At 39.0% G+C, this 72,089-nt stretch overlaps 1 protein-coding gene across 1 annotated transcript; it reads right to left on the bottom strand.

Annotated features, from left to right (window-relative positions):
- Window positions 1–35,702: 35,702 nt before the first annotated feature.
- Window positions 35,703–67,962, bottom strand: Zbtb10 (zinc finger and BTB domain containing 10). Its single transcript, XM_020176088.2, has 6 exons — window positions 66,957–67,962; window positions 55,978–56,869; window positions 42,434–42,532; window positions 39,193–39,369; window positions 38,836–39,008; window positions 35,703–38,581 (listed from the first exon to the last, which is right to left on the bottom strand). Exons 1-6 carry the CDS (start codon window positions 67,935–67,937, stop codon window positions 38,276–38,278), a joined length of 2,628 nt encoding a protein of 875 aa, XP_020031677.1. The 5' UTR covers window positions 67,938–67,962; the 3' UTR covers window positions 35,703–38,275.
- Window positions 67,963–72,089: the final 4,127 nt, after the last annotated feature.

Here is a 72,089-nt window from a genome sequence, read left to right as displayed (position 1 = left end):
GAGAGAGAAATATTTGCAAATCTTATCTAATTAAGGTCTTGTATTCAGAATATATAAAGAACACTTTTTTTTGTTTTGTTTTTGAGACAAAGTCTCCATATGTAATCCAGGCTGGCCTTGAACTCATGATCCTCTTGCCTCAGCCTCCTGTGTGCCAGGCCAGAATTATAAGAAACTCTTGCAATAGAAAAGCCTCCAGTTTAAAAATGGGCAAAAACTTGAAAAAGAATTTGGGCAGAAAAGATCTATAAGTGGGCAATAAACACATGAAAAGATGTTTAGCATTACTGGTCACCAGGGAATATAAATGACACCACAACGAGTACTGCTACACCCGCAGTGAGACAGCTTGAATCAAAAGAGCCAATGACAGCACTGCAAGGGTGTGGAGAGATTACAGCTCTCACACTGCTCTTGTTGCAACCACTTTGGAAAACAGCCTGGAAATGGCTTAAGAAGCTAAAACATAAGTTTGCCATACAATTCAAGATGTATCTTTCCTTCCTTCCTTCCTTCCTTTTTCCTTTTTTTTAATAGTACTGAGATTTGAATTCAGGGCCTCATGCTTGCTAGGCAGGCACTCTACCACTCGAGTCACTCCACCAGCCCTATAATTCACAATTTCATTCTTAAACATGCAATATACTCAAAAGAAACAAAAATGGATGTCCAGGCAAAGGCGTATATGTGAGTGCTTGCAGTAGGATTATTCACAATAGCCAAAAAATGGAAACAACCCATGAATTGAGCACTGAAAAGCCGACGTGGCTTATCTGTAGGGAATACCATTTGGCAGCAAAAAGGAATTAAAGACTGATACAAGCTGCTGAACAGATGAACCTCAAAAACATTATGCTTAGTAAACAGAAGCTAGACAGACACACGGACAAATATGGTATGAGTCTACTTAAGTAATTTTTGCAAAAATGGTAACTCTATAAAGACAGAGAAAAGACTACTGGTTGCCTGGGGTCGGAGGTGGGAGTAGCTAGAGAGAGAAATAGGAATAAGATTTTTTTTTTTTTTGAGGGTAAACACTCTAAACTTGGACTTGGGCGATGGTAGCAAAACCCTATAAATTCACTCACAATCGTTTAGTTGCACCCATGGAATTTCATGGTGTGTAAATTACCCCTCAGTGAGACTGTTTTAAAGGGGCATTTTCGGTACAAAACAGTTTGGGACACTTTGGATGTCCCACCTCTTTGAGAATCACAACATACATTAACATAGGAAAGATCAAGCAACTCTATAGTAAAAAAATAAATAAACCCTACTTAATTTTTAATTCAGCATAACTCAAATTTATGTGAGCACAGGAATTTTTTAAATTATACGAATTAAACTCCTTCAAAATGAGCGTTAGAGCAATATAATCAGGAAATTGCTACTCACACCCTTCCCTTCTCCAAGCCGCTAGTTCCACACACACTTGACTAAGCCCCAAGAGGTTTTTTTAAAACAAAAATAAACGCAGTTCATCCAATTAGTGAGCCCGTACAACCAACAAGCTAGAGAGGCCTCCCCACCCACATTGTGTGTCCTGGATTCCTGCCGGGGTGTCAGCTGAGAGCTGACATTAGACAGAATTGTCACAGGCGTTGAATACAATTAATTACATAATTTGGAGTTGTTTGAGGTTAATTCCACTAAAATATATTATGAAATTAAGGTATTAAGAAGGATTACTATCAAAAGAAGAATAAACGTGAATCAAGCACTTGACTACCTATGAGTCATGTCCAAAGCACTCGGCTCATATTTGAATCACATATAACAGTTGAATGAGAACACATATTCACTCAGTTAATCATAGTCATTAGTTACATAATTGATGGGGACCTTATGTTACAGAATCCTGATCTTGGGAACCATCATAATCTGTAATCCCAGCTACTCAGGAGGTGGAGGCAGGAGGATAGAAAGTTTGAGGCCTGTCTGGGCTACATAGCAAGTTCAAGGCCAGCCTGGATAACTTAGCTAGACGCTGTCTCAAAATAAAATTTAAAAAGTGCCAGGGCTCAAAAATAGAGTGATTGCCTAGCATATATAAGACGTGAGGTTCAATCCCCAGTAAAAACAGGGAAGGAGGGAGGAAAAAAGGGGGGGGGGGGCTGAGTAGGGAGGGAGGAGGAAAGAAGAAGAAAAGAAAAAAGAAAGAAAGAAAAAGATGTGAAAGAGCTGCACACGGTGGCAAGATTAGAGGTGGAGGTAGATCTGCAGTTTGAGGACAGCCTGGGATTATAGTAAAACCAGGTCTAAAAAAGAAAGGAAAGGAAGAGTCTGAAAAATCCCAATGTGTTTCTGTTCTGTTTGAGGGTGGGGTGATTGGGCAGCAGGGTGTTTTTTTCTTTTTCACAGTACTGGGGTTTGAACTCAGGACCTCACATTTGCTAGGCAGGTGCTCTACTACTTGAGCCATTCTACCAGTTCTTTTTTGTGATGGGTTTTTTCAAGATAGAGTCACTCAAACTATTTGTCCAGGCTGACTTCAAACCTTGACCCTCCTGATCTCTGCCTCTTGAGTAGCCAGGATTACAGACGTGAGCCACCAGCTTTGCACTTCCTGATGTGCCTTTGTTATTTTCTAAATAAAAAGGTAAACCATTATTTCTCCCTATTTATATCCAAAATGTCTTCATTTACTTCCAGATTGTGTGAAGAGTTGAGGGTTGGAAAGTTTGATGGAAATTCAGGTAATCTTTGCGGCAAAATAGGAAAGGAGTAAATTTATTTGTGAGGGGGCTTTGTCCACTGATAGACATCACCTCTGTGTGCCCCTTCTACTCGACAAAAGGAAGTCCCTTGTCAAGACTTTCTCCATATTTATGTGTCACTTAATTTTGGCTTATGGCTCAAAATGACCTTGATTCTGTCCTGCATTTGAGCACTGTTTAAGCTCCAAAGGATTCAAGCATTGCTACAGTTGCTTAAATCTTTTATATTACAATAATACATGGAGCAAAAAGAGAAAAGAAAAATAATCATCCTTTTTTCTACTGCTCTAATGAGGTCTTTGTTAGCATTTTAATACGTCTCCTTCCTTTTTCTAATGACTCAAAAATCTCCCCTGAACCTAAACTTTCTTCATAATCATATTTTATAAGCTAGGCACAATATAATATGCTTGATAAGCTTTTAATTTTTTCAGTTTTGAACTTATAAATAATACTGTGACAAACATCTGTCTGCACATACTTATATTCCTTATCAATATTTTGGACTTAATAATTATTTGTAATTACAGCTCCCCCTGCTCCTGCTTCTAGATCCAAGCAATAGGACAGGCAAGATCTTGATATGCATTTATTCCAGCATCATGCAGAGATTATTCTGCTGTCTGAGAGCTAGTAGAAATGCTAGCATCTGTTCAGTTTGATGTCTAAAGGCATAGTCCTGTTAGCCTAAATCAAAGACCTCTGTGGACTTGATAGACATTTTCAAAGTCAAAACTAGGTAGTTTGGCACTGAGCATGGTAGTGTTACATGCCTGTAATCCCAGCACTGAGAAGGTTGAGGCAGGAGGCTCACAACTTCCAGGCCAGCATGGGTTACATGGCAAGGCCCTGTCTCAAAAAGAAAAAGTTTGGGGCTGGTGGAGTGGTTCAAGTGGTAGAGCACCTGCCTAGCAAGCACGAGGCCCTGAATTGAAACCCTAGTCCTACCGAAAAAAAAAAAAAAAAAAAAAAGAAAAAGTTTGATTTAAATGGGAATAAAGGGAAAATTAGAATATTAGAATCTAATGGCCTTTTGTTCTTCCTAAAACATAGTTTACATATTATCTTCATGAAAGAAGCAAGGCAGTGCTCTCTAAGGTTAGATGCTGCAAGTGTTTTCGCAGATGGAGGTTGCTGATAAGCCTCGAGCTGGTTTCTTCAGTCCCATTCTTTGCTTCTTCCCAAATAATGTATTTCATTGTTAATATGAAAGTGTACTGTTGTGTTGCAAAAGCACTTGGCAGTTCATAGATAAAGAAAGGGAAAAAGTATGCAAATCTTTGCCAACCTTCAAGTGCCTTAAGGTTAATTTAACTGTCACAAGAAATTTCCCAGGAAAGAAAGCAGCCGGACTCCGTGGACCAGCCAATTCACTCATCCACACTGTCAGCGTGCATTTCAACCCTGTGTAACTTTTTCATCACTGTGTGATTTACTGTGTCAAGAGCACTGATGGAGAAACCACACTCTGTTAACACTGGTCCTTCAGTAACTCTGAGCAAGTCTTAAAGTCATCCTGCAACAGGTAGTGGGTCCTTCATCACGAATTCACACATCACCAGCATTAGATATGTGATTCTTAACACCTCAGTATTAGAAGAGTTTGTCACAATCATTTTGTAATTGCTTAAAAGATTTATTTTCTGCCTCCTCATGCATGTACATAATTCCATTGCAGATTCGTTTCTGGTGTTTCTGATTGAAATTTCATGGGTTCTGGTTGATTTTTCTGACCTATTTGTCCAGACTGGGGGTCATCCTCCTGGTTCTAACCCTGCATCCATTTGGCTATGTTGCTTCTCACTGCACCAGAATTAAGGAACAGAAAGGAGAAAGGAGGGCTCTGGGCCCCCAACCCTTCCCTCCACTTGGATTGGCATGTGAATTCATGGCAGCCTGTTCTGATTATTTATTGCTGCATAAGAAGCACCCTAAGCTACCTCAACTTAAGTAGCTTAAAACAGCAACCATAGCTGGGTGTCTGTGACTCACACCTGTAGCCCTAGCTACTTGGGAGGCTGAGATCGAGAGGCTTGAAGTTCGAGGCCAGCCTGGGCTAATAGTTTATGAGACCCTATCTCCAAAATAACTAGAGCAAAATGGACTGAAGGTATGGCTCAAGCAGTAGAGTGTCTGCTTGAGCAGAAAACAAAAAAGGCATCATTTATTTTGCTCATGAATGTATAATGTGGGCAGGGTTCAACTGGGATGCCCACACCCTATAGGCATCATCTGGTGGGTCAACAGCCAGGGCTGCAACCATTTGAAGACTCACCCCTGTATCTAAGAGTTGATGCTGACTGACAGCTGGACCCCAGCCGGGGCTGTTGCTGGCACATCCCCATGTGGCTGCTTGGCTTCCTTATGTACTGGCTGTGTTCCAAGAGGATAGGCAGAGTCCCCAGCATTTGTATGGTTGACCTCTGGAGTCCTATAGTATACTTCCAGTGGTTGAGAGAGTCACAGAGGGTTGTCTAGGTTCAAGGGGAGAGGGCACAGGCCACACTACTGGCTGTCGTCTTCTTGTACACACAGCCTGTAGAATGGGATATATTGTAGTGGCCATCTTTGGAAAATCGTCTTCTTGAAGTAAATCAAGCTCAAAAAGTCAAAAGTCGCATGTTTTCCATCTTATGTGAAAGCTAAACCTGTAAGTTAAATGTATATATAGAAACATATGGTCATATATATATATATATATGTACATAGTGACAGAAACATATATATATATGTACATAGTGACAGAAACATATATATATATGTACATAGTGACAGAAACAAAATTGTGTTAGTGAGTCTGTCTGAGGGGGCTATGGGAGGTGGGAGAGAGAAAGGAAATGTTAGAGAATGAAAAGTATTGTAACAACCCATCTGTATGTGAATATAATCCAATGCACTGTACAACGAGCTGTTGACTATGACGGGAGCATGGTGACAGAGAAAGAGTGAGTAACTGACAGGAGGGCAATTTGAGAAGAGAACGATATATACAGGCCTGAAGTACTAAGATGAAATCTCCTTGGACTATCAATGTACACTTAATTTTAAAAATGAAGGGCAAGAGGGAAAAATAAATCTTCTCCAGAGGTGGGTAACCCCTTCTAGGGGTGAGAGTAGGGTGGGCACAAGGAAAGGGGGAATGAGGGTGAATATGGTGGATGTGTTTTGTATCCATATATGAAAATAGAAGAATGAAACTTTTTGAAGTTGTTCAAAGAGGGGAAGGGGAAGAGAGAGAATGGATAAATCCAACTAAGATATATATATATATATATATATATATATTTTAAACACATATGTAAATGTTACAGTGTATCCCACTGTACAGCTATTATATGCTAATAAAATCATAAATAAAAAAGGAATAAATTCAATAGCACCCAATTGAAAGAAAAGGAAAGAAAGTCTTCCACAATCACTAATAAATCTATTTAACAAGTAGATGAAACTATTCATTTAAAAAAAGATCTGCTTTTGAAAATATTTAACTTCACCTGAATAGTGAGATACTATTTACCATCATGTAAACTCTGGCAGTATCTCAGGGATACTTCTGGTGTGTTGAGTGCCAAGCCAGGGGCTAGGCTCCAAAGGCCATATAATATCCTTTCCTTTAACATGTGTATAATCAGTCAGGCATGGTGGTACACGCATGTAATCCCGGCACTCAGGAGTCTGAGTTCAATGATTATGAGTTCAAGGCTATGAGTCCTGGGCTACATAGTAAGATCCTGTCTCAAAAAAACAAAACAAAACAACCAATTAACCAGTGTATGCACTGGTTCTAAATAATTAGAACTATTGGTAATAAAGGCAGTAAATGTGTGTATATGTGTGTGTGTGTGAGTATATGCATATATCCAATATATAATGTCAGTTCTTACAGAAAAAGGAAAACTGCATCTCATTGTTTTGAGTGTAACAAATGCCTTCACAGAGGAGGCGCCCTTTATACTAGCTCTTAGACGCTAGCAAAAAGGGGAGTCATTTATAGTATTAGGAACAAGGTACTTCCATAGCTATATTTCTTTTCTTCCTTATTTATTTATTTATTGGCAGTTCTAGAGTCTGAATTCAGAGCCTTGTTCTACCTCTTGAGCCACCTCCCCAGCCTTTTTTGCTTTTGTTTGTATTTCAGATAGGGTCTCTCACTTTAGCCTGGTTTGGCTTCATACCACAATGCTCCTACCTACACCTTCCAAGTGGCTGAGATTACAGGCATGTACCACGATACCTGGCCTTCACCACCATTCCTGGCCTTCTATTTCGAATATACATACCAATTTCAGGGAAATGGGAAATAAATAGTCTTTAACTTGGAATAGTCTGGCTGTATCTTGAGTCCAACTCATATACCTCAATAAGTTGTACTTGGCTTAGTGATTCTAAGAGAATGACTTGCTAAAAATGATAAATTAATACATAAGAAGACATGATAAAAAATGTGGTAACTCTAACTACATGACAGATTTCCAGGAGACACTTGTGTATTAGCTTCCAAACCATAATTTACCAATAAATGTGTTGAACAAATGAAACAATAGCCATTTGCCTTTGTTCTCAAATACAATGTTCCTAAGTTACTCCTAAAAATCTCATCCAGTCTATGTGAGATCAAAAGGAGGTGCTGATGGACACAAAATAAACATCAAATCCTTTTTCATAAAGTCATGAGATATATGTATATCTTGTTATATATATATAGTTCTGAGTCATTTAAATTTACATATCAACGATAGATGTCTACCTGTATCAGTTTCCCTAAGTTCCATCTGCTTCTTTTTAATGTCTTGATGTTATGACCATGTCATAATCTAACCATTACCTACTTATGGATATTAAACTACTTCCTTTTTTTCATTATTAAAAATAATGCCATAGGTATCTTGCATATGTATTTAATAAGCAGTCTAATCAATAAGAAATTCAAAAAGGAAATATAAGGTAATATTAACAACAGTCTTCCTGGATGGTGGACTATGGATTTTTTCACTCTTTTATATTTACCAAAATTGCATTTTGTAAGGAATATGAAATTTGGTTTTTAAGTAGATATCAATACATCAGATGCGTGACAGATACGTTACCTAGTCTATAAATGGGTTCGCATTGCTTCCTATTTCATTTCCGAATGTTTGTTTCTTAGGGGAGTCTTCCCCACTACAGCTTTCTGATTGGCCGGTTCCTCACCCCACCTTGACTCCAAGTAGGCAAACAATATAGGAGGGAAGGAAGTACTTGGAATAAACAGTTGAGAACATGTTGGAAATAGTTTGGACAAGTCAAAAGAAATCTTGCCATGTGCATTTATCTGCTGGAGAGCCTGGACTATTTTCTCATTTAAAAACAAACCCCTTGTCAAAAGTCACAATAGTTACCCTTGGATGGCGAGAGGGTGATCAGAAGGTGTTCTTGAGCCCCGTGCCTTTGGCTCATGCCTGTAATCTTAGCTACTCAGGAGGCAGAGATCAGGAGGATCATGGTTCCAAGCCAGCCCAGGGAAACAGTTCATGAAAATACCCAACTCCAAAAAAGGGCTGGTGGAGTGACTCAAGTGGTAGAGTTCCTGCCTAGCAAGCATGAGGCCCTGAGTTCAAACTCAGTGCTGCCAAAAAAAAAAAAGAAGGAAAAAGAAGGGATCCCTGGACATTGTTGGCTTCCAGGGTGCTGATAACACTCCATTTCTTAAAGTGGATGCAGGTTATACACAGAGATGCTCCTAGCATGAAAATTCATCAAGCACACACTTTTGTTTCCTGAACTTTCCTGTATTATTCTTCCATTACAACTTAAAACAGAAGGGGCCATGGAAGGAAAGATGATGTAGCATTGGCAAGTCCAGAGAAATCAATGAAACAAAGGGATGAAGCAAGAGTATTTTAACGGGAAGTCAATTCAGGACAACATGCTAGCTCTCATTCAAGAAAGAGAGTGGGGCAGGGGTGGAGCTTGACTGTGCAGTTCTTGTCTACCGTGTACAGGGCCCTGGGTTTGATCTCAGTACCACGCACACACAAGATGAGAAAGATAGCTATTAACACAATTTGCCCTTAATAATAAATGTAACACAACACAGTTAGGCATTATTTCATGAGTTACCTGCCCCCGCACTATAGGACTAGCAACAGGGAAGGAGCTATTTTTACTCATCATATTAACAGAACAAATTATAATGCCCTTCTTTCTAAAAATTTTATTGTTAGCACCAAGAAGTCTTTGAGCAAATGACTCCCTCCACCACTGCCCCTCCCTGTGGACAGCTGACTCAGGTCTCCTAGAGAGGCCACTGCTGTGCACCCCAAGTGGAAGGAGTCGGTGGGTCAGTCCTGTAAGGTCTGGATGAGTAGGAGCCGCATCCACCTGTCTGCCAGTCATTCCCCATAACTGGCTGAGTACCTGACTCATGGCAGGGGCTCCATAAATGTTCCTGCACTAAACAAAATGAAGAGCAGATGCACGGGTGATGGAGAAGTATGGACAGCAGACGTGAAGGATACCAGGGCTAGTACAGAGAGTAACATCTTTAGTTTTTATCCTTTACTGTAGCAATATTTTGCTGAAGAGCTGGGGCTGTGCAGGGCGGTATGATTTTACTCTAGAGCAACATTTTTCAAACTCCTCACTAAAACCAGTTAGTTAAGTGATAAAGCGGGTCACATTGACATTGAAAAGTGAAATAGAAGAGAATGGGACAAAATAAAGGAACAGAATTGGATGAAATGAGGCCCCACATGGTGGGGCACAGTTGTAATCCCACCTACGTGAGAGGCAAAGATGGAAGGATCACAGTTTGAGGCCAGCCCAGGTCAAAAAAAAAAAAAGAAAAGAAAAAAGGTTTGTGACATCCTGTCTCAACAAGCTGGGCATGGGGTATACACCTGTAATCCCAGCCACGCCTCCTAGGTGAAGGTGGGAGGATTGTGGTCCAATGCCAGCTGTGGGCAAAAAATAATAAACTAAAGCAAAAAAAGGACTGAAGACATGACTCAAGAGGCAGAATACTTGCCTAGCAACTGTAGGGCCTGAGTTCAAACAAACAAAAAAAACCCACAAAAAAAGGGAAAGAATAGGATGAAATGAAATGCAAAAGATCAATGTATTGCAGATTGTAAGGGAAGGCAATGCTTAATGAAATATTTTCTGTCTCCATGTGTACAGAATATCTGCTCTAGATGTTCATATAAAATATTTCCTATTTAAACTGGACAGCTACTGCCCAAGCCACCCTCCAAGGAGAGCGTTAATGGAGCGTCAGAAGGCAGACAACACGGGAGAAATTTGGGTATCATAATCATCAGCAAAGTTTGAGCTGCTTATTTATTATTTTTTGTTATCTTTTGGTATTTTTGGCAGGACAATGTCTTCTAAACAAGTTAATCTTCAACTCAGAAGGCACAGTGCACTTTGAAATAAAACATGCTAAAACTATCTGTAGAGAATTTGTTTTTAAGTGCTAATGTTGCAAAAACACACTAGGCAGGGCTCAGGGCAGAAACAACCTGTTACTTTTCTTCTCTACTTTTCTATCAGAAAATAAAGTCTTGAGCACACCTGTGGCCCCAGCTACTCGGGAGGTGGAGGTAGGAGGATTGCAGTCAAGGCAAGCCTGGGAAAAAGCAGGAGACCACATTTGAAAAATAAACTAAAAACTAAAAGACAGGAAGGCATGCCTAGCAAGTGCAAGGCCTCAAGTTCAAACCCCTGTCCCATCAGAAAAAAGTCTTAATATACTTCAGAAACATAAATATGGAATCTGATATAGTTCACAATTTTTCATTATTTGTCAGTTCTCTTAACTGACAAGGTTCTCAGGGTTGAGGCTGCTTTATACTTCCTTAATTCATAAGCAGTTTCCTAACGGAGTATCACTTTAATATGCCTAGTTTTCTACACTTATTTCCAATCACACTGAGTAGAACACCTTCATTATAACCTGTTCACTTTGATTCTCTTCAGCCATGTCACCCTGAAGCTAAAAGTTACATTGGAGCAGATGTTGGATCACACTCTGGATACCCACATCTGGCAGGAGGCAATCCTCAGAGCTCTACCTGGCCATGACGACCAGAGGATGGCTCATAGCTGCACAATGGCGGGGCACAGTGTTCTCTGGACATTCCCAGATGACGTGATTGCTTGTAAGAGCAGAGGTGTGTTAGCGCTCTCTGAGCCACATAAAATGAGAATGGGAGGAGAGATGACATCAAAGCGATCTGGAAGGGGAAAAATCAAACAAACACAGGTCTTTCTCCACACCCCCATAGGTCTGCCGGTTTCCAGGCTCATCTCCCAACAAGCTGTTCTCCATGGTCTTGGCTACAGAATGCATACATAAACTCTACTGATGTTGGAAGGATCAACTGTCACATATCAATATTTATTTTGTATAATATTATCTTTTAATATTTCCTAAATTCAGATTAAGCTTGGCAAGAAAGTGAGCTTGAGGCAGTCAAAATAGAACGGAGCAGATAGGCAACTCCAATATTTCCAAGAACTTATGAGCCCAGTTTTGCAATGTTTCTTCACACCTGTAGTGACCATAAAGTGAAACTGATGAAGGAACACTGACCTCAGGTGCCACGAGAGGCCACACTGGAGGCATTTAAGTGCAGGCCACGTGATCATTGTCCTGGATGGGAGGGAGAGAAGGCCAGCATTGGGGTTGAGGCGGGCTCACATGTCTACAGTCCTTTTACATCCTGCAACCCATTTCTAGATGTCTACCCAAAACACACAAACAAGCAAAAGGCGTTCCAACTCTCTGGCACCAATGGAGAACAGAGTCATCTGTTAAAGACCTCAAGTCACCCAGGGAGCTTTCTGACACCTACAATTTGACAGGAAAAAGTGCCTCAGAGGGAAACACAGAGAGCCTTTTTTTCCCCTTTGCCTTTTCTGTTTTATCGTTGTGTTTTCAGAGACCTCTGCAAGAAAAAGAACTTAACCCTGCAGCTTCGTGCATGAACACTCTTAAGATATTCTGGGAAGGGGAAAACGGGAACTGCTATTTACTGAGTGAAAGTTCTGGAGATCTGTTTCACACCAACTTAACATTAGCAAACTGTGCACTTAAAAATGTTATGTATTTTTTACAAGAAACATTTGTGTATTTCAAAAATACTATGTAAGCAAGAACAGTGGATAAACTACATATAAATGATATAAATGTATATATATTTGCAGTACCAAGGTTTGAGCTCAGGACCTACAACTTGAGCCACTACATCAGCCCTTTTTGGTGATGGGTTTTTTCAAGATAAGGTCTCTCAAACTATTTGCCCAGGCTAGCTTTGAACCACGATCCTCTTGATCTCTGCCTCCTAAGTAGCTAGATTACAGATGTGAGCCACTGGAGCCTGGCTGAACTATTGTTAAATACTCTTCAAATCTCCTTATTTGCAACAAGGGATTGCAAATCACTCCAGGAGTTCCAATTTCTGGGCCATGTGGCTGTCATCCTAGCGATAATTATGATGACCCAGGTGCACAGGAGTTATAACCGTCTTATGCAAGTTGCTGCCTGGGTGCAAAGGTATCAGTGAGCTCACCTGGTAAGCCCTGGGAGCTGCTCACGAGCATGCACCACAGGCTGGGGAGCAGTTTTATGGAGGGTCTGCTCAGTGCTAGATAATAAGGGGCTTTGAGTTAGTGGAGGAATGTGGTTGATTTTACAACATATTAGAGGGTATGACATGGATACTAATAACTTCCTGGGCTCTTTGCTACTCAAGATAGAGCAACAGATAGGAATGAGTGTAAATTAGAAACATTTCTCTACATTGAGACTTCCCATAACACTTGGAAAAGTTCATTTTCACAACATGTGATGAAATGAGATGACAGACACAGAAAAAACGATATCCATCCCATACCCAACTGACTTGGATGTTGTCTCTTCCATCATAAGGTACATAGAGAAGTTCTGAGCACATAGTGCATACTCCGTAGCTAAATGTTTAATGAATTTTAAGGGTGCAATAAGTGCTAACAATGTTTTTGACTCCAACATGAACGAAAAATAATGCCCTTAATGGAAGCTGGGACAAATCAGATGGAACTGGAACAAACTGTAACTCAAGATATTTTGCAAAAGGTGGGCTCAGGGCATGGCTCAAGCCGTAGAGTACCCGCCTCCCAAGCTCAAAGCTAGTTCAAACCCCCATACCTCAAGGAAACAGTTGGTACAAATTCAGAAGCAATCGGAAAGCCAGTGAAACCCACTAGAAAACAAAACAAAACAGAAAAGAGACAGCGTTAGGAACTCAGGGAGCATGGCACACATCATGTGTGTTGATGGGTAGTATTCCTTTTTGTAAGTCCTAAAGGAAAGAGGTTTTTATTTTGGCTCATGGTTCTGGAGGCTGGACAGATGTCTGTGTCCACGTGTCTTCCATCAAGGTGGAGAAGCAGAAAGGGGAAACGGGCTTGTAGGGACAAAGTCCATGTGCAAGAGAGAGACATTGAGAGCCTGGCCTTCTTTTAACAACCCACTCTGGGGTAAATAATCCAGTCCCTTGAGACCTAAGTTACTCTGATGGCTAGTATTCTTGGACTAAAGCATGCAACATTCTTACTTTCCCTTTTCTCTCAGTGACTTGATTTATTCAGCATTCGTTAACACACAGTGAGTAAGTACTGGTGCTGTGCTGGTCCTGAAGATAAGAACATGTCTAAACCCTAGGCGCTGACATTTAAGGGACTCACAATTGAGGGGAGAATGCAGACACAATTAAATATCTTAGCACAATATGACATAGAATAGCATATACCATACCATACCATGCCATAACATAACATAACGCAACATAAGTGGCCACACAGGAGAGAGTGACTGATACTGCCTTGCTAACATTCGAGGTAAAAGGGGTGGAAGGAGCTTCAGAGTGAGCGTTTGCCAGGGAGATAACTAATCAGCAGGAAAAAGGATGAAAGGGAAAAGAAGAAATGTTACTATAAAAATCAATTGGTAATGTTAATAAGATAAACGTACCGTGCACCCGGCACTGTAGCAGGCATTTGAAATGCAGTATACATTATGTACAGAATTTTATCAATGTATGTGAAGCAAGTTCCCAGGCCTTTGCCTGGAGTCTTCCCTTACAACTAGACTCCTTCCACTCTCTTTCCCTTCCTTTTTTCAGAGCCATACATGTTATTCAGAGTACAAATCCTTCTCCTATTCATTCCATCTGGAAAAATTCAGATCAGAGAGACAAAGGTATCTCAGTTGAGGAGAACAGCTCCCAGAGACAAAGTATGGAGGATCATAACAACAGTCTCACTTTTTTTTTCCCATATGGGGTGAAAAGCAGTATCAAGAAACCATTGATCCTGGCCTGTAATCCTATTATAACGCCTATAATCCCAGCTGGGATTATAGCTGGGGAGGATTGCAGTTCAAGTCCAGCTCAGATGAAAAGTTAGTGAGACCCCATCTCAACCAATAAAGCTGAGTGTGATGGTGGGCACCTGTCATCTCAGCGAGGTAAGAAGCAAAAATAGGAAGATCACAATCCAAGCTGGCCCAAGCAAAAATGTGAATATTTTTAGTATTCCAAAAATACTGAAGGCAAAAAGGGCTAGAGGCATAGCTCAAGTGGGAGAGCGCCTGCCTAGCAAGTGTGAGGCCCTGAGTTCAAATCCCAGTAGTGCCAAAAAGAAAAAGAAAGGAGAAACTATTAGTCATCATTTGAGTGCTTCTTGCAAGCACTCCCTCTGTAAACAGACGTATTCTTTAGAAATACCACAAACACGCACTGATGAGTTACCTCGGTGACTTGCCCACACCTTGACATGCTGGGGAAGAGTGAAGTGTAAACACTGGATAAGCTCCTCCCACTTTTAGAATGCATTCCAGCAAGCCTGAGGCCAGAGGATTCCACAGTCCTATTTAACCACAAATGTTCTCTTCCTCCACATCATTCACTTGGTACTTAATTATGATTTAATTATAGTATTAAAATGGCAATTAGAAGCATTGTCTTGCTATGCTTTAACTACAACTGGCATGGTTATTTTTGCTAGCCTGCTTGGTTTCTTGTGTATCTTTCCCACATCTGGGATTCTGACTTTTGGTTGGGGTTCAGTAAGAACATACCTTTAAAACAACATTCTCCACAGGTCAATTCATGGAACAGATTTTATGCGCGGGACTGGAGTAGGAATGTATGTGCAGGCTCCTCCCTCAGGGGGGCCTGTCACAGCCCTTCTCACTGAGAGGGACCCTCAGTGAGCCCCACCCGGGACTCTCCCCCTCTCACAATAGTGGGTCCAGTAGGTTGTGGCGGGGGCAAGAATTTGCGAGTTTCAGGGGCTGCGCTGCACGCTTTGAAAATCGCTGGCTTGGGGCAATGAAATATAGCTGACATTTTTCAAGAAGGGTTTTAATGGACAGATAGCAATTGTGCACAATCGTGGGGCACTGTGACGATTCTATACACAGGTACAAAGTGTGCTGGTGGCCATTTAATCCAGAAAAAAAGACTTTTGGCTCGCCAGCTACCGCAGCTGATTCGGATATTAAGGAGCTCAAGAATCCAACTTAGAGATCACAGGTCAGCCTGTGCAAGGCTGTGGCTTTATCAGTGCAGAGGAACACCTCGGCCATTGTCTCTCCTTGTCAGGAGATTTGGAATTGGAACTCCAGTAGGGACTCTTACAAGTTCCATTTCTTCAGTGAGAAAATACTGTTGGCTGTTAGTGAAACAGAAATGGAAGGGAAGGACCCTGGCTCCTGGAGGAAGAGGTGAGGTTTGAGGCTAGGTGCACTTGGTGTTCGCTAGACAGGTCATCTTGGTCACACTGTGCTGGGCTAAGGCTTTTTCCTGCCAGCCTGCCACCCCTCAGCCAAGTGGCACAAGGATGAGGGCGTTGCCTCTTTTGCTCACGTTTGTTCAGAGGGAAACCAAATCCAGTGTGGTGAAGGGTGTCAGAGATTTTGTTTTACTGCTTAGGGGCATTGCTCCACTCTATGTCCTAAGAGATCTCAGTTGGACTCCAGAGCACTTAGGCTGGGCCACAGGAGGGTTTGGATGCCACTAATATTAAACACAGAGCAAGCAGGAGCAAACTCATTCCAGACACTGAGAGGCACTCCAAGAAAGTTCCAGGAAAGACAGCGGAAGACCCATCAGCTAAAGGGTCATACGCAGGGGGACTGGTGATGGACAGATCTGGACTTGAACTCAGCTTTGCACATTGGCTTGCAGTTTGAAAATTTTGCTTAAGCACTCAGCCTCAGCTTTCCTTATTTTGACTGTTGTACATCAAGGTGAGCTTTATTTTTCCCAACTGTGTACAATGTCTATGCATCCATCCTTCCAGCGACCTGTGATTGCATAGGAGAGAGTCCTACCTAATTATACTCCTACATGATTCCTATATAATTGGTTAAAGGTATGAATTTGACTCATATGGTCAAAAGAGGTTTACAGCATTCTGCATGTGGGAGTGCTCAGTATCCTAGATACCACAGACTAGTTAATTTTTTTTAAAAAAAACCTATACTTTGAGGGGCCTGGGGGGTAGAAGAGGGGGCAGGAGGAAGGGGGGAGAAATGACCCAAACATTGTATGCATATATGAATAAAAGAAAAAAAGAAAGAAAAACTATACTTTGTTGCTTTTACATGAAAATATGCATCCTATTCTTCTATTGTGGCAATTCTTTAGTGACTAATAACATCAGCCATTTCTATCTATTTATTGGCCATTTGTTTTTCTTCTTTATAAATTGCCAGTTTCTCTATCCTGTGCCCATTATTTTTTTCATCTTCTGTATTTTCCTTATTGCTTGTTAAGAATTATTTACACAGATCCCTCCCAAGAAAACCAGTACTTTCTTATCTGTCATAAGTTTATAGAGTTTTTGTCTTCTCATTTGTAAATTATGTCTTTTCTGATGTAGAAGCTTTGACATTAATGTGGATTGAATAATTTCTAATGTTTTCTCAAACTGCTTGAGCACACGTCCTGATAATGTTGGAGGGAAATTCATTTATGTGTACACAGAATGACTTTGGGCCCCATCTGTGGTAGGGGATACAATGCAGATGTTAGAAAGATATACAGAATATAGAAAAGTCAGAAATAAAGAAGTCATTCTTGTATTTAGAGAACTAAATGTTGAATGTTTAGTTTATCAACATATGAATAAACACCTTTTTTTTTTTTTTGCAGTACTGGGTCTTGAACTCAGGTTCTCATGCTTGCTAGGCAGGTGCTCTACTGTTTGAGCCACTCCGCCAAGCCCTGAATCAACACAATTCTTACTATTTTGAATAACCTCAGACTTTGTACTTTAACATACTTGTGTCAGAGATTATGGTATTTAAATATTCAGTGAAACATTCATTAATAGAAATGTTGTGACGTACTGTTTCAGTCCATCCAGGCTGCTATGACAAAATGCTTATAAACAACAGAAAATTTATTTTGGAGGCTTAGAAGTCCAAAATCCAGGCACCAGCAGATTCGGGTCCAGAGAAGGCACATCAACTGTCCCCACCTCAGAAGAAGCAAGACAGCTCTCTGGGGACTCTTTCCTAAGACACCAACTCACTCATGAGCATGCATGATCATGAATTAGCACCTAACCACCCCAAAGGCCCACGTCCTGATTCACCTTGGGGTGAGGATGTCAACATATGAGTTGCGGGTACGTACATAAGCATTCATTCATGACAGTACTTTCCCACAGGACTAGCAAAAGCACAAGGTATTCACAAAACAGCCTGTGTTTGCATTCATTCACACAACCACAAGGTAGATATGAGTAAAGCCTCAGAAATGTACTCACTTTCTAAGATCCCATTGGAAGCTTGTGTGTAGGAAAAATCACATTAGGTACAACTGGGGGCTGGGGATATAGCACAATGACTTGCTCAAGGCTGGGGTTTAAATCCCGCACCACACACAGGCACAACACAACTGAGATAAACAAAATTAAGCACACCTAGCACTGTATCTATTAGTTCTTTCCCTACTCCTTCTTTTCTTCTTTCAATGAATTAAGTAAATATTGGTTGATATTCTTTTTTTCATTACTGGGATTTAAACTTAGGGCCTTGTATCTGCTAGGCAAGCACTTTACGACTTGAGCCACAACTCCAGCCCTTTTTGGTTTAGTTTATTTTTCAGATGGGGTTTCATGTTTTGGCCTGGCAGACTTAGACTGGGATCCTCCTACGTCTGCCTCCCTTGTAGCTGGGATTACAGAAATGAACCACAGTACTCTCCCACACCAGACTCTTTTTAAAATGGTGTCTGAATCCTTTGAAGAGGAAATAAAATTATTGTAACTACATCAAATAATGTTCACTCTAATAAGTTTTAGTGAATATTTTCCTCCAAATAATTATTTTCAATGTGGAAGTAATGTATGCTCATTGTTAAAAATCTGAAAATAACCAAAGCATAAGGAAATTGAAAATCATTCACATTCCACCCATTCAGGAACAGCAAGTAACAAACATCACAATTTTTTTTCCTTCTGTGGTTTTGAACTCACACTTGCAAAGCAGGCTCTCTACTGCTGGAGCCACACCTCCAGTCCATTTTGCTCTGGTTTCTTTGGAGATGGGGTCTTGTGAACTATTTGCCCAGGCTGGCCTCGAACCTCAATCCTCTCAATGTCAGTCTCCCAAGTAGCTAGAATTACAGGCTGAGACACCCAGGCCTGGCAAAAATTATGATTTTTCTAAGGGTTTCCCGCATCTTTTTCACAAAATTTGTAATCTGACAGTTTTATACACTATTTATCCCCTCATACTTACCTTTAAAGTGATGTGACTCTGAATTTCTAACGAAAGGTAAATTATTAAATTCGCAAACTGTTCAGCAGTTTTCACCTCTAGCAGAAAAGACTGAAGACCAGAGTATCTTTTCCAAACCAGAGCAAAAAAAAAAAAAAGTTTAAAACAAGAGGCTATGAAATTACAATGGCCAACTCACAGCTGCAAACCAACGAGCCCATTTGGTGCGCAACAAATCTCAATTACATGAACAGATAAAGAGTTTAGTGGATCTTTCAAAGAAATTGAAATTTTAACCAGTTGTTCCACTAAGCGACATATGGACTGTCCATTTGAGGGTCACCATGCACAGACAGGCTGTGCAACAGGCAAGTTCTGAATTAAATTATCCCTCTCATGGGGCATTAATAAGAGGCCAGTTAAGAAGTCATTTGTGATGTGAGCTAGTTATTTAGGTAGTAATCTGAGATTCATCTCCAGCACTATGAGCTCTCTTCCACAGTTCATGGGCTTCTCTGCAATGAGACAGTTGCCTAGGTAACTGAATATGTTGAAGAGTGGAGTTCATATTGAACATGATAAATTCAGATCGCAAGACTTATAACGGAGAAGACAGTGTCATGACAAAACCGTTATCTAACTTTGTGGTTCTGATATCAAGGCAAAAGCATATTAAACTTAGATCCTCTGACATGGATTACTTCCAAATAAATTGCCAAACAATCTTACAGTTTGAAGATTGGCTTACTTTAAGGGAAATGTTGAAAATAGATGGTTATTCTAGTAATTTGGATTGGTGAAATCTTTCTATACAAGGCATCAAAAGCAGAAACCATAAAGAACACAAAAATGATTTGATTAGGCAAAAAAAAATCTAAAACACATCAACAAAACAATGCTTAAAAATGTTTTGTGAGCCAGCGGCTCAAGCCTGCAACCCTAGCTACTGTAGAAGGCAGAGATTGGGAGGATCATGGTTTGAGGCCAGCCCAGGCAAAAAGTTCCCAGGAACCCAGTAGCTAGGTTTATGCCTGTCATCCCAAATTTAGTGGGAAGCTGAGACTGGGAAGATTTCAGTTTGAGGCCAGTCTAGGCAAAAAAGTTCAGGAGACCCTATCTCAATGGAGAAAACTGAGCATGGTAGCACATACCTGTCATCCCAGAAACATGGGAGGCACAAGCAGGATTTTGGTCCAGGCTGACCTAGGCAAAAAGAGAGACCCAATCTCCAAAATAACCAGAGCAAAAAGGGCTGGAGGTATGGCTCAAGCATTAGAGCACTTGCCTCACTAAGCACAAAGCCCTGAGTTCAAACCCCAGTATTGCAAACAAAGAAAAGGAAAAAAATCCAACAATACTTCAAGGAAGCCATACAAATTCTAAAAAAAAGAGCATGCAATGGCCACTCCCCTTTAATACTGAGTCGATTTTGATGTGGCAAAAGGATAAAAGCAATGAAGAAATTTTACAAGAAAGAAAAACTCTGGATTTATAAAATATACCCATGCTCTCAGTGAGTGTGCTCAGCTTTCTCAGAGAAGTGGGATGATGGGTTTCTAAATATGAAGGTGTTCTCCCAACCTCTGAATTTTGTCATCGCAGAGGCTGGATTGGAAACCCGGGAGGGAACAGCAAGAGAAGTCTCATGTGTGGCTTTGCTTTCTAACTCGGCACGCCTCGGAAGAGCATCACCTGAAGAATGCTCGCTGCCCTGAGGTCCACAAGGAGGACAGCACTGGAGGTGGCCCTCACCTGGCCCCAAGGCCAAGCCCCTCCTGCCACCAAAACTCTGACTGGTGAGCTAAGACAGCGGAAAATGGCTTTATGTGTTTCAGTGTTTGAAAACAATGTAAATTTATGACATGTGAAAATTTGATGCAATTCAGATTTCAGTGTGCATAAAGTTTTAGCAGCCCGCAGACACCCATTTGTTCCAGGATTAGCTGCTTTCCACTGTTCTCACAGAGCTGAGTGGTTGAGACAGAGATTTTGGCCTACAAAACCAAAAGCATTTGCTGTCTCTCTGTCCCTTTGCACACAACTTGCTGACTGCTGAGCTAGAGGTAAACTTAACTGGAAAGTAACATAGATGACTACTCAATAATTTTAAAGGGGAAGGCTTTCCTAAGCACACAATCAAATTCGATGCAGTAGATAAAAATGAAGTAGACTCACTATTTTTTGCAGACAGATTCTTGTATGTAGTCCATGCTGACCTCAAACTCTCGGTTTTCCTGTGTTAGTCTCCTAAATGCTGAGACTACAGGTATGTGCCACCATGCCCAGTCAGACACATGCATTTGTTATCATAAAAAGATGTTACTATATTGTTAAATTAAAAAGGCATATTATAATGTAAAAATTATTTCAAAAGCTCAATCTATTGACCTATCAATCAATAAACTGATAGTCAACACACATCGCCAGGAGGCAAGGGCGTGTACAACCAGAACAGTTGCTGGTTGTAAACACTGAGATGGTTATTTATTAATGTGTGTGTCTGAAAACAGCTTAGAGCACAGGTGTGTGTCTCCACGCTCAGCTTATTTCTTGAGACGAGTAACACTAACATTTTTTTTTTGGTCTGGGCTGGCCTGGAACTGTGATCTTTCTGATTTCCACCTCTTGAGTGTCTGGGATTATGGTTGTGAGCTGCCTTGTTTGGGCTTAACAATAGGTTTTTAAGAAGAAACTGTTGGATTAGAGGTGGCTCAAGCAGTAGAGGGCCTGCTTTGCAAGTGTGAAGCCCTGAGTTCAATACTCCAATCCCACCAAAACACAAAAACAAAGGAGAAGTAAAAGAAAGAAAGAACTCTATGACTTTTATTTCTATGAAAAATCTTCCCCCGCAGATGATGGTCTGTATCAAGAAGGGACTATCCGATCATACTGCATTTTAATTTCAGTTGCTGATTTTTAGTATTCATATCAAGTTTTTATCAGTGTCACCCTGCTGAATCATTATGGAAAACTAAGAAATATATTCAATTTATAGCTCACAATATTTGTCATTGATACATATGATTGTGAATTCACTTTCAAAGGGACTTTTTATTTCTATAAAATATTTTCACATGGGAGGGGGTAGGAGGAGGGGGGAGGTGACCCAAACAATGTATACACATATACATAAATGTAAAAATGATAAAAGAAATTTAAAAAAATTTTTTCATGCAATTAATATGTAGTAGCAAGTTAACTGCACTGCATGCTTTAAAAAAACGCTTTTTAGTGTTTTGGCTTAGATGCTTTAATAAATAGTGACTTTGAAATATCAAGGGTAACAAGCTTTTAAAGGAAACAGATGTAACTGCACTTTCTCGTCAAACCATAACTGCTGTCAATCACCTTTTAATGTAGCTCTGGACTCATCCTTCGTGTTCCTATCTACATTTCTGGAAATCTTATCTTAGGCTGTCTTGTCTGGCCTTTCTAGCTCTACACACATGGCTAATTCTAACTCTAATTAAAACTCTTACTACATGTACCTGAATTAAAAGCTTTGGTTGCCTTCTTTAGCAAGCCCAGATCAGCTAGGAACTGACCAACGGAAAAACGCTGGAGAAAAGAGGCAAGTGGCACTGACCTTACACAGTCACCTCAGCACTGCCTGATCCCCCATCAGCAGGTGGCTCTTTAAACTCTCTTAAAAGAACTTAGTCGTTAGTAGCTCTATCCCAGGGTCTCTGAATCCAATCACTGTGACTCATTCCACTTAGCACTGTCCAGAAATTTCTAATTTTACCAAAAACTGGAAAGAGAATGCATCTGAAACAGCTTTTAGATAGAAGTTTTTTATTCATATAGAGAACACTTTGAGACATATTCAAACATTTTATGAACGAGGATTGAAAGGGTTCCATGACGACAGTCATATGAGGATTGTTCCAATATGGCAATGTGTACACTGATGAATTTTAAATCATTTTGCAGAAAAGGGATGTTCATCCACATAAGGAAATCTAGATGGGAAGGCCAGTTTAAAACAAAAATGACATGAGTTTTTCTTATGTATGTAAAACTATAAATGACTTACTAATACTCCATCCACACTGCCCTGGAAAAACTGGGTGGAACTGACAATTCATGGCAGGTCCCTAAATATAGCCCTGGGCCTCTCTGACAAGTCTTGTGCAGGAGCCACTGTGAGTCATGTAAGATCCTCACACCTAACAGGAAGCCCTTTAATTACACCCAGCTTTCCCTGTTAAGAACAGGCCCAGCTCAGGGGCTGCTGGTTCCCTCCTGGCAAGAGCAGTTGCAGAATCAGCTGGGGGCTGGGTGTGTGTGTTCCTTTTTAAAATTTTGGGGCATGCACCCAGCCCTATGGCTGTGCCGTTCTTGGGCACAGCATGCTGGTATGGAAATAGTAAAGGTTATTCAAACCACTGAAGCCACCACCATCTGGAAGCTGGCTGGTGTACCCCACACAGACCTCTATTCTCTCCCTCCACAGCTCCCTACCATGCCTAAAATATTAGGTCTCAGCACATAAATTACTTTAGGTCTTTATCCTACGAGGTGCTCAAAGAGAAGCTTGAAAAACACAACTCTTCTGAGCATTAGGGCTATAAGGTATTAATACTTATCAGTGTATAAGTTTATGTAAGTTACAAGTTTATATAAAGATAGAAACACAGAAACAAGCCTCTCTTTTAGTTTTAGGTAACAACTTCACCATGGAAAATTACACCTAGGATCAAAGATAGCTTGGTGTTTTTCTATTACCAATATCAAAACAAATTTTGAATTGGGGAGCACTTCCTAATCAGAAGTATGGGGTTGGGCCAAGCACAGTGACTCACACCTAAAATCCCAGCTACTGGGAAAGCAGAGATAGGGATTTATTGAGACCCCATCTCAAACCAATAGCTGGGCACAGTTGTAAGAGACTGATCTCTCAGGAGGCCATAGGTAGGAGGATCACAGCCTAAAGCCAGCCCAGGCAAAACTGTGCCATCTTACCTGAAAGGTAACTAGAGCAAAAAGGGCTGGGGGCGTGGCTCAAGTGGCAGAGCACCTGCTAGCAAATGTGAGGTCCTGAGTTCAAACCTTAGTACTGCAAAAACAAAACAGAGACACAAGTTGAGGTCCCAAGCGTCTCATCTTGAAAAGTAGGGGAAGTGAATAGGTCTCATCTTAACACCAACACCAGTAGATGAGTGACTGCCCATTGCACCTTCTTGAAGATTCTAAATCTGCATTAGTGATTACTGAAAAGTACTGCCTTCATCCATTAGCTCTGTCTGCCTCAGGTTCAGGGATGGGAGCACACTTATCTTGTATCTGCCATTTCTGGCTTAAACTAAGATGTTAACTTGCACATACAGATTGGAATCCCAAATCTGTCACTTAGTAGCTGTGACCACTGGTGCAAGTTCCTCAATCTTCTTAAATCTCACTTTCCTCATTTGTAAAACAAGAATAAGGGAAGTATTTAATCTTACAGAGCATTTGAGAAGTAATGGGTTAATGTTAAAAAAAATGTAAAGTACAGCAAAAGCTACTGCTGCTACTATTAATATCATCCATGACTTTTAAAATTAAGTCACTGACTAAAACACCTTTTTTTGATGTACTGAATCCTGAACATATAACAAGTAAGGTAAAAGTGAAGCTGCAGTGGTGGAGGATTGGCTGAAGGCCCAGGGCCCCAACTGCTCTGCTCCTGCTCACCCCACACCCAGCCAGGCCAGAGGCTCCTTCAAAGAGCCCTTCCGCCCCCAGCGCACAACTCAAAAATCCCTGAAGAAGGTTATTTGCCAGTGGAAACAATGCTCCTCTTTTGCAGCTTGCTCTGCATTTGTTAGCTAAGTTAGGCTGAAATAAAAAAAGGTCAGAGCCAGGGCAAAATGGCCAATATTGAGGTAGAGAAAAATATACCACGAAGAATCTATTCCTGAGGTTGAGGTATTTCAGATCAGGCAGGCAATTTCTATGGTTAACATTAGAACAAAATGCAAAATCTGAGATATTTGACAAGTAAAATAGAATTGCAATTTATTGTCGGTTAGCTTGAGTATACGGTGGCCCCTTAGCTGTGTGTTTATATCCAAACATGGCTAGATGTACTTAAAAGCACAGCCAGGAAAATGAATGGTAAAGAGGGGTTCTGAGCGCAGCAGAGAATGAACGGAATGTCAGTGAAGCCCAAATGCAAAGAGGGAAAATTTGATGCTGAACAATGCAATCACTTTTAAAATTATGTTATAAATAACTTAGGTAGATTATCTACAAAACTGAATAGTGCTCTAGAAATTGTCCTCTAAAGCACACGTGTTCTCCAAGGAAGGGTTACAAAGTAGAAATGCCTTAGTGTGTGTGAACAGCTTACTCTAGGGCACAACTTGCATTTAGATCAATATTTACTGAAGGAAAAATAGAGGGTTTCTAATAGAGCTAAAGAAATACATTTGGTAGCAATAGTGGTGGAATAATATGGTGTGGACATGTTAATGGAAAACGTTCTTCAACTGATCACCAGCTTTACCTGCTTAAACAAATCAAGCCAGTTCCAAGGAAACTGATGTTTCTTCTGAAAGCTTCCTAAATCACGTGTACAAATCACAGCAGCATTGGTTTTGGATCCTCTTTTCATCCTGTGCCTCGAGAGGCTCTCCTCCATTTCTTTCCAATCAGTGAGGCAGCCACACTCGTGAGCGGTAACCATCGCTTCCTAAAGGCCTTTGAAAGCATTTGTCTCTGGAACGGAAGTTTTAGAAAGGCCTCGCACATATGCTATATGTAATTTTAATCCCACAGTGCTTACTGTAAACATGCTTCGGTGATCCTGATGGACTCAGTCTCACAGCATATCAATCTCTAGTTTCAGTTGCTTCAGATTTTTAATGAAAGAAAAGTTTATGGTCTAGTGGAGTGGCTCAAGTAGTTGAACACTGGCCCTGAGTTCAAACCCAAGTACTTCCAAAAAGAAAAAAAAAAAAAAGATTTTGTCTTAATGGTATGGTTAAGTTTTTGTTGAGTGCCCACAGTTAAAAAAAAAATAAACCCAACAGTCTCTTTTTTAGAATATCCAAAATGCCAGATTCTGCCTATGCTCGTTTCATTGATCATCTCCAAAAATTAATCATGCCAATAAAGATGGAAACAAATATTTAAAAGGTGCTATTAAAAAAGAGGACCCTCAGTGCTTGTCTAGCATGCACAAGGCCCTAGGTTTGATCCTAGTGCGATCAATACATAATAAATAAAAAGCAGGACATTAATGATAGTATGATATTACAGGCAACATTCTCAAGTCTGATTTTTCTTTTCTTTGCTGGTTTTTTTGAGATAGGGTCCCACTATATAGCTAAGACTGGCTCTAATTCATGATCATGTTATCTCATTCTCCCCAGTGCTAGGATTATAGGAATGCACCACCATGCCCAGCTCAAATTGGATTTTCCGAGTTATGTTCATTAAATACGTTGAAAACAGACCTTACCAGTGGCAAACCAGCTAATGCACACTCATTTTCTGCTTGCAAAAAGTATTAATTAGCTACGTATAGTATTTCACACTTACAATTCCAGCACTTGCGAGGCTGAGGCTGGAGGATTTTGAGACTGTCTCAAAAAACCAAAACAAACAAAAAAGATGGTGTCAAGAAATTACTGAACTGCTTATGTTTATTGCAGCGCTATCCACAATAGCCACGCTATGGAAACAGCCAAGATGTCCCACTACTGACGAATGGATTGAGAAAATGTGGTATCTATACACAATGGAGTTTTATGCAGTCACAAAGAATGCAATTTTGTCATTCGCAGGTAAATGGATGGAACTGGAGAACATCAAAATAGTGAAGTCAGTCAGGCTCAGAAGCCAAAAGCTGCATGTTCTCCCTCATATGCGGATTATAGAGCTCAAACAAAGGCAGTAATATTATGGGACACAGGTGACACTAAGGAAAGGCTGTCCAAAGGAGGGACAGGGCAAGGGAAGGAAACTGAACACTAGAATGAGGTTGATGTGCTCACTGTACCGGATGAATGTAGAAATTTTAAACTGGCCAGGGCCACCATGGGAAACGGACTAGGGAGGAGTGAAGAGGACTGGAAGAGGTGCACCACTGGAGCTGTAACACACATACGCAGGGGAACAACACAAGGAATCGTCATGTTTCTCGTTTTATCTTTTATGTTTTTTTCTTCTACAAAATCCGGAGAATGGGAGGGTAGAACAGGTTCTGCTTGGGGGAGGGTTAGCACAGGTAGGGGGAGGAGTTGGGGGGAAAGGAGTCAAGAGGATGAATAAGGTGCAAAAGATGCAAACAATGTATACACATGTATGTAAATGCAAAAATTATACCCAGTTGAAACTGTTCCAGGAATCAGGGGAGAGGGGATGGGGGAAGGAAGGGGCGGTGAGTTCAAGTATGATATGCTTGATACATCGTAAGAACCTTTGTAAATGCTACAGTGTACCCCCACCCAGCACAAAAAGTAAAAAGAAATCGCTGAACTGGAGGCATGGCTCAAGCGGTAGAGCGCCTGCTTTACAAGCATGAAGCCCTGAGTTCAAACTCCAGTGCCACACACACAAAACTTGCTTTCACTAAACATAACTTCATAAGCTGGCATCCTTGTGAGTGGTCAACATCCCCTTTCTTTCTCATATCCATTAATGGCTGAAGATGGCACCAAACCTCTTCATCACAGAATTAAGCTCAGATTCTTAATTCTGTGTCAAGAGAAAGATGAAGCGTGTGGCGGTAACTTTCAAATAGCATGCAACCGACCCTACAAAAATGCATTGTGGGTGATTATTATTGTGGCATTCCCCACTTATATTTTTTATTCTGTTTTGTTGGGCTTCGAGACATGGTCTCACTGTGTAGCCAGGCTGGACTCCAACTTGCCATCCTCCTCTCTCAGTCTTCTGAGTGCTGTGATTATAGATGAGCACCATTTCACTCAGCCTGATTCCTATTTTTGAAGTTCAAAAATTTAGAAAAAATATGCATTAAGCATATTTATCATGAAGCATGCCATTAAGCATCCACTAATTTTTAAGGTTTAAATTGGTTATCTAATGGGGATGAAATTCCCATTCTTTCATTTTAGTGGCACTAACGAACTAAACCTATGCTCATTATGTTTTTCAAAATATGTATAAAAGTAACAAAAGCAGCACAATTATAAATCTATCCTCCCAATTCAGGAGTGAATTGGGCCTTAGGGACTTGAAGTTTTACAATACTTTAGTAATAAAAATTAAAACATTTCTTTCTTTTACAATGTGACCTGAAATGCAATTAAAGAAAAAATGTCCTCCCTTCTTCCCTGTAATATATTTTCTAATTTGCAAATGTTGAAATTATACTGCATTGTCGATTAATTATGAAATTCTTAAAAACCTGTGATTAAGCAATATTTACATTTTGTTATGGAGTTGTAAATTTAATCTTAACATAAAATTAAACTTGCTTCTCCAAGTTCAGTATCATACCAGTGCCAGCAAATTAATATTCTAGCTTTATAAGAAATCATTCTAGAGGCCATTATCCAAAATTTCTTTGGGGTACCTAGCTTTCCTATTTAATATTCAACTCTTAGCCTTAAAATGAAGAGTAAAACAAAGAAACAGGACAAGGATAAACAGCATGGGATTTTCACATACTTCTAGGAATGAGAACGTAAGAGAACGGCATGCTGTATGGAAGATAGAGGCGCTGCACGGGTCTCAAATCCACAGCGTGCCTCCCTCCCACTGTTACATAACTACTGTATGAAGGCCCAGGCGCCATCGACGTGATTTCTGGAGTTGTACAGAGGTTTGGGGAAGAACGCCTAAAGACTCTCAGATAATCCGACATGATGTAGGGTGATGAGTGAGAGGGGAGCGTTTATGGGGTGAGTTCCAGCAAAGGCTGGTAAGCTTGACCAGAAGAGAGGTTTCTTCTAAAGCTCCTGCAGCTCTACCATCCCATTCGTCTCATGAAGCGACATGATAAAGTCAGCAAGACACCACCTCATCAAATAAAGTGTCAACATGGTTAGCAGGCATTAAGTATCTTCAGAAAGGTCAAGGCTTTAATCTTTCTAAAAGACTTTGTCATGCTCTATTGGCCCATGGTTGATTTTGACATCTCCACACAGTGAAATAAAATTCTAAAGACTTTCAAGTATATCCAACAGAAACCGCGATATGGATTGCGGTTGAAAATCCTTTGTGCATCAAAATGACAATGCATGGTGTTTTTTAAGTAAATATTTGCGAGTCATTGTGATCAGTGGAAGACCAGTGGAACTGAAACAGAACACAAGGAAGAACACACGAGAAGAGGGGCCAGCAAAGAAATAAGAGAATGCCAATCTTGCATTCTGTTTTGTTTTGGTTTATGAGACAAGGTCTCACTATGTAGCCCAGGCTGATTTTGAGCTCCTGGGCACAAAGTGATCAGTCTCAGTCTCCCAAGTAGCTGGCACTACAAGTACACACCACTGGGCCTGGCTAGGAATGAGAATCTTATTTGGTCACATAAAGAGGAGTGTTAGCTGAAGGAATTTAGTCATCAGTAATCCTAAGTGGTGCTAAAGGGGGTAATGGGTTTAGCAATTAGTTATTGGTGGACTTTGCAAGCATAGTTTCAAATACTGAAGCTAGGATCTAGACCGCACTGGGTTGAGCAGTGCACGGATGACCATACAGTGACCATGCCGTTTTCTCCATAGTTAGGTTTATGTCCTTTCTGCTTACACTTGACACTCCTGGTGGAATAGCTATCTCACTAGACAAGGGAGCAACAAACTTTCATAAAAATCCTGTAGAATCTACTTGCTCTGATGAATTGTAATCTTAAGGGAAAACTTTCAAAAACAATTTTAGATCAATGTTAAAATGTGCTTTAAATTGAAATTTCCTGGATATAAAGAATTTCACATGTATTCACTGAGAACCTACTATTGCCCCAAAGGCTGGACAACACAGATTAGCATCCTTGTCAGTGGGCTGTGTCTGTTATCTCAGCTACTCAGGAGCCTGAGATTGGAAGGATCAAGGTTCGAGGCCAGGCCAAACCAGGTTGAAAATTAGCGAGACCCCTCTTCCCCCCACCATCTCAACCAATAAGCAAGGGATGGTGGTATGCACCTGTGATCCCAGCTACACATGAGGCCATAGGAAGGAGGATCACAGTCTGAGACCAACCCTAGGGGATGGGGGGAGGAGGGGAAAGAAACCTTACATGAAAAATAACTAAGGCAAACAAACAAAAAAAGAGGGCTGGGGTGGTGGCTCAAGTGCTAGAGCCTCTGTGTAGCCACCCGGAGGCCCTAACTTCAAACCCCAAGAACGTTAAAAAAAAAAAGTGTCCTCAATGCAGTCTTAGTAATAAGGAATAGGTATGTCTGAACAGACATCTGATAACTCACTGTGACAGCCTTTCATCTTGGGAATTTATTTCTGCAGGGCTTGATATGGTTTCTCAGGTCCCATTTTGGCTTACAAGCTTACATTTTTCAAGCTACTGACAAATCCAAGTTGCTGACAGTTTTTATGAATGTAGATATTAATGCATGCCTCTTACAGAAAGTCAGTTCCAATCAAGGCTGAAGATCGTTTAACAAAGGATAATGTGGCGATAAAAAGGTCTAGATCATGATGACTGTAAACGGGGACTGTTGGAGGTGGGAGAAGCCATCAGGAGGGGTGGAGAGAGGATGATGAGGTGTGGTTATAATGGAAATGCATTATACAGGTGAAAACAGCATAATGAAACCCACTAAAAAGTGTTAAAGGGCAGGGAGAGGGAGAGAGGTTAAGAAAGAGTAATAAAGGGGTGAATTTGATCAAAGTAAATTCTAATGCATTAGACGCATGCATGTAATCCCTTTGTGCAATTAATTTATGCTATTTTTTAACTAAAGGGTCTAGATTCCTTAGGCAGTAAACTTGAAAAAAAAAAAGGGTCTATACTACAAAGGTGTATTTTTATCAGCAAGTGAGTCTCCTCTTATGAAGTTCCTAATGTATTTCTGAATAGCCCTTATTTCTCTTTTAGGAACCAGGATATGGGGGGTGGATACCTACCAAGTATGTGCATAACGACAGAGTAAGAGTCCCTAGACTCACATCTCAGCGTGGTGCAGGTCATCCAGCCGGCACAGACAGACTAGGTTGGCAAAAGCCAGTCATCTTCACAAGAAAAGGGCGGAAGTTTTTATTACTAACTCCAAAAAAACTGCCTTCAGTCTCAATAAAAACATCAGTAAGTCTACTAAATAATGAAATCTAAAAAGGAGGCTAATTTAAGACTTCCAATGAAAGTCATACTTACACATATAAAACTCTAGACTTTAGGTAGTCATAAAAATAATTTCTTTGAGAAACAAACAAAAAAATTTCTTTGAATTTCCTTTGCTATAAATGAGGTAGGATCCTGGACAAATTTTTTCTGGGGGTTAATCCAATGTCTACATTTGCTAATCTTTGGAATAAACAAATTATTTAATGATGCCAGACTTTTCTTGGTATCTGTGAAAAACTGGAAATTCTTGGTATCCTTGGATTGATTCCAGAACTCATGGTGGATACCCAAATCAGAGGCTATACAAGTCCCCTACATAGAATGGCAGTGTTTGCATATAACCTACACACACACATCCCTTTGTGTACTTTAAGTCATCCCTAGGCTAACTTATAATACCTAACACAATGTAAATGCCAAGTAAATAGTTGTTACACTGTATTTAAGGAATGACAAGGAAAAAAAAGTCTGTTAAATGTTCAGTGCACATGCAAATTTCTTTCTGAAAATTTTAATTCAAGGTTGGTTGAATCCATGACACAGAACCTGTGGATATGGAGGGTTTGATTGTACTTAAAAAATTAGGGCAAATCCTACTTGGGAGAATTACCCATGTCTCAAGATAAATGCCACCATCACAGCTTAGGGGATAGGAAGAAAATATCCAAGTGGATGACTGTGAATAGGGACAAGTGCTTTACATTATCTTCCATACATATTTGTCTTCCATATGACAAAGTGTGACTCCCAACATCCAATATGCCTCTTCATGAATCCAAAAATCATATTGGCAAGTGAAACATCAGATCATAAACATCTCTACTGACGCGCTATTGCACTCCATATCCAAATTCAAACAGGGCTTTCTTATTTTTTCGCATGTACACTAAACGTTAAGACGTTTAGGTATTTGTGTAACTATTTTGCAGCAAATGGCTAACACTTGTAAGCATTCTGAGTTATGGAGATGGTTTAGGTAAAATGAAGTTACTTTGTGCTATTTATTTTGTGATTCTATGGTAATACTTGCTTTAGGTTGTGTCTGGTCATCTACACCATCTACACTTATTGGGGGAACAGTCCCTAAGGTGTGATCCCTGTATTATGTTTGGCAACACCTCTAAATGAAGCTGGCTTGATAGCTACCGAATACTAATAGGCAGAATCTTTATAAAGTTGCTGATGCCTTCATTCATTCACTAGTAAATACTTTAGAGCAGACTATATGCCAGAACTGTATGTGAGAACACTGTGAAATCTTCCAATTTCAGGTTTCCCTGACCTCAAGTATTTATTGAAGGAGTCTAATACCAAGAACATAGTGAAATGAAGCTTCATGAGTTCTGGGTCCTAAAGTTGACTGCAAAGTCATTATACTAACCTTTCTGTATTGTCTTCATTAGCTAGTCTCTTAAAGTCCTTTTCAACTTAAGTAATTCTACAATCATCCTGAAACTATTTTGTGTATTGTTCGCTCACGAACTGTTGGGATATGTGCCAAGAAACCAGACTACATGGCGTGCATCTCATAAAGATCTGACACACACCTAACTGCACTCAGAAGACTAATATTTCATGATTGTCAAGTTTAAGATTGGTCATGTTGTGAAAAAATAAATCTGGCTGATAGTAAATAAGGAGACAGTATCAATAGCTGGTAAGGTCCCATGCAATTATGAGCCTTTTTTAAAATTCACTTTGAGATTTCCTCTAGTTCACTTTACAAATTCCCCCTTCAGTTCAAATTTCAAATAGTTATGATATAGACTAAGTTCCAAAGCACTCTTAAATTTTCATACCTAACCATAAATCAGTAATTCAATTTGATGACAGCTCAAACCCTGATCTGTTGACAATTAGTGAAACAGAGGAAAGCTTATGTAGCATTTTTTTTCCATGAAACTAAATGTGACTTCTAAATTCTTAATTCTAAATTTTCTCTGGGCTGGTGGAAGGGCTGAAGTGGTAGAGCACCTACTTAGCAAGCATGAAGCCCTGAACTCAAAATCCCAGTACCATCCAAAACAATTTTAATTCCTTTTGAAGTGTTTAAAATATCTTCCATCAAATATTTATGCATCGAGAATACAAAACTCTCTAAATTATTTTATATTACCTATTAAGCAAAACAAAAGGATGCAACTGTCATGGCCTCAACTCATTTAAAAAAACCCAAAAAACAAAAAAACCCAACTCACTCTGTTTGTTCAATACTACCTTAGCCAAATGTCTGTCAGGTAATCGTTTACTTATCTAGAACATCTCCAGTGGGACATGTTTTTTACCTTCATTTCAACTTTGGATAACTGAAAACTGCTCTCAAATCTTAACTGATTTTAATCATTACCTCTTAGAACTACATACCCTGTATCATAATTCTTCTGCCACATGACTAAAGGCCTGATATGCTATGTGGCTCTCTCCTGCCTTTTTCCAGATCAAAAATTCTTTAGTAAAACCTGAATATCTGGCCCTTACATGATTTCTTTTGTTCTATTATTTACTTAAAAGTATGTTCTCCTTGTATTAATAAAGCTTTAAAAGCTTGAATTTATAATATGTATTTATTTGTAATTCTTAAGTCCAACATACAGTAAATATGGGATAAAGCAGTTTACCTTTACTTTTACCCAATATTACGCACAAGTGTACATTACAGGGGAATCTTTTTAGATGTTCTCTGAAACCTGTAGAGAATCCTAAAAAGCAAAGAAATATACTGAATACAAATCACTGGTATTATTAAAAGTCCTCCAAGGAGGACAAGGAGGTAGTTTGAGCCATTTATGCACTTTCATATAAAAACATCCAAATAAACAAAGAACACCTAATATTCTATAATTCAGACTTACGAACCCTAAGTACAAAGATATTTCAGTTGTATATTAAGTCAAAACTTACAGGTGTTGTTTCCCCTACTCCAACTTATCTAAATTAGCACGCTTGCAAAGGATTCTGAATTAAATGTCAATAAAATCCACAAAGCCAGAAGCAGTTTAGTGCTCACAAGTTTATATTTTGAAGTTTGATAAAGATTCTTGTGTATTTTCTAAATACACAGACAAAACAGTTTTGGAAGTTTACATACATGTCATAGGACACTTATATTAGGTAGGTAAATTACATTTTAAAAAAATTGGTCTTCGTAAAAGATCTTCCCAGAGAGCTTTTACAAACAGCAGGCAGAAGAAAGTATTCTTTTATGTTTACAGTGTTTAAATGCTGATTCTCCCATTTCATAATGGCCTCAACCACCCCTCTCCTCCACCTAACATTTTGTTCTCAATAACTAATGTACTCCAAATTTAAGTACCCAATGTCATAAAATTAAAGGCTAGAAAACATCTTTTAAAGTGTGCTTATCCCTAAGACATTTTAAACTACCTACAATTGTTCATCTTCACTTGAAAGCAGGGATACAGCGGGGGAGGGAGGGAGAAACCTTCCATTTTAAATCCTAAAGTGACTTTTAAAAACACCTGTTTGTTAGTTCTACATGTGTATGTTAGGTACCATAGTTAAGTTTAAGGATCCGGGTGACTGAACGGCACAAAAACTGGGGCTAGTATCGTTTGGATTAAAAACTATCCTTTTAAAAATGAAAAGTGCCACAGCCCAAAACAGCATCTTCTACACTGAGGTCATGTGGTTTGTTTAAGTCAAAGCAACAAAACAACTGCTTTATCAGAAGGAAAGAGAAATAAGTGTTATTTTATTGGGGGAGGAAGGACACTCACAAAATTACTAACATAGCTGTTTTATGGGGAAAATATAAATATCCACGGATAGACTCCATTAAAGAGGTGCAATTCTACCAAAAAGTAGTTTAATGAGGCAGCAACAGAGCCTCCTACAAAGAGCCTGGGCTACAGAATCAGACCTGATCAAGTCCCAGCTCTATTACAGCTGCATTAAATTAGGCAAGTTTCTGGATTTCTCTGAGCCTTTTTTAATCTATAAAATGGAGACAATAGCACCTACTTTATAGGGATTAGATAAAATAATGGAGATGGCACAATGGCAAGTGTGGGCATTCAAAAAATTGGTAGCTTTTGGAATCATTTTTCAGAAAATGGTCTAAAGCTCTCATGCTATGTTCAGAAAATCCTAAAAATATAAAGTTTATTAAAGTTTTAAATTTTAAGATTTTTAAAAAGCACTTGCATCACACTTTCCTCCACATTATAACATGCCAGTCATCTTCATGCCTTTTACACAAGTCCTAATCCTTTCTTTCATTTCCTATTCCTCCCTCTTCTCATTTTTCCAACAACTATGATATATTATGCATCCTGTGTGTACCAGGGTTCTAAGGACTTCACATGAACTAACTCAGCTCAGTCTTCTCCATGTGGATGGCTCAATTTAAACCAGCCAGTTTTCCCCTCCCCCTAATTTTAAAACTACTTGTTGCTGTCCGGTTTCCTCTACCTCTTATTTAAGCTCTCAATTGCTAAGGCGCAGACATTTAAAAAAATTATCTAATAAATAAGAAAAAGTATAAGGCCAAGAACCAAGATAAAAAGGGGACCCTATGGAAGTAACTGTCTTGGAGAATTCTAAGAAATAATACATAATTTTGAGTTCTGAGAGGGCCATATGAGAGGGAATATGAAAGTTTATATTCTTTTCCATTAAAATTAAAAGCTCCAAGATATTCTCTCATTTAAAATATAAATTACAAGAAAACCTCACCAAATGTGTAACATAGTTCTGCCAGAGTTCCACAGACAAAATTCTAAGTATTCATTCTATTACCTCTCTGAGACCAATTCTAAGTTTGTAGTATCTATTGGCTTCCTGAAATTGTTGTACTGTAAAGTCAGAAAAGTAATATACTTAAAAAAATAGAAACGTCCAGTAGTATACCTTAGTACTAAAACTATTTTTAAAAAAAGATCTAGAAGGGAAAAAACCAATCCCTCAAGATCATGAAACAAAATAAGTTAGGCAGTCAACAAGTAGAAAAATCTGTCAATTCTGATTCTGGTAAAATGTTTACTTCAAAGAAATTTTTTATATAGGCTGAGGCTAATATATTCAAGAGTATAAACATTTTTCCTTTGGATTACCTAAAAACAAGCTTTTAAAGTATATTTCAGATGACTAAAAATATAGCCAAACCTGTCACAACAACACAACATTAAAGGTAATGGACAATTATAGAATACTTTAAATTAACAGTAATAAGCCATCTACATCAAACCTTGTTTCCAACTAAAACCAAAACAAAAGCACAACAATCCTGTAGTGTACCAAGTGTGTATTTCAATTTGCTGTACGCAATCTAACAAAAATTTGGTCATAATTTACCAGATATACATAAACGATTTAAGTAAAAGAAAATTCAGTTTCAAGAGAGTAGTTCATATCTTGAGGAAAAGTAAAATTACATTAAAAATGTAAAGCCAAGTCCAGTTTCTATGCAATAAGTGAACTATAGTCTAATAAAGCAGATTTAGGTGATTTTTAGATATATATCTTTGCTCTTTAATATATATTTATATATAGACAGATCTACCAATTGTAAACTATGGTTTATTTAAAGGATGGGGATAAATGGGATGAAAGAAATCTTTATACTATACTTACATATTCACAAAGCAGAACATTTTTAAGTTTAAAATACTTTTTCATTCATAGTTATGTTTGCCCAACTAATTTCTACTTTGGACCTCACTAGAATTTACATTTTACTCATTTGTTTCAAACACTGAATATAAGATGTACTCCTCAGTTTTAAACAAAACTCAAGCCAAAACTATTCATCTGCTAGGCTTATAGTTATGTAGAAACTACAACAAAGTTTAGACAAATGATGCATCTAACCATGAAACTATATTTTATCTTTGATTTATTCAAGCAGAAACATCATTGTCTAACATTAAACCATTATTCTACTGAAATCCGAGACAATGATAAAATCTGTCTCTTCAAAAAAAATATCAATTTTGCAACTCTGATCAGAGGGAGCACCAAAAGGATTGTATCTGTCAAAGCATCTTTGCAACTTCTTCCACACAACTACCATAATTTAGTTACCTGATATAAAATAGGAAAATATATTCAATTTTTATTTGAAATAAAGCTGAAAATATGATGTCCCTAAATCTTATATAACATACAATATGCTCCTGATAAATGTCATCCATGTTAATATGTGAAATGTTGCTGTGAGTTCCACAATCAGCTAATTGTATTGTCACCAGGCTAAGTAAATTTAACAATTCAACTTAATATATCACATTTGAACCCCGAAGAATTCGGTTAATAGAATAATAAAGCCTCAACACTGTATCTGAAATATTTTTGTAGAATGTTGAATCGTGGTGACTAGAAAGATTGAACCAAGGTGTAGTGCTTTAAGGAATGGAAAAATAAAATAACTTAATTATCAACCATAATTTCAGAATACTCAAAATATATCATGGTAAGTATGAAACAAAAGAGAATGCATATTTTGTGTTAATTTTAATGATAAAAGGGCACAAGAGTAAAAACCTGATACTTCACTTATATTGCATAACAAGCTAACCAAACTGGACATGGAGGATAAATCATAAAACAAATAATTTTTCTTATTGTTTCTATGACTTTTCTTCAATCAGATTTCTGTATTTCAAATAAGGCTGAGGTATAGTACACTGGCAAAAATAGTAAGAGGCAAACAAGAATAGTGCCAAAGTAACAGATACCCAAAACCCAAAACCATGTCAGGAAACATCAGATAGCAACCATTTATTAGATTAGAGCAGCAAGAGAAAGTTACTTCTAAATCATAATCATTTTAGTGGCATTTGTCAACTTCGCCTTGATAACCTCGCAACGTCATTCTTCATTTGTGAAGTCATAAAATTCATGTCAAAAAAGGAAAGGGGGTTGAGGGGAATTGATTAGTTCATTCCAATAAATTACCTCTCCAGTTCTTATAAACATGCCTATCAGCACAAAACTGAGAAATAATACCTAAGACTAGAAGAGACTTGGTTTAAGTTATGAAGCAAATTAAAATGGAAAAATACAAGAAAATAGAACCAATGGGGTTGAAAAAGCCCCTCACTGAAAATCTGTATTAAAAAAAATAAAATTAATAAAAATAAAAATAGAAACAAAACTCTACTAGTACAAACTAGCCTGAGTGGTTTGATGGACAGAGTGATTGGGTCAACTGTCACTGTACTTACATAAATGGATTTTCTTCATTCATGTTAAAAAGTGGCACATGAATGTAAGTTCTATAAAGGACAAGTACTATTTTCATAGGACCCAAAGTTACTGTATATCCTATAAATAAAAAATATTTTACTTTGATAACTGACTGAATATGTGGGGACTCCATGTAATCCAACCACATGGTTGTTTGCTGTACAGTCCTGTGCAAATATAAAAAAAAAATTTTTTTTTTGCTATAAGGCTTTGACCCTACAGTTTTCACAGCAATAACTACCATCCAGCATGTACCATATTTTGCAAGCCTTCAAGTTCAACAATCCAAATTGTCGATTCATATTATGTCCAAATGCAGCATCCTTGAGGAGTATAGGTCGTCAGTTAATCATCCAGAGACATACAAGCATCTCCTGATTCATCCCACCGAGATGGGTCATTCTGATCTTCTCCATCATCAGCCAGCTCTTCGTCAGCTTCTCCAACCTCATTCTCCTCATATTCTTCATCCCGAGGGAATTCTGTGTCCTGTCCCTGATCTACACCTTCTTGCCCTCCTGGCTGTGATTTATCTGCACAGTCTACACAAACACCGTAGCGCCGAGATCCGTGTCTTATTCCAACACTGGCTGCTAACATGAAGATCTTCTTACACACCATACATTTGTATTTTTTATCTTTTTTATGCACCTAATTGAAGGGGGGAAATACAACGTAAGGACAGTATAGAAACAGAATGCGAACTTAACTCAAACCACACATTTAGAAATGAGTGAACACACCAACATTTTTGTGTATGAAGCTAGTATGATTTCATAAATCATTCTTTAAGAGATCTAAGAATCATTCATTCTTAAACTCACAAGTAAAGTTTCAAATGCTTTCAAGCACACTGACATAAACACAGTTTATCTCAATGATCATTCATAGCTAAAGTCACTTACCAGGGAATGTCTTTTTACATGCTCTCTTCGAGTAAACAGCTTTCCACAAATCTCACAGCTAAATGATCTTACTCCGGTATGAATGAGCAAGTGCCTTTTTAGTGTTCGTCTGTATTTGGCTACATAGTTACAATGAGGGCATTTTAACTTGTCCATGATTAGAGATGATTCACCTTCAGAATTAAAAAAATTAAAAAGCACTTATTATTAAACAAAAAACTACCACAACTTCTACATCTATCCCTAAAAACAGCAATAGAATATAGGGTAACTACTTATTTTTTAAAACCCAGAATAGGAAAGATTTTAATTATTGAGATTTAAGATTTTTTAGTTGTTTAGTTGATCAATACTTGCCATTTTCCCATGTTTCTTGTTTTGGCCAAGATTCTGGCAATAATCCATACTTGAAATCGTTTGAAGCACCTGGTAGCAATCCATACTTGAAATCACTTGAAGTACCTGGTATCAATCCATACTTGAAATCACTTGAAGGGCCAGGCATCAAACCATACTTGAAATCATGTGAAGTACCTAATAACAATTGAAAAGTGATTGTGAAGTAATGATAATAAAGATCTTGCCAGGTGCCAGTGGCTCACACCTGTAATCCTAGCCAGGAAGCAGAGATCAGGAAGATTGTGGTAGTCTGTCTCAAAAAAAAAAAAAAAAAGCCCATCACAAAAGAGGGCTGGTGGAGTGGTGAGAATGCCTGCCTGCCTAGAAAGCATGAGGCCCAGTACAACCAAAAAAAATAATATGTCTCTACAAATTAGAGAAGATTTTCTGTATGTCTTAGGAGCACTAATAAAAGTAAAAAACTCATGAACCACCAGAAGTATAAGCTAACTAACCTCTTTATAAAATGTGCAGTCTATTTCATTATAGTAACAGAAAATGAACTAATACAGGGAGGAATTGTCTCCTGGATTTAATTCCATCTTGGTTTTGTACATAATTTCTTGGATCCAGGAATCTTTGAACAATAGGAATATATCCAGAATCCTCCAAAGCTACTGCCACCCTGACCCAATCAATCACCAATTCTAGCCTCTGGGTTATTTTTCTGAGGGTGCCAACTTGTCTCCTGGTTCCCATTGTTGCTATTACAGAACCTGTACTCAGCACAACAGAGATTCTTTTAAATCACAACTGAGAGCCTGTCACTAGTCTACTCAAAAAGCTGCAAAAGGCTACTCACTTAACTCACTAAAAAGCCAAACTTTCAATATCCTACCTGATGGAGCCTATTTCCAACTATCCCCTTGGTTGCTCCATTCCAACAATACTGCCACAGTAAGTAAACAGGCTCCCACTTCAAGGCAATTTTTATCAGCGTGAAGCACGCACGCACGCACAGAGCTTATTCAAGCACACACACACACACACACACACACACACACACACACAGCTTATTCATGCAGTAATACAGATGAACATCTCTAATCTGAAATGCTCCCCAAATCTGAAACTTTCCCAGCATCATGCTGGTGCTCAAGTTTCAGATTTTGGAACATTTCGGATTTCAGATCAGGGATGCTGAAGCTATATTGCTACAGAAAATGTTTACATGCATTAAGGTTAAATTTTACATATCAGAGCGCAGTGGCTCATGCTTATAATCCTAGTTACCTGGGAGGCTGAGACCAGGAGGATCAGGGTTAGAGGACAGAAGAGGCAAACAGTTCTTGAGACCCCATCTCAATAAAAGCTAGAACTAGGCACCAGTGGCTCATACTACAATCCTATGTACTCTCGGGAGGCAGAGATCAGGAGGATCAAGGTTTGAGGACACCCTGGACAAATAGTTCGAGAGACTCTACCTTGAAAAATACCATGTACCAAAAAAAGGGCTGGTGGAGTGGCTAAAGTGGTGAGTGCCTGCCTAGCAAGCATGAAGCCCAGAGTTCAAACCCCAGTACTGCCAAAAGGAAAAAGTCAGATTAGACTGGATTACATAACAAGACCATGTCACACACACACACAAAAAGGCTGGGGGTCTAGTTCAGATGTAGAGTGCTTGCCTAGTGTGTGTAAGGCCCTTGACTGACTGACTGTAAGCAGTGTCCCAGCTGCCTTCCTTCTAGCACTAATAATGAAAACAATTTCAAAGCTACTGCAGTTGAATAACTGAACATCCATAGCCCTTTACCTTTTTTCTTCTTCAATGTTCTTTCTCTTTGTGTATAACATACACACACATTTTTCTTTTGATTTTTTTTTTGTTGGTAGTGGTGGTACTGGGGTTTGGCAGGTGCTTTATCATTTGAGCTGCTCCACCAGCCCTGTATTGGATATTTTTGAGATAGGGTCTAACTATTTGCCCAAGCTGGCCTTGAACCATGATCCTCCTGATCTCTTCCTCCTAAGTAACAAGGATTACAGATGTGAGCCATGGCACCTGGCCCATATATGCATGTTTATATGCCATTTTAAAACTTGCACTTTTAGTTCAACCCTAAATATAGCATGTGAAATTCTAGAACATTTTGCTTCAAAACCACAACCCATCCAAGGAATTTAAAGCTGAACACTGTACTAACTTATATTACATTTCCACCCTCCCTTTAATTCTAAAAAGGCAAAAAGCCCAGTCAAGACCCATACTACATTTAGCTTGTTTCCTTTCATCTAGTGGTTCTCGAGCTTGTCTTCCATGACACTGCAGTTTGGACTGTCTGCTATGTTACTGGATTGATTTACTCAGGTTTGCTTCACATTTCCTTCACAGTTAAACATTTTGCAAGAATACTGCATAGGTAATATGTGCTAGCTATCACATTAGTTGGCATTTAACTTCAGTTTGTTCCAATTAGTTTCACATTTTTCAGTAAAGGAAACCTTCACATTTTACTCTATTACTTTCAACATACATATGTAATTCTGGTGTTCTTATGCTTTAAAGTTGGACTGGCAGAGTGGCTAAAGTGGTAGAGCACCTTCTTAGCAAGCATGAGGCCCTGAGTTCAAACCCCAGTACCACCAAAAAAAAAAGTTTGCTAAAGTTTCCAAGTTTACCTAATATAAATATCACTACTCAAAGCGAACATTTTCTAAAGTCATCAATTATACTATTATTTCGCAAAGCCAATTAAAATACACTAGTCAACCATTCTGACGATAACCCTCTATAATGGCAACTGGAAGGCATAAGTTCCATAACTACCTTTGATATTTAAGTTTTAAAAATTCTAAATAAGTCTCCTAAACAAAACCAGAAATCAATTTGTATTTATTAAGTTTCCAAAGCCACAGACTGGAAGTATTTATATAAAGAAACTGCAGTAGATTCTTCCCCCTGCCCTTTTTTTTTTTTTTTTTTTTTGCGGTGCTGGGGTTTGACCGCAGGGCTTATACCTTGAACCACTCCACCAGCCCTTTTATGTGATGAGGTTTTTATTTTTTTTTTTTTCTCCGAGATAGGATCTCATGAGCTATTTGCCCAAGCTGGCTTCAAACTGTGATCCTCCTGATGTCTGCCTCATGAGTAGCTAGGATTACAGGTTTAAGCAACTGGCGCCAGCGATCCTCATTAGTATGTACAGAAACACTTCCCAATCTTTAGCTGTACTCTTGGTAAAAACTGTACAGTACCTACCAGCATCACCTCCATCTTGACCAGAGCAGGCTTCAGCCAATAAATTTGCATTCATACTCCTATCACCATCTGGCCCTGAGAGCAGAGCACTATCCAAATCTGAAAGACACGCAGAAAAACTTATTTACAAGCCACACCATAGCCACCACCCAAACATCACTGTCTTACAATTGTTTCTATGCAGACTAAATATGCAATTACCGAATACTATGTGCTAAACACTGTAAGTTACAGAAGCATGTCTAAATCAGTACAAAGCAAAGTTAATGTTCCAGGAGAGCAAGTACTATATCTGTCTTACTCATCTCTGTCTTCCAAATGTCTAACATATATGTCCTCCAATTACTCTGCTGACTAAATATAACTGGAAAATGCTAACATGTGCCTGATATTTTTGACTAGTTCAAAAAACATGGTAAACTAATGTTAGAAATTACATTAGATTTAGTAATATGTTCAATTAAATTTATTCATGTATGAATAAACGCAAAAAATACATCTAAAATAACTTGTGAACTCCTAACTCGATATTCAAGACATGGTTTTCAACTACAAGAACATGTGCACAGTGAATGCAGTTAAGTACAGTGTACTAGTCAAGGTGAATAAAGCACCAATCCCAGCTCTCTTACAGGCTATGCAACCATTTGCCTCAGTTTCTGCATCTACATCTGTCATACCATAGACCTGACATAAGAATTTAATTGGATAATAAAAGCCAAATGTTACAATAATGGTGTTTTCTACCCAAATGATACCTGCTACTGCCTGTACTGGTAAGTACAAGATACGTAAAACAGACCGGTGTTGTTTCTGTCTTGGTTCAGAAGTAGAAAGATGAAGTTACAATAGTAGGGGAAGAACTTAGAAAAAAGGTCATTGTTAAGAGCTATTTTTTTTTCTTTTTTGGCTAGAGCTAATCTTGATGAGAGAAGGCAGTGCTAAAGAAAAGCAAGCTAGTGAGATGAACACTTTTGGTTATAATCTGTAAAACTGCCTTTGCAAGCACTCATTATTACTTTCCTGGATTAGTCAACTAATAAAATAAGTTCCTTGTGTCTTTACTTTCAAAATATAGTGTTCACATGTGTATTCATTTCCTAAAACACAAATCTTTAAAATTTGCAATGGTTCACACAGCTTTTAAGATGAGTGTCAGACTTTTTAGTTTAATATTCAGGTTCCTGATTCTGACTCTAATATCATTCCAGCTGCAGCTCTACCTCCTCTATTCTCTCAAATGAGTTAAGTATCTGAGGACATTTAAAAAATGTTTCTTGTGAATAATCTCTCCTCTACCTCCCATTCAAGACTTATGATCTTTAGTATTATCATCCTTTTATTGCTCTGGATGCCTCAATACTCAAGATTAAACAAAAAGACCCTCTGTATAGAAGATACTTACAATGGGCAAATAAATTGTCATATATTCACGCAATGGAATGTTACACAACAATGGTTCTAGTGTACAGCTATAAAACTCAGAATCATTGAACAAACTTGGTACTAAAATTCCAAGAGACGTGCAGGATCATTTGATTGTGAGAACAGTGTAAAATGATGGCAAAGTATGCGTACTAGGAAATACCCTTGTAATGAAGAGATTTCATTAAAACCATGGTAAGAATTTTGGCCTTTATTTTTAAAGGGATAGGATTTTAATAGAGAACCAACTATGCCTTTTAAAAAAATTACTTGTTGCTGTTATTATGAATTAACTAAAGAAGGGCAAGAAGAGAAGTACATAGGCCAATCAGAAAGCTATTTCAGCAACCCAGGTGAGGTCTGAAGGTGGCTTTGACTTGGTAGCAGTGACAAAGAAAGCAAGTGGATAAATTTTTTGATGCTTGTGTGGGTATAACTGATAGGGCTTGGTAACAGATTGAATCTTGGAGGAGGGGCTAAGGTAATGAGGAAAGCTTCTAGCCTTTACTAATGGCAGCAAAGAAAACACAGAAGGTGAACCTGAAAGAAGAATACAAAGTTTAGTTATGAATATTCTAGAGTCTGACATACATCATAAAAGAGAAGTATGATGTTTGGGATAGGGTGGTGGATTAAAAGGGTCAGCCTGGCTCTGCCTGGTATCAAATCCCAACTGTGCCATTTCCCAGTTGTGAAACAGGTCATTTCGCTTTTCTAATGCACTGGTTCTCAAAGTCCCTATACCAGCATCACCAGGGAACTTGCTAAGAAATGCAAATTCTCAGGCCCTACTGAATCAGATACTTTGGAAGTGGGGCTCAGTAATCTGTATTATAACAAGCCCTATAAGTGATTCTGATGCTAACTAAAGGTTGAGAAGCGTTTTACTATAAAAAGGAAAAGTTTAAGGGTAAAATGAAAGAAATATCATTTGACCCCCAATTATTGCTTTTTCATTTATGCTTGCAAGTAGAGAAACTTAAGAAACAAAGGGTATTGTTCTGGTGCTTGAGTTGGAAATAAAATTGTGTGAATAGTCTCTGTATTCTGACAGAGAGTAAATAATACTGAACAGATGAAACCATGAAAACAAGACTCTCACCAAGTTATACTGAAGAATCCTAGCATTTCATTACCAAGAGAGATAAAAAGCTTTCAGGGGGAAAGTAATCTACCTTGTCAATGGTGCCTAGAATTCAAGATGAGGGCTGAAAATGTACACTACTTTTACTTCATTCAATAAGCACCTAGCAAGTCCCTGGTAATCTTAAATACCGGTCTTGTGAATGTAAGATGAGCAATTAGATAAAAATATAAATCTTTTGAGAAATTTAACTGTAAAAGGAAATGGAGTAATAACTAGTTTTCTAGCCAGGCATGGTGGTGCACACTTGTAATCCCAGTGTTGAAGTAGGAAGACAGTGAGTTCAGTGTCAACTTAGGATGTATAGGGAGACTATGGGCGAGACTCAACTGGTAGAGCACTTATCTAGCAAGCAGAAGGCCCAATATGCAGTAAAAATTGGTTTTCTTAGCAAGAACCTCTCTTTCCCCCTCCTCCAGTAAGATCATTAAGTGTGTGTTAAATAACCACTGAATACTAAACAAAAGGTTTGGTTAAAAAAAAGGGTCTGCTTATAAAAGCAAAATTTTAATAGATAGGAATCACTGACAAAGAATTTAAAGAAACATATTGGAGATATAACCAGCAAAAAAGAAGGAATCACTAATTGCAAAAAATTCCTTGGGAATCCGGGATTCAGAAGCACAGGTTTGGGTACTCAAAAGATAGCAGAGACAACCAGTGTGTATAAAAAGAGGTCTAAAGCAGAACTTAAAGATATTTCAAGGCTGTAAGCTTCTATTTTCTCTGTACAGTAGAATAGAATGTTATTACCTAGAGTAAGTGGGTTGGAAGTTAGGAGGTAAAAGTACTTCATCTGGAATACATGAACAGTAAATAAAACTCCTTTCTATGTGTTCCTTGAGAGCAGGGATATTGTAATGTGTTTTCCAGTGTTTATCACAGAGCATGCCAAATGAGAGGCCTTTAAATTATTAAGTATCAACTTGAATACTGTGCCCTTTGCTATTTGTATTACTAACCCAAGGTTAATTTTAATAAATGGTATCAGAATAATTTCTCAACTGATCTGTAATTTTGCTGAAACACAGCCATAACTGAAAATGTTTAGCTGAAATTTAGTGGCTTTGTTTCCCTATGAAGTTAAGTGTAGTTCACAAATTAAAAACAAGAATTCATGTCATCATCCAAACTATTTTACTAGGTTTTTCTATCTTGGAGAAAGTGTTTATTCCAAAATGTGTTCAGAGTACATTTCTTATCTACAATTTTGCCAAGTGGGTTTGTAAACACAAGGTGTTCTATTCAGGAAACATTCCATAGTGATTTCTTCTACTGTTTTTTTTTTTTTTTTTGGTTTTGTTTTAAAGACAGGGTTTCACCATGCTGCCCAGACTGGCCTCAAACTCACCATCTTCCTGCCTATCAATTTGTTTTTAAGAGGCATTTCCTACCTCTTAAAGTATTAAAATTTAACTTATCTTTAATCTTACGTGCATGTTAAGTATAGAACTCCTCAGACAAAAGCTTATTAGGTAACAAGTATATTACTTCCATGTGTAATATCTCCCTTCAAAAATAAAACCACACCAATGCTCACAGAAATTAAAATATGTATCTTTTGAAAGGCACAAACTACTTGGTTCTTGTAATCAAAAACAACCTCATTTGAGGTTGGTAATTGTTCACAACAGCGTGCTTGACTTAGGAATCAATATATCAGATTACCACTGTAGCTTTATTCACAACCAGCCACAACATCAAGCAATTTATTATTAAACGGATGGAGTGTGATAGAAGCCAAGCAGCCAATGATTTATTTGACACAGGATTGAATTTGGCTTTATTAGAAAGCATAATACTAACTCTTGGTCATCATCTTTTTCTCTAAAATTACAGAATTACAAAATAAACTTTCCTATGGAAATCTTTCACTTCATTTAAACTTAGCAAACAGGGGCTAGTATTTCTTTGTAACCAGCAAAAGAACTTTCTGAAGACCTATTAAAACATCAGTTTTGGAGAATTTTACAGCCAGCCTGGACTACATGGTAAGACCCTTTTCTGGAGGGGAAAGGACAGAATAAAAAACAAAAACAGTTTCACAAGGTTACAACTATTTTTTCTGGCTGGGAGCAAGTATAGGTATGTTGTGTAATACTCAAATGACTAGAGCTAAATGGGTACAATCTCTTCTATTTTTTAACATGTTTCCCCAGTGGATGGATTAACAGCAGCCCCCTCAAAAAATTTTAGTATTCAGTAGTTCTTTCACATCTCATTTTAATTTCACTACATGGGGCAAGGTATGGTGGTGTACACCTAAAATGCCAGGTACTTAGAAGGCAGAGGAGATAGGAGGAAAGCAGTTTGAGATTAGCTTAGGCAAAAAGTTGGTGAAAACCTATCTCAAAAAACCAAACTGGTATAGTGGTGTACAGCCTGGGCAAAAGCACAAGACACTATGTAAAAACAAATTAAACTAAAAAGAGCAGGGGGCAAGGATCAAGTGGTAGAATGTTTGCCAAACACAAGGCGCAGAGTTCAAATTCCAGTGATATCCCACCCCAAAATGTCACTATAAATCTGTGTAATAGCATGTTTTTATGTTCAAAAATGAGGACACCAAGGGCAAGTGACATAAAATAACAAGCTAGTAGCAGAGTTCTACACAGTCTATTAATTGTATTGCACTGCCTCCTGGCTATAGCAGCAGCAAGTCTCACCTGACACACAACAGGCAATCAAAAGACCAGGTAATCTGCCATGCTGGAAATGAGAGTGCATGCCAGTGATTCTTCATATACTTTTTTACTAAACAAAAGTAAACCTTCACACTATGCTACCGCAGCATTCATTTTTTATAATGTTCCTTTTAATAGTGCTATCTCCAAAATCATTATGAATGCTAAGATATTAGCTATCATTTTTTACAGTAACATATACATATTTATCTACTTTAAAGCAACCTTTTTAGTATTCATATTTTTTACTTTTCTGATTAACTAAGTGTTACGATTTTTAAATGATGTATTTGTGAGTTTAAAAATGTGGCCAAGAAGTAATGGAAATTAAAGACCTGTAAATAATCAGATCGTAGTTCAAGGTCAGCCTGGGCAAAAGGTGAGACTCCATTTAAAAAAAAAAAAAAAAAACCTAAAGTAAAAAGGGTCAAGGGTGTGTCTCAAGTGGTAGAACATCTATCTAGCAAGATTAAGGTAGTGAGTTGAAATCCCAAAACTGCAAAAAAAAAAAAAAATGTGTACATTTCAGTGTATGAAAAATGTGTATATAATCTTTCTTCACATAAAAATATGGCAGTATTTACCTCAAAGTTGCAATGAAGTGATAAAGTACATTAGGTAAATCTCAGTGCCTGGGGTGGACAAGAAGGCATTCAACCCTTCTGAATCTAACAGCACTTCCCCCCCTGTGAGTGCTAAACCAATCAAGACTGGGTCCGGAAAATCTTCCTGACAATTTGGTTCTGGTTCTCAGTATTCTCAGTATTCCAAGCGTGACGCAGGTACAAACTAACCTAGATTTTTGTTTAGAACAAAAATACTCTGAAAATGAATTAAATAAGATAGCAGAATTCTAAACACAGCTGGACGCCATTGAACAATATTTCCTTAGGTAATTACTAAGATCTACTCAACTTTCATTTTCATAAATATATTCTTCACAATTTTATCACCCTGGTATACAAAGAAAATGACCAACATCAAGTTTCTCTTCTCTACAGACAGCTTCAAAATGAAAAGTCTTATTTTGTTCATAAACAGGTATAGATCTTTCCATTTTCCCCTTTGAGTTGCAAATGCACTTTAAATGCACGCACACAGAGTCCCTGTAGCATCCTAGAAACTTACGTTTTTCCCTTTACTTTAAAACTCATTAGTAACTGCCCATATGATTTAGGTGGTTCTGGTTTCTTCTTTGCCCTATTCAAAAAGACTCATTTCTGCCAACAAATAGTTCCCTACTGGGTCTCCCCAGATCACTTCCCACTCAAATTCATGAACACTAGTCTCCAATATTTTGCTCTTAAATGCAATATAAACATCTCTATAAAACCTCTTGCTGCCTCAATCTGTAAAACAAAATTCACTTTATTACCATGGAATACAAAGATAATTACAGTCTGCTCCTAACCTATCTCAGTTAGGGCTATTGATTAGTTTCTTGGGATTTCAATAAAAAAACTGTTTCTGAATTTCTTTCTTTCTTTTCTGGTGGGACTGGGGTTTATACTCAGGGCTTCACGCTTACAAAGCAGGTACTCTATTGCTTGAGTCACACCACCAATCCATTTTGCTCTGGTTATTTTTTGGAGATAGGGTCTGGCAACAAACTGAGATACTGTGTGAGCCACCGGCACCTGGCTATATTTCCAAATTTCTTATGATATGGAAAGCTATTTTGGAATTTCCCAGAAAAGTATTATTTGATTACAACACAATTTTTTTTAAAAAGTAAAGCTTTGAGAGTAAAAACTTTAAACTATCCGGTCACCATACTATATTAAAGGCTACTTTCCCTCAGCAAGAAGTCACAAAAATGTTCTGATTACTGACCCACATAAAGCTTCTTCAGCTATCAGGTTGAGTCTGGCCACTCAGACTCTGTTCCTTCAGGTTTCTCATTTACAGGTGGTAATCACCAGCACAGGCACCTCGAGGGCCAAATAAGGTAGAGAAGGAAATCAACACTAAAGAGTAAAAGTAAAGAAGGGAAAAAAATGACGGCAGACAATTTCCATTACTACCATCACCCTTTGAAAAATTAAACATTCAAAATTCTTACTTAGTATATTTTAAAGTTTAATAACTATTGGACATTTCTTTTCAAAAATGAGCAACAAGCCTACAAACTCCCAATTTTAAGTGTCTAACGAAAAATAATTTAGCATTTTGACTCATAGCTCATCTTTTACAACATATTCCATACCAAAGGAATGCCTCAGAGGTTTACTTGAACATTTGGAATAAACTAAGAGAAAGAAAGCAAATCCAAATTCATACATTTGTTATATGAAACCCTTGGGGAATAAAATGGAGAATGCAGAATGTCCTGTATATTAAAAAAGTAGTAACTTGGCTAGTGGAATGGCTGAAGTGGCTAGCAGGTATGAGGGCCTGAGTTCAAACCCCAGTATAACCAAAAAGAAAAAAAAAAAAAGTAGAAACTTCCAACACCTTAGTATGGTCTAGGCTAGCATACTATATTCAGATTATTTAAACTGGGCCTGGTGGCATAATCCCACTTGTAATCTCAGGCTGAAGTGGGAGGAGTGCAAAATTCAAGGTCAACCTGGGGTACATGAGGAGACACTGCCACTACCACCACCATAAAGTAACGGGTTTATTACCAAAATAAGTAGAAAAATCTTAAGAGATTTTAGAGCTTTCTATGATTTAAAAATTTTGAGTTTTACTTCTTGTTTAGGATACACTCAAGTCTAGTTAAGTGGCAAGAATGAACCTAAAGCCCATTTCTCCTTTATCAACATTAAATTCATGGCTTTTGAATAGTTTAAAACATGGCATTTTAAATGGTTCCTACACTAACTTTCTACAGCAAGATCAAAATAGTGGTAAGTTTTCAACCAAATGGTCTATTTTCAAAACTCTAAAAAATGTTTAATAATCCTGAAAATCTGATCATTTAGGAAACGTTTCGGGACTCTGTGGTGCCCCAAAGTAATGCTGAAAATCAATTATCATCCAAAACAGAAATGCTGGCTATCGTACAACTCCAATTAAAGAGTTTACTATAATTAGAATAATTAATTACTTCATGTATGCCTCGTTATGAATCCTTACAGGTATCTTTTGAACACTCTTTTCTTAAAATTGTTTTCTAAATACTAAATTACATGCTTTTTAACCAAAAGGCAATTACACAAATTGAAAGTGTAACACTTAAAAACTGATTTCAACTCTACTTGTAAGGACTAACACAAATTGGATGTGAAGCTATTTTCCCAGCAGAAACTTAGGTGAGTTTACCGCTTGGTTGAGTAAAATCACCTTCCATTTGAATACTTGTGTGGCAGTAAGGAAAACCAATCATCTGCATGGAACTATATCAACTTTTGTCAAAGACAAAAACCAATTACAGTATGTATTAACCTACTGCTGTATTTATTAGAAAATGCTTGAACAACTGTCCATTTCAGTACTTGGTATACTAACTATACAACCCCACTCTAGAAATTTCTTTCAGAAGTCAGTACCAAAAAAGATGTACCATCCTATAGAACTAGCACACTTCTTCCTTTGGAGAAAGGTTGCTTAGTATCTTAGGATCAATTAAAATCTTAACTAGGGCAACTATATTTATACCCACGATTCTCCTCACTTCTTTGCTAATTTTTACTTGCATTTTTCTAACTTATTTTAAAATTTGTTCAAAGCAAGGTACATATGCATGCAACACACATAGAATATAATTATTTACTTGCTAGTATGAAACTTGCTGGTAGAATGGTATAAAGATGAAAATCTAGATTCAGAAAACCAAGTTTCTTATCAGGCCACAGCATTTAGAGATCAAAAATGGGTAGGGCATTGTAGGACATGCCTATAATCCCAGTATTCTGGGAGACTGAGGCAGGCAGATAGATCATGATTTTGAGGCCAGTCCCAATGAACCATATCTCAAAAAAGTAAAAACAAAAAGATCAAAACTTAATAACGCATAATTTGTTCTGATTAAGTACAACTACCTACATGAATATACTTTGTGAAGCAATTTAGGCCTACGTTACTTATATTTTCTACAACTATAATTTAATTTGGCTAAAATTTAATTTCCCGATTGCACATGAGCAAGACAAGGATTTGAATTTTTCGAACTTGTTAATGACATCTTTTCCCTCCTCTATTTGGTTACCCAGATTTCAGTTTCTGCAGATAGTTTTAATCCTACACCCCAATAAAACAGGAAAGAAATTTCTAATATTCCTGAGTTCTACACTTCAAGTACTCCTGTGTATCATCAAGTGAATCTCAGTAGTGAGTTAACAAAAATGCTAGCTTCTTTAGGATTAAAAAAAAAAAAAAAAGCACCTGAACAAAGCCTTTGGCAGCTTTATGAGGCCCCTACACACCAGCATCAGTATTATATAGAAGACAACATTATTAGAGCTACGCTTTGCAAACGATAGCCTTAAGGGCCTAAGGAAGTCATAGTTCCTCCAAGGTATTCACAAATCCCAAATGCCAAGCATTGCTTGTGGACTGAATAATTTTTCCACTATGACTTTTCAGATGTTTGCAATAGAACTTTAAATTCATTTAGAAGTATGTATTTCAATAAATGGAAATTAAAGCATAACCAATTATGTAGTTCATTAATGTTTTAAAGTTAAAAGATAGGACTCCACCTTAATCCCAGTACACGGGAGGCAGAGGCAGCAGTTGGATCCTGAGCTTTCAGTCTGGTACACAGTAAGTTCCAAGTCAGTGTGGGCTACATAGCAAGACTGTCTCAAAAGACAGGAATCTACTAGTTTGGTGGTTACTTATATGATTTTCATATTTAGGTTCCTAAACATGAAACCTACTTCTACTTTTACTAGGGAGATGACCTTGGAAAAGACCTCAACCTTGTAAACAAGCCCACTGTGTTTTATGTTGGTCAGAACTTGCCTGGAAAAGTCAAGAGCCAATCTCTGTACTCACAAAGTAGGAGCAATAGCACTTAGCCTAGAAAACAGGACCTGGAAGGAATTTTTTTAAATTTTGAGTATTTGAAGGGTCATCAGGCAGATTAGCAGAATTAGAAGCTAAGTCTTTTAATACTACTCAAAATGGCAGAATTAGGGGGTGGGGTGGCTCAAGTGGTAGATCACTTGCCTAGAATATGTAAGGTCCTGGGTTCAAACCCTATTACCACAGAAAAATGGCTGAATTAGGAAGTTATGGAGAAGCAAACTATGACTTAACGAAAAATGACTTCCTAATCATGGTCATCCCACCCACAAATAGGCTGCCTGAAAGTAAGTATCTTTGTAAGTATTCAAGCAAAAAGTCAAGCTAAGGCTACACCAAAGTTATAAAACACCATCGATCTAGCATTTGGCAGAAATTACCTAGCACTGGAAAACTGATATAGCCTCTACAGTCTTTCCAAATTTAAGGGAGATTGAGATGCCATGGTAGTTCTTTTTTTGCTTTTACTGTTTATCATCTAACTTTTATAATAATCCTATAAAAGAAGCACTGTATGCTAAATGGTGAGGAAACTGAAGGTTTAACTTAATTTGATTATGGTCACATAACAGGTAAGTAACAGCTAATTTTCAAATCTATTATGATTGACTCAAGTTGGAGTCTTTTCACTCTATCAATGGATCTCAACCTTACTCACAGAATAACCTACAGAACTTAAAAAAAAAAAATTCCATATCCAGACCATATCACATACCAATTAAATTGGAATCCCTTGTAAAGAGATCACAAGTATCATGGTCTATAATGCTACCAAGTGATTTTCCAACCTACAACTAAATTAAGAACCACTACTAAGCTGGAAGTGTGACACTGGTGGTAGAGCAAAACCAAGTTCGAAACACCAGTAACTGCCAAAAACAAACAAACAAAAACCTACAAGGGAGTAAATTAAGAATCACTGTTTCAAAAACACAAAATTAACAACAAAAAAGAGCCGGCACTGGGGGCTCATGCCTGTGATCCTAGCCACTCAGGAGACAAAGATCAGCATGATCTTGGTTAAAAGCCAGCCCAGGGAAATAGTTCAAGACCCAACCTTGAAAATACTAATACACAAAAAAAAGGGCTAGTGGCGTGGCTCAAGAGGTAGAGCACCTGTCTAGCAGGCATAAGGCCCTGAATTCAAGCTCTGTTACGACAAAAAAGAAAAAGATTGGCTCCGGGCACTGGTGGCTCACAGCTATAATCCCAGCTACTCAGGAGGCAGAGATCAATTAAATTGAATTAAAGTGAGCCCTAGCAAACAGTTCAGGAGACCCTATCTTAAAAAAAAAAACTCTTCACAAAAAAAGGGCTGGTGGAGGGGCTCAAGGTATAAACCTGGAGTTCAAACCCTGGTACTGAAAATACTGACCTGGCTGACTAGTTGCCCTACTTTACTTGACAAGGTATAACCCATTTTCTTTCACTAAAAATCTGTAAAAAGCTGGAATGCAGCAAATTACTGACACAACCAAATTTTTGAGTTTAACCAAGTTCAGATATTTGAGTGCTGTGACATAAATCATCTTTGCAAGAGAAATGAAAGATGAACTTATGATAGCCCTAGTACATGGATACAAGGATGGTGAGAAGATGCTTGCTAACGTGATTGCTAATAGTTCTGCTACTTTTCAAAGTATGTATTGTGGTTCAATATTATGTCTTCCTTCTGCGCCATCACCCCAAAAGATCTGCTTATTCTCTAAATTTGTTATGTGTGTTTGCAAGTGCTTATATGAATAAGTCTATACCTGGAAACATTACAGAATTCACACCATACTGGAATAATCCATGCAGCATAAAGTCAATGTAGCTCTCACTTTTAAGAGCTCTGTCTGGGTCTACCCTTAAACGTTTTATGTAACAAAATGCCCCAGGGAGGTTTTGTTGCTAAAAACTTAATATAAAATACAAAGAAAAGAAGCAGTAAATAGTATTCAGTATTCGTACATACTAATTTTCATGTAAGTAAAACTTCTACTAGTGAATACTACTCCTAATCCTAAAAGGCAGAAAAACCATTTTACAGGATTTCTACGGCATTTTTTTTGCCCTCTGGGAGCTAAAAACAGTAATTCTTTTTAATAGAAAGTACTCTATCCTCAGATGATGTCATATAAATCAGACACTGAAAGTCAGTGCTTTGAGGCAAAATGGGCATTAAATCATATATGACAGTAGTGGACAAACCTGAGGTATGCATAGGAAACAAACCCACGGAGCTGCTTCTTCAAAAAATGTTAGGGATTGCCAGAGTAAACTTTCAGTAAAGGAAAAATTCAAGTCTTTCAATTTCTCTTTAACAGTGGTCCTCCGGACTACTTTTTAAAAAATCCCTACCACCAATGTGATGTGGTAAAGATCCTAGCATATATTCGTTTAGGAATATATTGAAGTGAAAGCTCTCTCTAATGCAAAGGAGAATGAAAATTAGATGGTGCCAGTGGACAAACTTAAGATATTCCAGCTTCTGTAATATATGTGGTGAGCACATAACAGTAGCCCTAAAAAAATCTGAATAATCTCATAATTAGCCAAATCCTATAAAATACTTAAAATGTTTAAATTGAAAAGAATGCTAATGAGGTCTCACAAAAGTTCTGAAATGACAGTATGACTGTATATTACAGCCATAGACAATCTTTTCTACCACTTGCAATGTAGCGATCAGAGAGGCTAAGTAAAAAGTCAAAGAACTATGCATTCAGTGGAGTCTACTTCTTAAACAGTACAGATGGTCCCTGACTTACTTTGGTTCAATTAAAATTTTTTGAAAAACTTTTCCAACTTTTTCTTTTTGCTCCTAGATGACAATGTTCGAGTCAACTTATGATGGTACAAAAGTGTACCCATACAACAACCACCACTCTTTAGTTTTCAGTACAGTATTTAGTAAATTTCATGATATTCGTCACATAAAATAGGCTTCATGCAAGTTGATTTTGCAGAGCTAATTAAGTGTTCTGAGCACATTTAAGACAGACTAGGCTAAGCTGTGTTGTTCAGTAGGTTAAGTTTATTAAATACATTTTTGACTTAATGATAGTTTCATCTTATGGTGAGTTTATAGAGACATAACTTCACAGTAAGTCAAAGTATTTATATATGCAATGCCTGTAAAACTCAAGACAAAATATACAAAATTTTTTGATCTCTCTCTCATTCTGTTGTATATTCAAATGTAGTACTGTGTGTATTATGATTTTATAATGAAAACATTTCTATAAAAAGTATACTTTAAAGCTATACCTCAAGATTGCAGTCAACTAGAATTAGAACAAAAACTAAGATATCTTTGTATATATAATATTTACCTGGTTCTTCCTTGATGATTAGGGCCTTATTTTCTTCTGGATAGGAAACAGGTGGCTGTATCATTGAGCAATCTTCTAAATTTGTTTCATTATTAGGTGGTATGTTATAAATAAATCTCTTTGTAGTTTGGTTTTTCCTCCTTGTTTTGCCAGTCTCTTGAATTCCCTGGGAGCCCGTATTATTCCAAATAAACACTTTTGTTTGACCTTGAGATTCATTTTCAGCCAACTCAGGAGAACCATCCTGGACCCAATTACTGTCATTCATTTGGTAGTTTTCTATTTGGCCCTCGTCGATATTACAACCATCATTTTCAATTTTTATATTACTTGCCAAATTGGTAAGATTCCGTGTTGCCCAAAAGCTGGCGATTTTTTGATCCCGTGATGAAGACAGACCATCTCTATTAACTGGCTTCCTATTATTATAGTCCACAACTACAGACTCTGGAGCTTCTGATTTAATGCTTATATTTAAGGCATCTTTAATGAAATTTCGGCAAGTTTGAACAACTTCACTCATTTGAAGGTAGCTGGCAACTGTCATCACTTCAATGGCATTTTGGCTTGTAAGCACCAGGTTACCAGAATACAAGAAGTCCAAGATAACTGAAAAACCTTGAACTGCAGCAATATCTAAATGGGTAGTATTGTTTTGGTTAGGGCTTTCTTTGTTTGAAACGCAATATAAAGTCTTAAAGAAACGGCTGCCTGCAACCAGGATGTTCTTATGAGCTTTAAAGATTTTCCCGCTCACCACAATGCTGACATCACAAAGAATATCTTTCTTTCTCTGTTCATCTAGTTGTCGAAGAAGTTGATAGCAATAAGAGTTCTCATTTGGCCTACTATTAAAGTCACAGTACCCCTCCTCTGACGGTATTTCTGACTCCTGCAATTGGATGGAAAACATTAATATTAAATTTTATTTACATTTTAAGCCCCCAATCCAAGGAAAATATTATCAACGTAAGTTTTTAAAAAGTAATAACCAAATATACAAATTTTTGAGTACTGATTTTCAGCAGGATTTCACTGGTAATTTTCAAATGTAAGTTAAGGACATGAATTAAGAATTACTTAAAATGAAAATGAAAAGAGCAGTTATTTTCTTTAGAAAAAAACCTTTCATTTATAGGAATCAAATTAGTCTACTTTATTTCTGACAGGAAAGCAGCAGTCTCCTCTCATTGAACTTAAAATATCCAAGTTATAATGCAGGGGTGTATCACCTTATCTAACACTATGAAAAGCTAAATTTTAAATCTTGGCAAACATTGAAATAAAGTAGCTTAGGTCAATGAAGTTAATTAAATCTAACAAGTGATAAATTTAAGACAGTCAGGAAAAAATTTGCTTCTACAGATAAATAATTTCCCAAACCTTCTCTCTTTAGGATCATAAAATACTATAAAATTCCCGAATTCCAAAGTCTCTACTGTATATAGTATTAACCACACAAGTATTCATTAAAGTTCTAGTTGGCATCACTTTACACTTTAATTTCTGTAAACTTCTATTAGCAATAACTAAGATTGTGTGATATAAAAGAGTAAGAGTATGATCTAATTTCAGACTGCTGTCTGTACCAGTTATTATTAGCTGTGTGTTCTTGGACAAGACACTATCCCTGAGCCTTTTTCTACAAAGATAAGACAGTATTATGAATATCAGTTATAACTGATAGTTTTATGACTTCAGTTACAAGGTCCAGTGAGCTTCCTCTAGGCAGAGGTCTATTTCTACTACTGTGAATAGTGGTTGGCATACTGATTAATAACCTAACAATAACTGAAGTAATCATTTTTCCAAGAGAAAAACTGCTGCACCATTTTTAAGTAGAATGGGCAACCAAAAAAATGTTGACTTTAATTGTTAAAAGTTTTCACATTTTATAGGACATTTCTATAAGATAATGAAATGTATACACATAATCTATACAAATCTACAATTTTATAAGAATGGAGAAAAACATGAAAACATACAAGCCATATGTTGAAAGGACTAATATGCTTGGAGGAGAGGAAAGGGTATGGGTTAAAACATGACTGCAAACAATATTCTGAATGGTGGATTCCTAAATCATCACAAAAACCCCATTTAAACTAAACTTCAACCAATCTAGGAATTTTTATACTATTTCTAGGTTATAAGTAGTCAACTGAAAGAACCAAAATATTAAAATTCAAAGCATTCCAGTTTCACAGGAATATGTAACAGTACCTTGAGAATCTGGGGTATGTGACTACTATAGAAGGAAGCATGGGAAGGAAAGAATTTCCCTTCATTTTCAGTTATCTTTGGCAGCCTCCCCAAACTCCTAGTGCCTCAGGTGCATCATGCCCTTCTACTATAGCAACAACCCCCCCACACACACACATCTACCTTATCATACCAGAATGTTCAATGCTCTAAATTAACTATCTCCTCTATCAGAATACCGGATCATCTTCAAAACTGGTGACAAAGATCAAGTAATCAAAATAAACCTGTTAGTAATAAACTCACAAATTTTTGCTTTTGGTTTTTGTGTGTGTGGTACTGGGGGACAAAACCCAAGGTCTCATGTGGGAGCATAAACTCCATCACTGAGCTACATACATCCCAAGGTTATTTTATTTAACATTGATTCCATATATAAATCAGTATATTGTTAAATTTCAATGTATTTAGTAAAGGGGAATGAAAATATTTAAGACTTGTGTTAATATAACCAAAACAATTCAAAAAAATGACTATAATTACCACATAATTTTTCTATAAAGGCATCATAGTGTTTGTTTACTTAGTCTTCCTTTTGAGACTATTGAAATTTTTATTAATTTGGCTATGTGCTCTACAGAAAATTTGGAACATGAGTCTTTAGTAAATGCCTAAAATGCTCATTTGGCTCAAAGTTCTATCTAGTAGATAACATAGTAAGAGTATTTAAGAAGAGGCAAAAATTTTTAAACACTGAATAAAATTTGGCAACATACCTATGCAGCATTTGTGGAGGGAATGAATTAGCATTTACAAGTCAAGAACTGTCTAAAGTATAAATATGGAGCAGTTCAAAACAGTTTAGAAGGTGGTTATGTCTAAATGGAGCAGCCACTCTAGGATATGACCACTGTGTCCAGCATTTTCTGGGCTGATCCCACCAATTTGTCTAAGATTCACTGCCTTTATCACACCTTATGACCTAATTTTAAAACATAACTGAGTCAAAAACCTATCCACCCTTTCTACTTTGACACAAGCTATACAAACCAAACACTATGTAACCACTATTTTTCTTACTACTATTCTACAAGAACATTAATGACCCCTGCTTTTACAGGCAACACCAGCAATTTCTTTTTCACTGTTTATTAAAGGGCTATGCTGTGTGTTTGTAACAGCTGCTAAGTATGCCCTTCAAAATGAAAGGTTTCCAAGTTAGGAGTATGTGTACTCTCCAAGGAGATTACTATGTGAGGATTTATGTAAAATAGCTTAAATATGCGCATAGCAGTAAAATAAACTGCCAATATTGTTTGCGCAACCAAATACGTTCTTAGTAGAAACAAAAATCTTAAAGTAGGTTCCTAAAAACCCTAGGTACCTCTTTGGAGGCATTAGGTATAACTAATACATTTTTTTTTTAAATACTAAGAGGTCTAAATATACAACTGGTCTTTTCAAATATAGAAACTTTTTTTCTCTCTCACACAACTTAGCCTAGACATTAGACTAAAGTATCTACACAAGAAGATTTTAAGGAATTGGTCTTGAATCTTATTTGTGAGGATGCCCATAAGTAAAAGCCTAATTTTAATTTGGGTAAGACCCTAGAATCAATTCTTCCAAAATTGAGAGAATATAGGAAAGTGTCCATTTAGTTAAAAATCCTCATAACTTACTATCTTTTTATTTATTCCAGACACAGGCTTCGAAAGAGTAAATATTTTACTCAGAGAAGAGCTTTAAAGCTTGAAAAAATCCTAAATTTACTCATTTATTTATTTAACCACAGTCTTCCCAGGCTGGTCTCAACTCACAATCCTCTGGCAACAGCCTTCCCAAGTGCTGGGAGTACACCACGATAGGCTTATTCATAAATAATTCAATAAGCATTAACTGAATACCTACTTTAGCCTGAGTCTGCGCTGGGAACCAAAATGATTTAAGTCTAAACCTGAAGTGATAGCAAGGGAGACCCTCAAGGTACCGCAGAGTATAAACAAGAATATTGCAATAGCAGAGGTGGTTTATCTATTTCAATTTCTTTGTAGGCAGTAATGCTTTGGAGAAGAAAGGGTATCAGAGCACAACCTTAAAATATACAAGAGCAGAATAAAAGGATGAATATTTTAAGCAAAAAAGACATTTGGAGGGTGGAGGTGGAATAAGAGAGTCTACTAATTTAGAGCAACAGAATTATACAGTTCATGCACGAACTTCAAGGTGCTCCCCCAAAAGCCCTCGAAATGTAAACAACCACTTACGCACATTTCAGAGGTAAATGTTCTCACTTCCGTCAGATTTAAAACAAAACAAAACAAAACACTGACTCCCAGGACTTACTTGGGAGGCAAAAGCAGAAGGATGCAAGCAGAACTACTGAGAATTCAGGCCAACATGGACTACGTAGAGAAACCGCTCAAATAAATGAAATGAAAGAAAAGCACATTCTTCAAAAGGTTATAGGCCCCTGTTATGGGTACCTTACAGAGCTATTAAATCTATAAACACATTCTAGGATTGAACCCAGGGCCAGAGCTTTAAGTAGTTATAGGACTGGACTGGCAGAAGATAGGACTGTGGCAGCAATGCTCAAAATCAGGATCAGAGAACTAAGGCTGCAGATACTGTGTCTAGTTAAGAAGCTACCATTAATAGTCTGTTATATTTACAGGATACAAGGACTTTGAATCTAGGGAAGATAGCTAATGGAAAGTTATGATAGCAGAACTTAAGTGATAAAATAGATGGGGTAAAGGGCAGAGAGAAGACTGAGACTGTCTTTTAGAATTCTAGCTTGGAGAACCAGATAATCCCACCAACTTGTAGCGAACACAAGACCACTATCCAGTCTCCCCTCTTCTTGAGAGAAAGAAGGAGAGAAGCTAACTTTATTGCAAGTAATGCAAACTTCAAACAGCTTATCTAGAGTCAACCCATTAGAGAGAGGAAATGCTACATAGATAAAAATCAACAAGTAGTACTTTTACTTCCCTACTCAGATTTACAGTCCTTTTTTGATAAATGGATTAGCAGAAGACATTTCCAATACATACATAGTGTAAACTAAAAGCATTAAAAACATCAAAAAAATCCCTATTTTTTTGTTGCAGCAACCCACTGGAACAATCTATCGTAAGAAAACAATTTCTACTTCCGAACCCAAATTTTAGAAAACATAAAATTCAACTTATAGGAGGACAAACAAGGCTATACCAAATGTGATAACAAACACCTTCCAGTGATACTGACAAATTGTCAGTTGGTAGAGAAAACAACAAGGATCACCTATAGAGTAGGGACATGGCTCAAGAGGTAGAGCGTTTTATTCCCACGAGGCCCTGAGTTCAAACCCCAGTACTACCTGGCCCACCTCCCCAAAAGCAGCTCTCTTTTGCAGTCTTCTCATCACCTCTAAATGATTTCCTTAAGTGACAGCATTCCCTTGTGGTTTGAATACTATCCCCAGAAATTCTAATTCTGTAAGTGTGGGAGGGAAAAAGATGGACTTCAGGTGATTATAACACCCAGCCAACCTTGGTTATCAAAGATATGCTTTATTACTGGCTCCTTCCTCAAATTCTAAACCCACATACACACTACACCTGTGCCTCTAAACACCAATACATACATATTTGATCAAGATTCTCTCCTACTTAAAACTACTATCGTTCCTAATTCCTTAAGGGAATAAAATGCAATCTTTATGATGAAAAGAGATCATCCATGACATGGAGTTCATATGCTTATTCAAGCTTTTTTTGGGGGGGGGGGAGGGCACTATTGGGGTTTGAACTCAGGGCCTTATGATTGCTAGGTAGGCACTCTACCACTTGAGCTCAAGCTTAATTTTTTTTATCCTGCTCAGCAACCTAACTATCCCTCTCTTGGGCACATCTAGATACCTTTCTTCATTTTCCTTATGCTGCTTCCAAATGCAGTACCAAATGCCCTTCCCTCCTTTGGTCAATACCTAGTCTGTTAGTGGAACTTAAGGTTAAGAGCCAGTTCTACAAGCTTCTTTCACACCTTTGCAGGTAGGCTGCGTTAATGGTATAGTGGTGAGCATAGCTGCCTTCCAAACCTTTGCAGGCAGAATTGGTTACCCCTTCATTTAGTGTCTCCATGGTACCTTGAACATACTTCAACCATGGTGTCTGTATCATATTATTGTCATGTTTATCTCTTTTTACTAGACTAGATTACAAGTTCCATGAAAACTTGAGGGCACAGAAAAATCTTATAGGTTTTAATCTCCAGTGCTGATCTACCTAACATGGGTAAATTCGAAGAGGAAGAGGAGTCCATTCCTGAACATAGGAGGTATGCTACCAAAAATGTGAAAACACAAGGGAAATGAGTCAGATTTTATAAGTGAATTGTAAGTTATTATACGATGGTAAATTAATGGGCCACAGACTTATCTTTAATATATATTTCTTCTCCAAGGTCTCGCAGACTTTCTTCCTAAATTGTCAAAATCAAAACAACAACAAAACCCCAAGAAAGACTAAACAACAGAAGAACAAAACACACACACAACATACACAAACCCAACCAACAAACAACTTTTAGTTCTTGTCAAAAGCGAAGGAGACTGGTAGATCTGCCTCACCTTCTTTGCTCCATCTGTTATCAGCATATTCCAACCAGCAATTTCAATCACATCACTGGTCAGAATTCATTATTTAATTTCTGGGAAGGTGAACTAAACTTACAATAATAATAATTTGGGTACATGTTGTAGACTTACTAATCTGAATGAGTAATTTAAGTTCTGAGAACTTCACAACTAGGTAAAAGTGGTCTGAACCAAGTTAAAAGCAGCAATCACTGTAATTAAAGCAATTTAAAAATCCTCTGGGCCAAATGGTCAAATCCTAAATAAACTAATCCTTGAACTTGACTCTGAAGATGTAGTTCTCCTCTGTTACTCAAAACTACAGATCCCCAGCACCTCCCCCGCTCCCCAAACAAAAACTATTAGTTGTTTCACACATCCTTGTAAATACAGGGACTCCTCTGACATGGAAGGACAGAACAGATTCACAAAGCATGTTCTTTTTTAAATTTTACTTTATCATGTTAATCACAAAGCATGTCTAAAAACACTCCCCAAAGCTGGACGTGGTGGCACAGTCCAGCAAACCCAGCACCCAAGAGGCCAGTTTAGCTAGCCTGGGATACATAGAACCCATCTCATGGGCTGGTGAATGGCTCAAGTGGTAGGGCAACTGCCTAGCCTAGCAAGCATGAGGCCCCTGAGTTCAGACCCGAGTATTGCCTCCCCCCACCAAAAAATAAGAAAGAAAAACTCCTCAGAAACTACCTCATTAAAAAAAAAAAAAAAAACCAACAAATTTTTCAAGAGTATGTTCAAATATTTTTTTGGTAACAACAAAAAAAAACTTTTCTTTTTTATAGAAAGCATAAGAAATAAAAATGACCCTTACAAACAAAATAAGGTCTGCCTAAAACTTCTCTCAAAAAAACCCCCAAGAAACCATACCTTTTTAAAAGAAAAAGGATTGGGGGTACAGCCCAGTGGTAGAGTTCTTAATATACATGAGGCCCTGTGGTAAGAGTTCTTACTTAATATGCATGAGGCCCTGTGTCAATCCCCAGTTCTGTGCAAAAAAAAAAAGCAGATGAAGAAAATAAAGCCACGTGCACTACCTATAGCCTCAAACTGAATTCTTGCCTGAATTCCACAACTTAATGTTTATAAGAAGATATTCCTTGTGAAGATGAGAAAAATTGTGTTATGATGAGAAACAGGTTCAAAGACTCCTATGGTCAAAATCTTATGAAGTATAAAAAGAAATGGTTTGCTTCCTAGAATCAAGAATGATTGATTCCATGAGAGAAAGTGGCTTCAAAACTCACAAAACTGTTAACACTGATACATGAGGCATACCAGGCTACAAACTAGCTGAGTGAGTGGTCAAGAGAACTTGCCTAGCATGTGCAAGGTTCTGAGATTGGGTACCTAGCACTATCTCAATAAATGGTAAGAAAAAAAATTTAAAATCTTAGCTGGGCATGCCTGTGGATCACTATTTCTTCCTATTGAAGGCTAAAATCAGGAAGATCACAATTCAGGGCCAGCCTGGGCAAATAGTGCCTAAGACCCCATTTCCAAATAACCAGAGTACTGGAAGTACAGCTCAGGTGGTAGAGTGCCTGCTCTGTTAGGAGCCGAAGCCCTGAGTTCAAACCTCAAGCCACCAAAAAAAAAATTTGGGGGGGGGGGGCCAGTAACCCACAATAAACAAATGTAATCATGATAATGTTTATTTACTAAGTAATTACATGCTAGCACATATATTTTGCATACATGAGGATACTAGAAGTAATTTTCCTGGTAACAGAAGACTGGGACATCTACCAGGAGACGTGTCTCAAATGGTAGAGTGCTGGAAGCATAATGTCCTGAGTTCAAACCCCAGTACTCACAAATAGTAGAGAATTAAGACTCAAGGCCCGGACCCTGCGCCCAAAAAAATGAGCTTACAAGCTGTGTTACACTGCCTCCTACAGGCAAATACAGGCTGCAGGGCAACAATAAAAAAAATGACTGAACTTTGCTCAAAGGATTAAAATCAAGAACCTGTAATTCACATTAACAAGACAATGAAAGTTGCCAGTGGTACTTGAGATAGCAAGCTAGCCCCCAAACTAAGGTTAGAAATTAAGAGAAATGCTGAGAAATCAATTCAAAGGGGGAAATATCCAAAACTCAATCAAGGACTAATACCATAGCCTTAAGACAAACAGAACTTAGTAAATGTAACAGAACAATGTCCAAAAATAAAGTTGATGGTCTATAGATCACATTAAAGGGCAATTTCATCTGGGGGAATAAGTTATCAGCGAAGTTTCAGAGAACCAAATTGAGGAAAGGTTTTACCTAGGAAATAAATTCCACGATCCAGATATAAATGCTGTAAGAAGGATGCCCCCAAACTAAGTCTATCATAAAGTTATCCAGCTAATTCCTTCTTCCTCTGATCTCAGGTTCTCTTAAGCAGCTATAATTTGCATTCCCATTCAGATTTGCCCACAGTAATAGACTGCTGGTGAGAATAACTGGCCCACTGCAGATTAAGACAATTCATTATAATTGTCTTTATAGATTTTTCTAAATACCAACCTACTATTTGGAAAAATCAAGCTTTCGTTTTCACAAGTTGCACACTTCCATCATCTTCCTTAAAATAACTTCAGGCATACATTACTTAACCCTTTAGAATCTGAGACACCTCTTCTGCTGACGGAAGCAAACATAAATACCTTTTATAATACAGTAAACGTGTTTGGCACAAAGAAAAAAAAATGTTATTTCTCGATGCAACACTAGTAATTGCAGAAAGCTGAGATGTGAACTCAGATTTACTCAAAACCCATTCTTTTTCCATTACGACACTCCTTATAGGCGGTTCTCGTCTCAGTTGCCACCAAGGACTTAAAGACAATTTACTTAACCTTTCTGGGTTTTGTAATATTTAAGTGACCTTCCTTCTATGGTTCAGGCAACAAAAATTTGTGCAAATAAAAGCAAAACAAAAACTATTGCATTTCCACTAAGAAAAAATAACCCAATGCTTTAAAGTTAAAGCCCTAACTTCTAAGTAACTGTTGTGCTCTGTGGGGTTACTGGTGTGCCTAATTAACTCAGAATCGCTTCCATAAACAGCACAGCAAGAAACTAATGCCTGAGCACTGGCTTTCTAAAATCAGTGACTGGCTACCAATGCAAAAGAATGAATTCCATGCACCGCCACAGGTTGTCTAAATCATAAAAAAGGAGGGCTGATCAACATCTGGGCTTAAAAGGGCCATCAAAATATTAGGCTACTACCTTTCCACTAGGAATGTTAAACCCCACAGCACAGGCTACTTGTTTTTAACTAAGCACAGATGGTTTTCAAGGAGTTTGGTAAATAAATTCCCTACCATTTCAAATCAACTACTTGGTACAAATAACTTCACATTAACCATTTCCAATACTAAGCTTAAGGTACTCCCTGCAAACTACTTGCGAGAAGGCTTTTCAAAGGGGAGAATATAGAAAAATCTCAGAACAGAAGTTCAGGTAGAAGTAAACACAAGTGAAAAGTACGTTAACTTTACCAAAAGCCAAGCCTTGGTAAGAAGGCTCAACAAGTTCAACAGAGACGAATTTAGTAAAATTATTCACAAGAGAAAGGAGTGTTACTCAAATAGCTTCCTGCACATTTCCATACGGCTCTCCAGTGACCTGATGTAAGGTTTTTTGGGTGCGTGTTTTCCTGCCTGCAGTAGCATCAAAGCTTAAGGAAACCGTTTAATCCCTTCTTCACAAGAGTTGCCAGACGTCCTCTAGCGCGCAAAAGGTCTAGGGACACAAGACGGCTTCTCGAAAATCACAGCTGATAATTTTTGGGTTTTTGCCCCAAAGCCAATCTCCTTGGTTAAAATCGCGTAGGTTAAAACCTCACTTCAAACTTTCTGATTCAACCTGATAGGCAAATAAGTCTGAGTCATTAAAAAGAAAAAAAAAGACAAATTCCGCGCTAGGATTAGAAAATTGTCACTGCACCCCTCCCCCAACACACATACACACAAACTTTTGAAAACTTTGTTCCCAGGATTTCTGAACCCCCACGCAAAGCTCCCGCACCTCTCAGCTGCAGCGCCGCCTCTCCCCACCCAGGAAAGGGGGAGGGGGGTTGAGGCGCACAGCCCTTTCCCTGGGAAGACCCCCAAAGGCAGGAGGTAGGCTATTACCGTACCTGGGCGTTGGCTTCGTGGAGTTTGTGCTCGGTGGAGACGTGGTGCCTCAGAAGCAGGGTCTTCTTGTAGTTGCGGGTCCCCCGCGAAAGCTCGTCGTGCCCCGAGGCGGGGAGATCCGCGCCGGCCCCGTCCTCGGGGGGCTTCTGGCACCAGCCGCAGAACATGAGGCCGGTCTCCTTGGAATAGCGCAGCCAGGGGAAGTCCTTGAGCCAGGAGGGCTGGAAGGAGCACTGGAGCTTCTGCAGGAGGGACTTGGGCCGCGCGAGCGGGAAGTGCTGGACAGCCTCTCCTTCGCCAGCTCCCACACCGCTGCCCTCCGCGTCGTCCCCGCCATCGCCGCCCGACCGCCTGCTGCTGCCGCAGCTGCCGCCTTCCGCCCCGCTGCCGTCGCCCAGGCTCGCCCCCTCCTCCTCGTCCTCGGTGCTGTCGCTCAGGGACGCGCCGTCCGGCATCAAGTCCTTCCCCTCCAGCGCGTCCAGCTCCAGATCCACGGGCGCAGGCCCTCGCCCATTGAAATGCCTCAGGGGCCACGCCGAGGTCTCGGGCCGGCCGCGGCTACTGCTGCCATTGTTGCCGAGACCCCCGCCGCCGCCACCGCCTCGGAAGGCCAGAGTCCGACGGTTCCTTTCCGCTAGCAGGGGGCCCCCCACGCCACCGCCGCCCAGCGAGGTGGGGCCGCCCGCGTCTTGGGGGAGCAGCAACTCCTTGGCTTCCTCGGCGGCGGCACTGGCCACCCCAGCCGCGGCCTCCAAGTCTTGGGGCTCCAGGCCCTCCAATTCCATTTCCTCGTCGGCCCCCCGCCCATTGGGCTGCTGGAGCGCGGGCGGCGCCGGCGGCTGTCTTGGCTGCGGCTGCTGAGACCAAGCCGAGGCCTCCCCGCCAGCGTTATTGTTCGTGGAGCCGCCGCTGCCGCCGCTGGCAGTGACCAACCCGCCTCCTCGGAACGCCAGCGTCCTGCGGTTCATTTCACTGAACGACATGGCGCGCGCCGCCGCCGCCGCCGCCGCCGCCCGGTGCCCCGGCTCGCGCCCGGCCTCTGGCCGCGTCCCGCGCGCTCCCCGCGGCTCCCCCTCCGCCTCGCCCCCGCCCCCGCCCCCGGCGTTCGGGTCTCGCGGGGCTCGGCCTCACCCTCGCTCCCGGGGCTGCCGCACGCGCCCGCGGCCGCCGGGCCGCTGCCTCCGGCCGCTCTTCTTCTTCGTCGTCCTCGTCCTCCTCCACCCCCGCCCCGCCGCGTTCGGGGCAGCGTCCCGCGCGGAGAAGGGCGGGCGGCGGAGCGGTGAGCGGCCGGAGCCCGCGGCGCGTGGGGGCCTTCGAAGTTGAGAGGCGGAGTGCGGGGAGCCCCTCCGCTACCCCCTCTTTTTAAAGCCGAGCGCACACGCCGACCGATAGCCAACTGATATCCTTCCTCCGGCGCACCGAGGAGTCCCGACGCCGCCGCCGGCTTCCGAGGCGCTGAGGGCGACGGACGCGTTAAACTGCCGGGCTCCGCCACATAACGAACCGACAATAAAGCCGGCGGAGCGTTTCCGTCCGACCAGGCCCTGGCGGAGGTCGAATGGCAAATGAACAACGGACCGTGCGCCCACAATGCACCGGGGTAGCAGTAACCGCTGGAGGGGGAAAGGGTGGGGGCCGGCTGGGGGAGGGGGGCTGGGCTTGGGGCTGGGCTGGGGTGGGGTGGGGGCGCCAGGGGACCGGGAAAGGGGCCGGGCCGCGCCTCTGGCCTGGGGGCGGGGGTGCGGCCGCAGGGAAGGAAGTCGGCCCCGGGGCGGGGGACAAAAGGCCGGGCGTCGGGCTGAGGGTCTGGGGAGGGGGCGGGCGTGTGCGGCCGGGGCCGGGCTACGCGGAGGACAAACAGCTGGCGAGTGTCAGGGTCCGGCCGCCTCCCCGCCGCCCGCCCGCAAGCACGCACCTACCCGCGCCCGGGACGCACATTTTTCCTTCTCTTTCTCTCTCTCTCTCTCTCTCTCTCTCTCTTTCTCTCTCTCTGCGAGTTCACCTGGGACTTTGCAAAGAACTGTGCGGTGGGAGCGGCGCTCCAGCCTTGTCTGTCATTTGCTGTGGTGGGTGGGTGGCGGTGCCCGAGGAAGTGAACTTATTTTGTTCCCTCACAAAGATAGCACAGGCGTTGCCTTTCACGCGGGGAGGTTACGGGCCGCCGACACCTCCTCGGATGCATTGTGTGCGCTGGGCAGCACCGCGGGCCCAGGGCAGCGATCATTTCACAGAAAATGCACCGCCCCGAGTGTCTTATTGCTGTGATGAAATGGAAATTTAAATAAAAGGTCGAACACGTGCGTTCACTGGGAAGTATTGACATGGGTGTTACATCACCGGCAGCCAATCAGATGGCTGCAGCCGTGTTTATACTTCTACAACCACCTTGTGAGTATTACAGTATGTCATAACGTTATAAATATTAGGCAGGGTTTTCCCCACGAGCGGGGAGGAGTCTGCTGATCCCTGCGCCGTGTGCGGCTCGAAGATCGTGCCTCAAGACAAGAGCTCATCCTTAAGGCTTAAAAAAAAAAAAACACAAAAAACTCCTTATATTGCATATGGAATTTGGAATGATTAGGAGAGCTGGAGATGAACCTCCCAGAATTATCATCTCAGTCAAAGTTTTCCAACTTAAAACTTTAAAAATTTTAATATGCTAACTGTAGCAAACTGAAGTGTTCAGATTCATTTACTAATTTGCATTGTGAGGTTTTTTTTTTTTGGTGGTATTGGAATTTGAACTCATGGCTTCATGCTTGCTATAGGCAGGTGCTCTACCACTTGAGCCACTCGGCTCGCTCAATGTGAGCCAAACCTTAAAATATTTTTGTTCAAGCCTATTTCAGGGAAATCAAAAGATGTTCTCAAGCTGTGAGAGAGCTTTTTTCCCTCCTCTTTTAAGGAATATATTTATTAGAAGTCACATCACAAACTAATATAGACCATGTTCAAAATAACTGTTGAAAAAAAGGGTATGTGTATGGTAAGGTAATTTTTTACATCAACACACATTAGGATTTTGCATAAAAAGGTGAGAAATACCCATGAACTCTTTACACTTGTAGATTACCTACTCCTACATGATATATTAGTGTAAAATTGTATGTGTTTTAAAAGAGCACATGTTAACAATTTTGGGGCCTTCTAGTTTTATTCTTATTCTGAATTTCTATTTTAAATAACAATATTTAAAGTTTTGAATCCATAATGTGAATACATTATATATTAAACTTTACAAAGAAAAATTTCCTCAGCATATTATAAACTACCATTTGTCTTTTTTTGAGACAAGGTCTCACTATGTAGCCAAAATTCTCAGTCCTCCTATCACAGCAAGCCTAGGTTCTGCCACCACTCCTGGATGTCTTAATATTTTTAAATGAGCCAAACACATGCATGCACGTCCAGACTGCTACATGGATTGTATAGATTTTTCAAAGGTACTTTCACTTAATTCAGTGTAATTTTAGTATCTGTGTAAATGAACAATGTTGTGTATCAAACAAAAACCATTAGCTCTGTTTTACAGATTAAATGTAATATCACTGTAACAAATGACACTACCACCTTCCCACAAAGACTTGGGTTTTGAGTTATTTTCCCAATAATAAGCTTATTGTCACTATCCATATTGCCACCTAACCACCAGATTATACAGGCACATATTCTGATATGGATCCTTAGATAGGTACAGTTTGTAGATTTGAGTTGTTGAAATTTTTAAGACAGGACTGTGACCTGGACCTAATTTGTACCTTGGAGAAATGAGAGAATTCTGCCAGCTGTAACTATATGTAATAGATGCCATGTATGGAAGAATACAATAATAATGCCATGCTTTATCTGTAATAAGTTTTTAAAATTTTATGCATTTTGCAAATAAATAATTATTTATTATATTCTAAAAAGATAAACTGAGGTTCATTACTTAAGATTAAGGTGAAGGAAAGTAGAAATTTTCCTGATTTTTTTTTGAGACACAGACTTGCTGTGTAGCCCAGGCTGGTCTTAAATTCACTATCCTCCTACCCTAGCCTCCCGAGTGCTGAGATTACAGGTGTGCATCACAATGCCTAGCTTAATTTTTATGTCAACTTTAAAGTACGTTTTCATTTCAAAACTGTTCATTTCAAATCTTTGCTTCCTCTCATCTTTTTCCCTTAATATTATATCACCTTATGCTAGAATCAACCAAAAGTGTTTGAATCCATAATGATGTTGTTTCAGGACTGCATTTCCTTGACATATTTCTTACCTTCTGTGGTTTTTTTGCTCTGTTTTTTGAGACAGGGTGTGTAGCCCAGGCTAGCTTCAAACTCATAATCCTCCTGCCTCCTTTGGAGTGCTGGGAATACAGGAGAGTATCACCACACCTTGCTCTTACTTTATGTTTTATAAAGTATACGTTGTCTTTTGTCAAGAATTATGTTTAAACATGAACTGATTAAGAATAAATGGCACTAAATTTAAGTAATATGTTTAAATTACTTAAAGTCTAGGATCACTAAACTAATAGCCAGACAGTAGCAGTGACAGGGATGACAGGTCTGACTTTAGCCAGAAAGAATATATTGTCCACCTCTCAAACCTGAGGGATTGGAAACCCTGAAGAAATCAGAAACAACCCTCAAGGGAATAGTGTGGTGACTCTCTCAGAATACCCTGTAATGAGGGAACTCTGAGTAGCAAGGGGATCTCCTACTCTGTAAATGGAGTTTTTAGGAATTCCCCTACCCCATCCAGTCTCCCACTAGCAAGCAGGAATCTGTTCATCCCCTGAGCCCCTATATTTACTGATAGGGTTCTACCATGCTTAAGGGAATTCCCCCTCAAGCATACCAGGGGAACCCCTCAAGAATGGGGCATCCCCAGCTAATTTGTCCCCTAAATTTCACTTTAAGCTACGTAAAACTCCTGGAGGCAATCCTTGATAGGGCCCACCATAACTCTGTGATGGAGATCAGCTCCTGTACCTGGCTCAATGGATCTTCAGTGGTGAAACTCAACTGTCCTTTACTGCCTTGGTAGAGGTACTTTGCCTCTGTCAGCAATTTGATTCTTTGATTCTTATAGGGGTCATCCACCAGAATGAAATGCATGAGGACAAGGGACCTTATTACAACTCCCTAAAC

Source organism: Castor canadensis, chromosome 3 (assembly GCF_047511655.1).
Source record: "Castor canadensis chromosome 3, mCasCan1.hap1v2, whole genome shotgun sequence".
NCBI lineage: Eukaryota > Metazoa > Chordata > Mammalia > Rodentia > Castoridae > Castor > Castor canadensis.
Note: the sequence above shows the minus strand (reverse complement) of the source record. Positions and strands in the feature narration are given on the sequence as shown.

Coding starts and splice junctions, on each gene's coding strand:
- Zbtb10 (XM_020176088.2), bottom strand. CDS start 67,937: ATGTCGTTCAGTGAAATGAACCGCAGGACGCTGGCGTTCCGAGGAGGC. Junction 42,533..55,977: donor AATCATCAAGGAAGAACCAG/GTAAATATTATA, acceptor CGTGTCTTTCAG/ATTTGGATAGTGCTCTGCTC. Junction 38,582..38,835: donor ATGTAAAAAGACATTCCCTG/GTAAGTGACTTT, acceptor CCCTTCAATTAG/GTGCATAAAAAAGATAAAAA.